At 49.3% G+C, this 69,261-nt stretch overlaps 4 protein-coding genes and 1 pseudogene across 8 annotated transcripts; 4 read left to right on the top strand and 1 right to left on the bottom strand.

Moving 5' to 3' along the window:
- The first annotated feature begins 8,345 nt into the window (after positions 1-8,345).
- FBXO27 (F-box protein 27) lies at positions 8,346-15,418 on the top strand. Of its 2 annotated transcripts, none has more exons than XM_080908304.1 (6): positions 8,346-8,470; positions 8,733-9,113; positions 11,044-11,155; positions 11,268-11,363; positions 12,391-12,526; positions 14,238-15,418. In XM_080908304.1, exons 2-6 carry the CDS (start codon positions 8,759-8,761, stop codon positions 14,379-14,381), a joined length of 843 nt encoding a protein of 280 aa, XP_080764430.1. In that variant the 5' UTR covers positions 8,346-8,470; positions 8,733-8,758; the 3' UTR covers positions 14,382-15,418. The 2 variants fall into 2 exon arrangements, with proteins under 2 accessions (XP_080764430.1, XP_080764429.1); XM_080908303.1 differs by lacking the exon at positions 8,346-8,470 and adding an exon at positions 8,524-8,599.
- A 2,348-nt stretch (positions 15,419-17,766) lies between these two features.
- LOC308413613 (acireductone dioxygenase-like) lies at positions 17,767-18,290 on the top strand (annotated as a pseudogene). The gene has a single exon. The product of its transcript is annotated as an acireductone dioxygenase-like (transcript).
- Positions 18,291-31,780: 13,490 nt separating this feature from the next.
- On the top strand, positions 31,781-52,423 carry FBXO17 (F-box protein 17). The gene is made up of 6 exons (XM_080908912.1): positions 31,781-31,902; positions 48,064-48,486; positions 49,031-49,142; positions 50,273-50,368; positions 50,938-51,073; positions 51,817-52,423. The coding sequence occupies exons 2-6, from the start codon at positions 48,141-48,143 to the stop codon at positions 51,958-51,960; spliced, it is 834 nt and encodes a 277-aa protein (XP_080765038.1). The 5' UTR covers positions 31,781-31,902; positions 48,064-48,140; the 3' UTR covers positions 51,961-52,423.
- A 1,182-nt stretch (positions 52,424-53,605) lies between these two features.
- Positions 53,606-56,376, bottom strand: MRPS12 (mitochondrial ribosomal protein S12). 2 transcript variants are annotated; one of them, XM_080908199.1, is made up of 3 exons: positions 56,326-56,376; positions 56,041-56,108; positions 53,606-54,201 (listed from the first exon to the last, which is right to left on the bottom strand). In XM_080908199.1, exons 2-3 carry the CDS (start codon positions 56,087-56,089, stop codon positions 53,831-53,833), a joined length of 420 nt encoding a protein of 139 aa, XP_080764325.1. In that variant the 5' UTR covers positions 56,090-56,108; positions 56,326-56,376; the 3' UTR covers positions 53,606-53,830. The 2 variants fall into 2 exon arrangements, with proteins under 2 accessions (XP_080764325.1, XP_080764326.1); XM_080908200.1 differs by lacking the exon at positions 56,326-56,376 and adding an exon at positions 56,205-56,319.
- Positions 56,377-56,575: 199 nt separating this feature from the next.
- On the top strand, positions 56,576-67,350 carry SARS2 (seryl-tRNA synthetase 2, mitochondrial). 2 transcript variants are annotated; one of them, XM_080908509.1, is made up of 16 exons: positions 56,576-56,843; positions 58,742-58,837; positions 60,490-60,519; positions 61,492-61,632; positions 61,704-61,758; positions 62,082-62,145; positions 62,407-62,512; positions 63,666-63,713; positions 63,912-64,020; positions 64,250-64,295; positions 64,377-64,464; positions 64,550-64,659; positions 65,976-66,069; positions 66,160-66,252; positions 66,337-66,402; positions 66,945-67,350. In XM_080908509.1, the coding sequence occupies exons 1-16, from the start codon at positions 56,577-56,579 to the stop codon at positions 67,086-67,088; spliced, it is 1,557 nt and encodes a 518-aa protein (XP_080764635.1). In that variant the 5' UTR covers position 56,576; the 3' UTR covers positions 67,089-67,350. The 2 variants fall into 2 exon arrangements, with proteins under 2 accessions (XP_080764635.1, XP_080764634.1); XM_080908508.1 differs by having other exon boundaries at positions 62,407-62,552; positions 63,916-64,020.
- Positions 67,351-69,261: the final 1,911 nt, after the last annotated feature.

Genomic DNA, 69,261 nt, shown 5'->3' with positions numbered 1-69,261 from the left:
TGCTGGACAGTGGCAGTGTGGAGACTCCTGTCCCTGACTGGTGAGTGTGGGGGCAGGAATTGCTGGGTCCTTAGTTTATCTGGCATGAACAGGGATGTAAGTTCAATCTTCAATAGTGGGGGGGGGGAATCAATGTCTGCTAAATTTTTCTACACGATACCCAGGGATATTACAAAGGGACATCTCTGGAAAAAAGGGAGGAGGAAGAGAAGGAAATACCTTAAGCACATGGTTCTCAAGGGTCTCTGTAATTGTCAAATATTATAAAATATTTTTCATTTTGAGGGCTGAAGACATGGCTCAGCAGTTAAAATTGATTGTTGCTCTCCCAAGGGACTTGAGCTTGGGTCCAAGCACCAATGGCAAGTGGCTCACAGCCAGCTGTAACTCCAGCTTTAGTAACTCTACCTCCCTCTTCTGGCCTCACCAGGAACTGCATGCAGATGCACATATCCGCGGAGAGAGATTTTCTTGTTGGTTTCCTTGTTGGTTGGTTGGCTGGTTTTTGAGACGTGGTTTCTCTGGTAGTCCTGACTGTTCTGGATCTCTCTGTGTAGACCAGGCTGGCCTCAAACTCAGAGATTCACCTGCCTCTGAGTCCTGGGATTAAAGCTGTGCATTACCACTACTCTGCTATTGTGGTCTCACTGTACAGCCCTGGCTGGCCTGAGCCTCACTCTGTAGACCAGGCTGCTTTGAACCCACAGACATCTGTCTGCCTCTGCTTCTTAAGTGCTGGGATTATTTACTATATTAAAATTTGTAACTAAAAATAACTTTTTTTTCAACTTATTTTTAAAGTTGCAAATACAATACAATAAAATAATAACCGCATGCTGAAATTAACCAGACCCAAATCTTTAAAAATCGTTTTTATTTTAAGAAACCTTGGAAATATATGTCAGCATCACACATCTGTCAGTCGCACTGTAATAACTTTACTATTTTTGCCTCAAGTGCTTCTAATCTTGTTTTCGTTTGGTCTTTTTTGAGGCAGAGACTCTTGTGTAGCCTTGGCCTGCCTGGCACTCACTGTGTGTCAACCATTCCTCCTCCAGCACACGTACCACACTCACTTTGTTTCCGATTGTGGAATTCCTCCTCCACAGCTGCTGAACCACAGGTTGGCTTAATGGTACCGGAGAGTATAAAACGTTGTAAGTCCAGAACTTAGTTATCATGAGCAAATCTTAACCTCCATGGCCATTTATATCCATCTTTATGGCCATCCACCCAGGGTGACCTGATGTCTTTGTGACTGTTAGGTAAACCTTTTGGAATGTTAACACAAAACGCTAGCCCCCACCAACCAAAATGCTAAGACTCCAGATAGCATCTGAGGCCTGTAGCTGAGATTCCTTGCTTGTCCAAGCTAGGCTTACCTGATGTGTCCACCCAGATATTTCAGAGGTGTCTGGGTATACGGTTTTCTTTTTATAAAACTTCATGGAAGATCCAAGTGGTGGTTTGCCTCCCACCTACTACTTGGGAGGCAGAAGCAGGCAAATCTTTGAGTTTGAAGCCAGCCCGGCCTATAGAATGAGTTCCAGGAGAGCCAGGGCTACACACAGTAACCCTGGCATGAGAAAAATATGGCATTAATGGAAAACCTGTATCTGAATCCATGTTCCTGGCCGTGGACATATTTAGCTCTAGAATAAACTGCTTTTTGTTCAGGTGAGAATTGTGGCTTTGTATCCACTAGCTGTGTTTCTGGTTTGTTTTGTTTTTGAAATGGGAGCTAGCCTAGAACTCCCTACATAGCCAAGGATAGCCTTGAATCTGTGCTCCCATTGCCTCCCATCTCCTTAGAGCTGTGGTGACAGGCACATACCACCATGCCCACGTGGTGCTGGAATGATGCCAGACCTTCTTGAAGGCCGGGCAAGGACTCGACCATTCTCAGCAGGGACATGGCAGCTCATGACTGTCTGGAACTCCAGCGGGTGCCAGGGGATCCAGCTCGTAAGGCAATAAATCTGTCTGTCCCCTGCAGGTCCAAGGCGTGCACATATGCACACACATGAACATTCAACACGGAGAAAAAATAAATTAACCTTAAAAATAAATATTTTAAAAGGTAGATAGTTTTAATTAAATTGAATAAATAAATAGTAAAAAAAGTAGATGGATAATAGATACATAGGTAGATAGATAAATACATACATACACACATACATATACACATACATACATAGATACATACATACATACACACATACATACATACACACATACATACACACACACATACATACATACATACATACATAGACACATAGATACATAGAAGATAGAAAGACAGTTTGGGCTGAGCTCTACAGTAGGCCCTATGCACAAAACCACACAGGGGTCACTGAGGCTTAAAGGTCTCTTTCCTTATGTCTGATGAGAAATAGTAGTCCAGTTCCCCAGCAGTCCTGAGTGAGCCACAAGTCTCCTCTTCGTTAGTCATTTCACGGAACGATCTGTGACATGGCCAATCTCTTTCCTGTTCTCTGTTCCGTGTTCTCCGGTCTTGCCCATCTCTCTGCTCAGCGCCTCGGAACTCTGCGTTGTAGAGCGAGGTGTCACTGGGCTCTAGAGCTGGAAGTAAAAGCCACTAAGTCTTTAAACTAGATCAGTCTGGACTGTGTCCTCTGACACCTCCTACGAGAGACATAGAATCCTAAGACAAATGGCGCCAGTTGTTCAGCAGAGACTTTGTGAGCATGGGTGACTTCCCAAGCTGCACTCACCATATTACTCCTACCAAGTCCCCAAAGTTTCTCAAATGACCTCAGCTTCTTCTTTTCTGTTTACTCTGGTTCAGTTCTTGTCTGGTTTCTTTTTCTTTCTTTCTTTTTGACACAATGTAACCCAGGTTGGCCTAAAACTGTCTCTGAACTCCAGACAGGTGGAACCCGGTGTTCTCCTGCTTCATCTTCTGAAGTGCTGAGACTCCAGGAGTCTGGGACCACACCAGACACTACTCATTGTGGTCCTGATCTGTACAGACATTTTTTTTTTCTCCAAAGCACAGCCCCTAGGTAATTCCAGGAACTGACCTGACAAGGATTGCTTCTAAGAAGAGAACTGGGGACTAGAAAGGGGAACATTTATACTTTAATACTTTTTGTTTTATTTCTTATAACAGTTAAAAAAATAGATATTTTTTGAGACAGGGTCTCACAGTGTAGCCTTGGGTGTCCTGAACTCACTGTGTAGATCAGGTTGACCTCAAACCAAAATGGATACCGCTCCCTTGTATTTTAAATAAAATCCACTTTATTTTTATATAAAAAAAGAAACTCAGGGCTGGAGAGATGGCTCAGTGGTTAAGAGCACTGGCTGCTCTTCCAGAGGTCCTGAGTTCAAATCCCAGCAACCACATGGTGGCTCACAACCATCTGTAATAGGATCTGATGCCCTCTTCTGGTGTGTCTGAAGACAGCGACAGTGTACTCACATACATACAATGGATAAATTGATCTTTTTAAAAATAGTAAAGTATCGACAACGTCTAGATTAAGGAAACTGGTGGATAAAGGTGTGTGGGTAAAGGTGCTTGTTGCTCCGTGATCTGAGCACTACTCCCAGTTCCCACATAAATGTAGAAATCGAGAATCAACTCCCACAAGCTGTCCTCTCTGGCATCCACAAGCTTGTGCTCGTAAGCTGGGGAGCTCGGTGAAACTTCTACACCACTGCTCAGGTAGGAAGAAAGGGTTATTCAGGATCAAACTGCCAACCAATGCTATCACCCCGCAAGGCCCAGAAAGAGAATTATGGTGCACAAGCACGGAACCTGGAATTGATTTCCTAATTCGCCAGCACCTTCTAATTCACCAGCACCTTCAACTACTGAAAACCTCCAAATCCTCTCTCTCCTGGGAGCTCAGAGAATATAGAAGGCCCATGGTGGAAACTATATTTCAAACTTAAAGAAAAAAAATGCCTTTGATTATCTTGATCCATCCATTGTGACTGGCAATGAATTAGGTGACCCGATAATGCAAAGGTTTCTACAATTTTGGGTGAAGATAAGAAAGACGGTTTTGCTGGCCTGTTGCTCTGAGTATCTCTCTCTGGACAAACTGATGAAAAAAAAGAATGAGCTGAAAAAACTGAACGGCTCCAGATGCAGACAAGCTTAGGTTTCTTAGAGTGCCTTTGAAGAGAATCTTCTCTCCAGCAGCCATTAGAGCTCTGGCTGCAGAAAATCAAAAATCAAAAGCTCTCGTTATAAGGCTTCCGAATGACAATGAAAAGTCAAGTCTCAGCAGTTAAAGTAAGGGCTTTTGTGGCAAAGAAGAGGATCCTATAACTTGGGTTGGGGATATGTGGAAGGACCCTGTTGAAGCTGAAAACTTTGAATCCTCAGATTCTGTAGGATTTACCCCACCGGAGGAAGTAGTACCCTCAGCCCCACCCCTCGAAAGACTGCCTTTTTCACACAAGGAAATTAATACTTTATTGTCTGATAAACCAGCAGTGGCTCTCTGAAGAAAATGCCAGACAAGACAATACTGATGTTCCTCAAGGCCACCAATAGTTTCTTCTAGACCCATAACCAGAGTCAAGACAAAGCAAAACAGTCCCCTAAAGGGGAAGTAGGAAGTGTAGCCCATGAGGAAATGCGCTACACTACTAAGGCGCTTAGTGAGTTTGCTAATTCATTCAAGCAGAAGTCTGGGGAATGTGTGTGGGAAGGGATTTAGGGGTGTGGGATAATGGTGGAAGGAACATAAAACTAGATCAAGCTGAGTTTATTGACAAGGGGCCCTCTGAGTGGAGATTCTAGGTTTAATATGGAAGTTCACACAGTTAAAAACGGTTTTGACAGTTTATTTGAATGTTTGGCTGAAGTGTTTATCAAAAGTTGGCCTTCAGAAAAGGAGTTGGAGATGCCTGATATTGGCTTGGTGTTGACAAAGGGATTTTAAGGCTCAGGGAAACTGCAATGCTAGAGTGGATACGTTGTGTATTTAATCTTGCACAATGGGAAAGCCCAGAAGATATGTTCTTCACAAATCCTATAAGACACAACTGGTGAGAGGGGCACCAGCACATTTGAAAGGTTTTGTTTTTGCTCTTTTCCTTGTGCCAGACCTTAGGGTTGGAGATGCTGCTGCTGAACTGGATGAATTAGATGCAATGGGTTTAATTGGGCCCCGAGGTAACAAGGGCCAAGTGTCAGCATTGGATCGCCAGAGACCAGGTGATGGTAGTTATCATAATGGACAGTGGAGACAAAACAGTGTTTATAATGACATAGCCCGTAATGGCCAGCACAGGAGAGGTGAAATTTATAATGGCTCGTTCAGACCTTTGGTACTGGCTGATCAGTCATGGTGTTTCCAGGCCTGAGATAGATAGGAAGCCTACTGAATATCTGTCTGATCTGTATAAGCAGAAAAATTCTCAAACAAATGGAAGAAAGGCTACATTGGATGGTGGCAAAAGGCATTATGAGCCAGTAAATCAATTTCCAGACTTGAGTCAGTTTGCAGACCCAGAACCCTTTGAATGAAGGGGTGGCCAGGTTCTTCCGAGAAAGGATCTTGATAAGACATCTAAAAGTTTTGCTGTTAGCATTTCTCCAGTTCTTCTCCTACGGCCTTTTACAAGGGTAACAGTGCACTGGGGGAAAGGAAATAACCAGGCTCTCGGTGTCTATTGGACACTGGTTCTGAATTGACACTGATCCCAAGAGACCCCATTACATCGGATCCCATTACCGATGGCTGTGAGCCACCATGTGGTTGCTGGGAATTGAACTCAAGACCTCTGGATGAGCAGTCGGTGCTCTTAACCACTGAGCCATCTCTCCAGCCCAACCAACGAAACTCTTATAAGGACAACATTTAATTGGGGCAGGCTTACAGGTGCAGAGGTTCAGTCCATTATCATCAAAGTGGCAACATGGCAGCATCCAGGCAGGCATTAAAACCCACACCCACCTAATAGTGCCATTCCCTGGGCCAAGCATATTCAAACCACCACACAGTCTTAAAGGGGGTGGGGGACTCCTAGTAACTGCCAACCCTCTGTAATACGGAAAAGAGCGACGTGGGTTAACTAGTGAAAGAACATCCCACACTGTCTTAGGGTTCTCTAGAGTCACAGAACTTACAGCGTGTCTCCACACTTAGGGAATTTATTGTAATGACTTAGTCTGTAGTCCAACTAACACAACAGTGGGCAGCTGTGAATGGGGGAAGTCCAAGGACCTAGTAGTTGCTCAGTGCCACGGGGCTACTTGTTTGAGCTGGCCTTCTGTGGAAGTGGATTCCAACAGATGTGCTGGCAGATGAGTGCAAGCAGTCGTTAAGACCGTAGTCCTAGCTGCCTGGGAGTCAGTCTTCTGCCAGCAGCCTTCAGATGAGGATGCGGAACCCTCAGCTCCTCCAGCTCCTGCCATGCTTGATGATAATGGACTGAACCTCTGAGCCTGTAAGCCCGCCCCAATTAAATGTCATCCTTATAGGAGTTGCCTTGGTCATGGTATCTGTTCACAGCAGTAAAACCCTAACTAAGACAAACGGGGTCTCACTATAGAGCCCTGGCTGTCCTGGAACTCACTCTGTAGAACAGGCTGGCCTGGAGCTCTCAGAGATCCACCTGCCTCTGCCTCCTGAGCACTGAGAATAAAAGTGTACACCACCACACAGACCTGACTGGTTTTCTTGTTCCCCCCCCATATTCTAACGTGCACCTAGGATTAAGAATTATGAGCCATGACAAGGAGAAAACCTACCCCTGCTTTGCCAGGTTTTGATGATACAACATGGAGAAGGGTTTCCGTCTGTTCTTGTTTGGAACTAGGTCTTAGACTGTAGTACAGGCTTACCTTAAACTTCAGATTTTTGCCTCTGCCTTCTGGGTTTTGAGTTCTTGATGGCTCATGATTAGTGGCCTCAGTGTATCAGCATACCTAAAGAGGATTCCCTTTTCTATCTCCACCCCCCACCAACCCTCCCCCTACAGAGAGAGAGGGGGTGGGAAGAGAAGAGAGCAGAGCAGATTGGTTTTTCCATCCTGAGGATGATCCCAGAGCCTGTCTCATGGCTACTGAAGCATTCTACCTCCGATCTCTATATCTGAGTCTCCTTTTGCCTTTTTTTCTTTTTAAGATTTATTTATTTTTAATGACTATGAGTACATAAGTGCTCTATCTGCATTACTGCTGCATGACAGAAGAGGGCGCCAGATCCCATCACAGATGGTTGTGAGCCCCTGCATGGGTGCTGGGAATTGAACTCAGGATCTCTGGAAGAGCAGTCAGTGCCCTTAACCAATGAGCCATCTCTCCAGCCCTCTTTTCACTTTTTATTTTTGAGACAGGCCCAGAATGTAAGAATCTCTTGCCTCAGACCCCAAGTAGCTGGAATCCACACTATGCCCTGGTAAAAGTTTTTAATTTGTTGCCCCAGACAGACAGACAGGTATGCACCACACATTAGACACAAACAGACACACACAGATAAAGGCTGTTAATCATGTCTGCCTATTTTACTGGCCATGTGTTTCCCTCTATAAACCAAGCTCAGTGTGCACAAGAACCCAGATCCAGTTTTCTTTGTTGACATTTAGCAGCACGCACATGACTCACTGGACAGAGCTGATAAAATAAAAGGTCTGTAAACAGGGTATGGTGACACTTGCCCGTAATTCCGGTTCTCGGGAGGAAGAGGTTCAGTGTCATGCGTGAGTTCAAAGACAGTATGGGCTCTGAGTCTCGGTTGAGAGACCCCTCTGACCTCCCCAGGCACCAGGCACAAACATGGTGGAGACAAACGCAGGCAAACATCCATACACATAAAACAAAATTCAAGAAGTAATTTTTAAAGAGCCTTTAGTCCTAGCACTTGGGAGGCAGAGAGGCAGGTAGATCTCTCAGTTTGCCTACCCAGTGGGTTCCAGGGTTCCAGGCCAGCCAGCCCTACAAAGTGAGACCCTGTCTAAAAAAAAAAAAAAAAAAAAAAAAAAAAAAAATCTGGATGGAGCTAGACCCACCTTGGAAGGTCATGGTTCTAAGAGCCTCGGTTCCTCTTCTATGTTGTGAAAGACAGAGATGTGCTAACTTGGCGAAGACTGAAACAGTAAACTTTAGCTTGATGCTTCTGGTTAGTGGGGTTTTTTTGGTTCTTTTTTTTTTTGTTTGTTTGTTTTGTTTTGTTTTGTTTTGTTTTGGTTTGGTTTTGGTTTTGGTTTTGGTCCTCTAGAGCCTGCTGTAAATCGCGGATGACTGTGTCCGGGATTAAAGGAGACAGGATGACAGGACTGTTTAAGACGTTTAGGGGTGGAGCCTTCCACTTGGATGCCTACCCGAAATAAGAGTTGTTACCAGATGCCAGGCGTCCACTGCGGATTTAGGGTCACTCCAAGTGTCGGATTTGTTGTGGAACGGCTAAGACTGTGTCAGAGCCCTGGCTTAATCTGTGTCCCCCGGTGGAGTCCAACCCTGTATTTGGATAGCCGGAAGAAGGTGGGGTCTGGAACTAAAGGGTTGGACATTCTGTGAATCTCAGAGAGGTCTCGCCTGGGAACGAGCATTAGACAGAGCTAAGGCTTATGGGGTCCTCCGGGAAGCGGAAGGGAGCTGGCAGAGGTGCAGGTGATCACCAGCGGGCTGGGAGGAGGGGAGGCTTTGGGGACAGCGAGGCTGCGAGGGGCGTGGGAGGCAGCGGGTGGCTCCGGGTGAACGGCTGCAAACTGCGCGTCGCTAACATCTGACTCCTCTCTTGCAGTCCCAGCCAAGCAGGCCGCTCCGACCATGGGTGCTTGGACTTCCCGGACCCGGGTCCCCCCTCCGGAGCCCGATCCCCAGAAGGTCCTGGACCTGAGCCGTCTGCCCCCGGAGCTGCTCCTGCTGGTACTGAGCCACGTGCCCCCGCGCACGCTGCTGAGGCACTGCCGCCGGGTCTGCCGCGCCTGGCGCGCCCTGGTGGATGGCCAGGCCCTATGGCTGCTGCTGCTGGCCCGAGACCACAGCGCAGCGGGACGCGCCCTGTTGACGCTGGCCCGCCGCTGCCTGCCCCCCACCGGCGAGCACACGCCCTGCCCGCTGGGCCAATTCTGCGCACTGAGTCCGCTAGGACGCAACCTCATCTGCAACCCCTGTGGCCAAGGTGAGGCGCTGCGAGGGCGCGGCCTAGAGGCAGCCGAGGGGCGGGGCCCCAAGAAGGCCAATGAGCAGAGCCAGGAAGGAATCGACCGGAAGGGATCAAGAGTGGGGTCGCGGGATAATTGATGGGTGGGGTGGGGCCGTATCCACAGAAGGAGAACTCAAGGAAGCGGAAGAGGGGCGGAGTCAAAAGATAATCAATAGACGGAGTAAGGACGAGACCATGAAGGAACCAATAAGAAGGGAAGGAGGCGGGATCACAGTGGACATTAAGAGGCAGGGTTATAAGAGAACCGATGGATGGCACGGTGGGCTGAGACTAGAAGGAAATCTGTGAGAGGGGATAGGGCGGATTTACAAGATATGTAATGGGCGGGGCCTAGAGGTAAGGGGCAGGCCTACAGATGAAGGGACGGACTAGAAGTGAGGTCACACTTGACCCGGTTAGAATTACTGGAAGGACCTCACCTACTTAAGGGAACTTTGGAGGGGACCAAACTGCATATCTTCTGAGAGACAGGATGCACAGAGAGGCACCAAAGAGCAATTAAATTTAGCACACAAGGGCTGGAGTGATGGCTCGGAGGTTAAGACCATTAACTGCTCTTCCAGAGGTCCTGAGTTTGAAAGAATTAAAATTTTAAGTTGGCCCCACTCACCCTGCCTTGAGGACAAGTAAGTCTCAAGGCTGAGAATAAAAACCGTAGACCACCTGGTCTCGATAAGGTCTGGCTCCACAGTCCTGAGAAAAACAAGTATGAAGGTCAGTGTGCCCCAAAACAGGGTGGCCTATAGTTGAACCATGTCCAAAATAGGCAGAGTGTGCCAATTTAAATGAACCAATAAAATTGCTATGCGCCTGTTGCTAACTGCTTATGTGATTTCCCCTATAAATACTTCTCCCCATGTGAGTTCGGGGTCGACTCCTCTATCTCCTGCATGAGATACTTGTCGTCCTCAAAGCTCTGATCTAAAATAAACCTCTTGCCTAATGGCAGCAAGATAGGCTCTCTGTGAGTTCTTGGGTCCGAGTTCTCCCAGTACCTGAGTGAGGGGCTTCCCCAGCTCGGGGGGGGGGGGGGTCTTTCAAGTTCAATTCTCAGCAACCACATGGTGGCTCACAACCATCTGTAATGGGATCTGATGCCCTCTTCTGGCGTGTCTGAAGAGTATAGCTTACAGTATACTCATAGATAAATAAATAAATCTTTTTAAAAATAGTTATTCATTAACAAAATCATCACATAAGTATCTTTTGTTTAATTGGCTTTTACACTTAAAATTTTTATGTTTATTAATGTATATGTGTGCTTGTTAGGGGGTCAAAACTGATTCCCTGGGACTGGAGTTTCAGGAGGCTTGGAAGCTGGGAACTGACCTTAGTTCTAAAAGAGCAGTTCCAAGCTTTTTAAATTGTCTTAGTGTTTTCGTTTTGTTTTGTTTTGTGTGTTGTTTTTGCGGGCTCAACGGCTAAAAACACTGGCTGTTCTTCCAAAGGACCTGAGGTCAGTTCTAAACACTCAAGTAGGGGGGGCTCACAACCGTCTGTAACTCCAGTCTCGGGGAGACTGGCCTCGGAACGCCCCAGGCACATACATGATACAGACACGGACTCTTAATTTTTAGAATGACATCTGTGTGTGTTAAAGGGCTCAAGCCTCACGGTGCCGGTGGCGGGTCACCCTGGTTACCGTCAGCTCTTCCCTTGTATGTTTGAATGAAGTCTGAGGGTTAGACTAAAGTTTTCCCACTGAGCTATCCTGTCTACTCTGGTTTTTAATTCTCTCAAAAGGGGCGCCTGGGGGGAGGTGCAGTGCGGCTCGAATTCCACAGCAACCCTAAAGGCCCCAGGCATCCCCGCTGAGCCTCCACCATCCCCGCTGAGCCCCCGGCATCCCAACTACTGCGATGACTCCCACCGTTTCCCTTTGCAGAAGGCCTGCGCAAGTGGATGGTGCGCCACGGTGGCGACGGCTGGGTGGTGGAGCAGAACAGGAAGCCTGTACCTGGGGCCCCCTCACAGACCTGCTTCGTGACTTCCTTCAGGTGAAAGCCCCGCCCCACCCTACCCCAAAGGGCCAGAGCCCTTGAAGAAGGCCTGCCGGTTCTCACGACTGACCGACCAACCAACCAACCAACCGCTGTCTCACCTTCCTAGCTGGTGTCGCAAGAAGCAGGTCGTGGACCTAGAGGAGAAGGGTCTGTGGCCGGAGCTGCTGGACAGTGGCGGAGTGGAGATTGCTGTCTCTGACTGGTGAGTCTGGAGACGGGGAAAAGCCTGTTAGTAAGCACTTTGGGCCCATTGGCACACGCTTGTAATCCCAGCACTTGGGATGTTGGGGAAAAACAATTATAAGAATCTCAGGGTGGCGTAGGTGAGCTCAAAACCAGGTGTTACCAACCTGACCGTCAAGTGTATCCAGATGCTTGCGAGAGTGTCAGCTCCCTGTACAGAGTTTTCATTGGAGCTTCCTGGATTAACTGGCCAATCAGCGGCTTGCCCCTGAGGTTGACCACAGCCTCCAGGCCAACTGACATTAACTCCCAGCCCTAAATTGCACTATGGCTCTCTCCAAAATGACCACATTTGGCCCAAGACTCTCTGTGGACCTGGTCAGTTCTGGTCTTCAATCAAGGTGGTTGACTATTTACTGTGACTTGGGTCTCCAACAAAGACACTCCTGGTTGGCATAGCTTTGCCGCAGAACCAGAGATCATCTGACTGCATTTTACTGGGGCAGAGACAAGTACAGAAACTGAGGATCGAACCCGGGGCCTCATGCATGCTAGGAAAAGCCTCCACCGCTAGATGCCCCACACCAGGTCTCTTTGTACTTTTATTTTGAGGCAGAGTCTTACCACGTTGCCCAGGCTTGGCCTTGTACTTGAGACACTCCTGTATCAGCCTCTAAAACAACTGGAATGGCATGCCCAGGCCTCCCGGCTCTGCCAGCCCAGTCAGGGTTATAACCCAGTGCCCTGGCTTTTTAGCTTTTTTTTTTTTTTCTTTTGAGACAGGGTCTTGCTATGTAATCCTGACTGACCTGGAATTCTCTGCAGGTCAGACTGGCCTCGAACTCACAGGGATCCACTTGCCTCTGCCACCCCACCCAGCAACGCCCAGCTCCTTCCATGGGTTCTGGGGTTCAAACTCAGGCTGTCATCATTGTGCGGCAAGTCCTGCACTGACTCAGCCATCTTGCCAGCCTCATGAGACCCTTGTGAGGAACTTAGTCTGTGCCCACAGGGAGGTGACACATTGAGACCTCCCCTTCCCACAGGTGGGGAGCTCGGCATGACAGTGGCTGTAAGTACCGCCTCTTTGTCACGCTTCTTGATAAGCACCAGAACGTCTTAGAGAAGTTCTCAGCTGTGCCCGACCCCATTGAACAATGGAACAACGACATCTACCTGCAGGTGAGTCACTGACCCAGGATGGCTTCTCACCGGCTGGGGATTGGCTGGTAGAGCTTTGATGGTCTCAGCAGCAGTTTCTCGCTCGCGCTCTCTCTCTCTCTCTCTCTCTCTCTCTCTCTCTCTCTCTCTCTCTGGGTTGTTTTTGTTTTTATTTTTGTTTTTTGAGATGATGTGGGTGTTTTGTCTGCACACCAGAAAAGGGCATCAGATCCCATGGGACTACCATTAGAGTGTGAGCCACCATGGGGTTGCTGGGAATTGAACTCAGGACCTCTGGAAGAGCTGTGAGTGCTCTTAACCGCTGAGCCATTAAAAAAATTTTTGTTTTTTAATATGTGGTGTGTGTATGTACAAGTGTGTGTGTGTGTGTGTGTGTGTGTGTGTGTGTGTGTGTGTTATATATGAGGGCTGTGCCTGTTCATGTGTATGTAGAAGGCAGAAGGATGAGTTATATGTCTTTTTTTTAATTAATTAATTTATTTATTATATGTGAGTACACCAGAGTATATATTCAGACACACCAGAAGAGGGCATCAGATCCCATTACAGATGGTTGTGAGCCACCATGTGGTTGCTGGGATTTGAACTCAGGACCTCTGGAAGAGCAGCCAGTGCTCTAACCACTGAGCCGTCTCTCCAGCCCAGTCATATGTCTTTCTCTTTTACCCTCTGCCTTAGTTTTTGAGACTGTTTCTCCCTGAATGAGGAACTCATCGATTGGTTAGACTGACTGGCCCGTGAGCTGTGAGGACCCACCGTGTCTGCCTGTCACTAGAGTTAGAGATATAAACAGATCACCACAATCAGCTCGTACGCAGGTGCTGGGTACTAACTTGGGCTCCTTATAGTTGTGTGCCAGGCACTTCATCGCCTGAGCCGTTCCCTGGCCTCGCCCTCTCATGTCTTAGGAGTCATGGAGAAAGCTGGGCTAGGCAGTTCCGGCTCAAGTCTCGACTGTTCAAACGATAGCGTTCAGACTGTGTTGAAGGGCAGGATGGTTGTGGTGGGTGATCATGACAGTTGGCCGTGTGCCCGCCCTGGGGTGGCCATGATTTGAGGAATCACTGTTTCAAAGCTCCTGCATGAGCTATCTGGGCCACTTTACCCTGAGATTCTTCACATCATGGCCGCCACAGGACAGTCAGACTTCTTCCATAGCGGCTAGAGCTAAAGGAGCCAAGAGAAATAAGCTTCCGCTTATTTCTAGAAGTCATGTGACTAGACCTGTACTGACTCATTCACTTCTGCCATCTTTTTTTTTTTTTTTTTTTTTTTTTTTTTTTGAGACAAAGTCTCATGTAGCCCAGGCTGGTCTCAAACTTACAGCGTAGCTGAGGCTAGCCTTGAGCTGGTTCTCACTTCTGTCTCCCAAATGCTGGAGATAATTGCAGGTGTGTACAGCCTCACCCAGAATTTCTGCCACATTCTTGATGATAAATCCTCTTTTATTTGGATGGGTTTTTTGTTTGCTTATTTGTTTGTTTGTTCTTTCTCTTTGAGACTGTTTCTTACTATATAACCCAGCTGTCGAGGACTATGTAGCCTGAGCCTCTAACTTCCCTTCCTCCCACCTCAGTCCCCTAAGCCTGTAATGACAGGAGCTTGTCACCACACACAGCCTCAGATTCCCCCTGCTAACGGGAACTTGGCAAGATTTCAGAAGGGCCATCATCTGGGAAATCACAGGCTGACTGACTCCTTCTACCCCCAGGTCACCCATGTGTTCTCCGACATCAGGAGGGGCGTTCGTTTTGTGTCTTTTGAGCACTGGGGCCAGGACACACAGTTCTGGGCTGGCCACTATGGGGCCAGGGTGACGAACTCCAGCGTGATCGTGCGAGTCCGTCAGTCCTAGTCAGAAGACTGACATTTTGGCAAGAGGATCTGACTGTGCCTTCCTGGGGCTCTCGGCTGGAATCCCTCCCGAGTCAAGCACTGTACAGCTCTGGCACATGAAACTCTAGGATCCAGTGAAGAATCCTGCTTGGTCTTGTTTTCAGAGTCTGAAACACTGAAGTTCTACATCAGACCTACCTATTGCTGCTGTTTTAGAGCGTGAATGCGAGGGTGTGCGGGTGCCTGGATGCATGTGTGTCTGGATGCATGTGTGTTTGGATGCATGGGTACCTGAATGCATGGGTACCTGAATGCATGGGTACCTGAATGCATGGGTACCTGGTGTATGGGTGTCTGGATGCATGGGTGCCTGGTACATGGTGTCTGAATGCATAAGTGCCCGGTCCATGGGTACTCAGTACATGGGTGCCCCAATGCATGGGTGCCCCAATGCATGGGTGCCCCAATGCATGGGTGCCCCAATGCATGGGTGCTCTGGTGCAGAAACGCATGGGAGCATGCTGGTCTCAGTCACAAGCTGCCTCTATTTCAGTTTGATCACCCTCTGCCCTGTCCCCAATATTGATCCCCCACTCTTCTTTGAGACAGGGTATTCTAGCTGGCAACAGCCCTCCTGCCTTTGACATTCATGTGCTCGAACCCCAGGCACACACCAATGCCACGCAGCTTTGAGCAGTGCCGGGGGTGAGCCCAGGGTTTAATGCATGCCAGGCCACATTCTACTGTCTAAGCAACAACCCCCAGCATCCCTTTGGGTCATGTCCTGTTTCTGCCTCAGGGACTTTCTTTGTCCCTTCCCTGAAGCCCTCTACTTATGGCTGAACTCAGAATTTATGGCTAGCAAAATTCCAGCTCCCTTGGGTAAGGAAGCAAAGCTTTCTTGGCTGCAACCAGGCCTCCTTATTGATGGGTGTCAGGGTATATCTGTCCACAGGTTTCTCCAAACCATTAGGAAGTGCCTAGAGCCCAGGCCCTGATCATCAAAGATGTCTATAAGTGTGTAATATTTAAAGTTATTTTTCATTTTCTCAAACAATGAGAATAATACATTGGCAATATTTATCTGCCAATCGTGTTATAATAAATTAATTATTTTACCTAAACTGGTTCATGTCTTTTTCTTTGTTTGTTTTGGTCTTTTTAAATGCTTTATTCGATTATTATTGTGGTTTTGAAACAGGATCTCACAATGCTCCCCAGGCTAACCTGGAACTCACTGTGTATGTAGATTAGGCTGGACTCAGATAGCTGCTCGTGTGTGTGTGTGTGTGTGTGTGTGTGTGTGTGTGTGCCTTATGTACTTGGTGGTGGTTTCTGTATACCACAGCAAGCACATAGAGATCAGAGGACAGCTTGGGGGAGTCGGTTCTTCCCACTCTGTAGATCTTAGGGCTCAAACTCAGGTTATCTGGTTTAGTGGCAAGCACCTTCACCCACGGCGCCATCTTGGCAGCCAATAGTCTGACTTTTTTTTAATCAGACAGGGTCTTCCTATGATATGGCTGGCCTGGAACTCATGACAATCCTCCTGCTTGTGTTTCCCAAGGGGTAGCATTACTAGCCACGTGTGCCCAGCTTGTTTCAGGCCTTTGTTTCATTCTTGAGGCAAGATCTCATTTGGCCTAGGCTGACCTCAAACTCTCTGTCTATCGAGCTATGGCCTTGAACTTCTGAACATCCTGCCTCCATATCCCAAGTACTAGAAAATGAACTCAAGTTCTTTGTAAGAACAACACTCAATTTTAACCACTGAGCCATCTCTGAACCACCAGGTTTTCTCTTTGAGTGGGAGATTTATTTATAAATAATTATTTGTTTGTTTTTATTTTATTTTATGTGTGTCATGATTTTGAATATGCTTGGCCCAGGAATTGGCATTATTTGGAGGTGTGACCCTGTTGGAGTAGGTGCAGCCTTGTTGGAGTAGGTGTGTCACTGTGGGTGTGGGTTTTAAGACTCTTATCCTAGCTGCCTAGAAGTCAGTATTCGGCTAGCAGCCTTCAGATGGGGATGTAGAACTCTCAGCTCCTCCTGCACCATGCCTGCCTGAACCCCTCCTGCATTGATGATTATGGACTGAACCTCTGAACCTGTAAGGCAGTCTCAATTAAATGTTGTCCTTATAAGAGTTGCCTTGGTCATGGTATCTGTTCACAGCGGGGAAAACCCTAAGACAATGTGTATGAGTGTTTTGTCCGCATGTATGTCTGTGAACCATGTGTGTGCGGTACCTGTACAGGCCAGAAGAGAGCATCAGATCTCCTAGAACTACAATAGAAGCAGTTGTGAGCCACCACATGGCTAGCAACTTAGCCCCAATGCTCTGGAAGAGGGTGGGGAGGGGGAAAAAATCTGGAAAAGGACGAGTTACAGATTATTGTAGCTCCAGAGACTGTCAAAGTCCTACCAAATGAACGGGCTTTACAAAATGGCTTCTCCTTGTAAGAGAGACCACAGAGAAAGCACTGAACTAGACCACTCCATGGGTAGAAAAACAGTTTAATGGAGGTCGAGCTCCCCGGGCTGTCTCCCTTGTTCTCCATGTTCAGCCCCCTAAGTCTGCCCTCAACTTAATAATATTCCTAATATCCCGCCTGCGACCCCAGTCCAGTTGTGGAAGTGGCTGATGGCCACTCCGCCTGAGATCTCACATAGCTGATGGTTCTTTCTCCTGCCCAAGCAGGGCAAATTCTTTTCTCCTCCCCTAGTCTGCTAGCCGGCTTGCAGGAAACCTGGAAGTCCCGCCTATTCCACCCAGCTCATTGGCAGCTAGCATCTTGATTGATCAATCAAGGACCAACTGGAGAACAGGACCTTCCGTGTTCACATGCAGATTCCCAATCAAAACATCAGAACCACCCAATCCCTGGCTAACAGTGGGCAGATTCATGGTCTACAGCAGGGGTAACTACACTCTACAGTATTGGGCAGGTGTGCCACTAAGCTGTGACATTTGGTACATTAAACTCGATGCATTTTAACTTACATTTCCAATTACTACGGGTTTGCAGGGACGATGGGCCATGGAGACAGCCTCATCAGGATATTTAAAGAGTCTAGCTGAGGCAGGTGAGGTAAGATCCACCAAGGGTCCTGACGCAATGCTTTAGGGAATGATACTGGAACATAATCCCAGCACTTAGAGGCAGGACATGGAGAAGCTCACATTCAGGTCATCCCTGAGAGTTTGGGGTCCGACCAAACTACATGGAGAGCCTGTTTCAAAAACATATCTGAAACATTTCACAATATTGTATCAAAAACATTTTGATATCAAAATGTATCAATCGGGACGTGCAGTTTCCATGGCACAACAGGTGGAAAGATTACTGATCTCAGGTTAATAGAAATAAGTTTAGGAGTTCGTGGAAGCTGCCGCCAACATGACGCAGACCTGGAACATGGAGAAGTCCACGGCTGATCAGCGGATGCCCCACCACGCACAGCGTCCTATGAGTCTGGGGCAGCTGCGCATGCTCAGAGCGCACTATTGGAAGCCAGATGCGGACAAGAATGATCCAGAACCGGAACAGATCCGGGAAAACAAGAAACTACGCAATGGATGGATATCATCACCATATGCAAAGATACACTTCCCAATGAGGAGAAGAGCAGATGTTCTTTGAGGAACATCTGCATCTGGATGAGCAGATCCGCTACATCCTGGAGGGCAGCGGGTACTTTGGTGTCAGGGACAAAGTGAATGAATGGATCCGGATTTCCATGGAGAAGGGAGACATAATCACTTCCTGCCGGCATCTATCACCGCTTCACGCGGGATGAGAAGAATTACGTGAAGGCCACTCGGCTGTTTGTTGGAGAACTTGTGTAGACACCGTACAACCAGCCAGCTGACCATTTTGATGCCCGGGTACAGTGCAAGAGGTTTTTGGAAGGAACAACATAGCAGTGCTCCTCAAAGAGTAAACTGCACTATGTGAATCTCCGGCTGTGGTCACCGATTGGAAAGTTGCTCACCTCTCTGCTTTTATGGGTGAACTTGAGGCCAGACTAGCTCTCTTTGGTAAGATTGTTAGATCAGAGTCTTGAATGAAAGCATCTCTAAAAGTGATTTTTACATGGAAGCCACAGAAACGTGAACAGTGACTTTAATTTTCCCTAATTGTCAAGACTTAGAGGTATGGGGGCCCTGGGTATATGTGCATTCATGCATAGCCGATCTTCATCTACCAGAAGGTCCTTCGGTAAGTGTCTGTTATGAGTTTGAAGCTATGCCCTCTGGTAGAGGCCAGTTATACCCAGCACAACTAACCAGATGATGTTTTCTTCCCTCACAGATCTTTGGGTGGGGAAGTGGAGTTGTTGTTCCTCTTTCTTCAAACTAAGTTGCCTTAAATGTTTGTTCACAGCTAAGCCGTATTGCACTCATGTGTACATATGGTATTTTTCTTGGTTCATTAAAGCCTCCAATTCAGATTCCTCATATGATTTTATATGTACATTGTTAATTTCTACATCAGGGTAGATATTTTCAGTGTACCTTTGGGTCCTTTTACAATCGAGATTCAAAAGAGGTAAAACATAATTTTTTTTTTACTCCAGCACCTTAGGATACATAGCATAGATGTGGAAATCTAACCTAGCAAATGCGAGGCCTTGGGCATGAGTCCCAGCACCCCAAATGAAGAATAATAACCCTGAAAAAGAAAGAAAGAAAGAAAGAAATAAACAAAGAAACAGAGAAAGAAAGAAACAAAGAAAAACAGAAACAAAGAAGTCTAGGGTAACAAAGTAAGAGAACTGTAAAACAGAATCTCTTATAGGCAACAAGTGGGACACTGGCAGGAAGAGAGGGGATTCTGGGAACTAGTGAGAGAATAAAACGGGAGACACTGGGAGATGCTGGGAGACACTGGGAGAGACACTAAAGGAAGACACTAAGGAAGAAGCATACCAAGACTGAGAGGCTACTAACCAGCAGGTAGGTGAGTTCGGATTAGAATGAAAGGAGATTCACTGGGGAGCATAGTTTGGATGCGTTAAATTAGTTATGTGCTAGTCGAGCTTATGGATTTGGCATTTATGAATAAATAATTAGTCTCAGAGTCATTGTTCTGGGAGCAGGGGCTGGGAGGGAAAACAGATTTTTTTTTTAAATAGAGAACACCACTTGAACTGAAGTGTGTCTTCTACTAGGCAAATTTTACTCTTGATCAAGAGTAAATGCTCAGAAGGGTCAAGCAAACACAAACAGGAAGGGCGTCCGGTTTTTATTCTAACTCAGGTGGGGGCTGTGTCACCCCATTGGCTGAAGTCCAGTTTGCGGTCATAATTCAAAGGCTTGTCTGGAAAGACTGGCACACAGAAAATGAAGGAAGGGGAAAGGAGTCTCTGCGCCTGATCATCAGACCCCTGGATATGGGTCTATGTATAAAGGTCTCACTGGGTGGTTGGATTGAAATATTATCCTAAAAGTCTTACAGGGTGTTAGAGGGACTTTTTTAATATTAATATTTATTTATTTATTTATTTATTTAATGTATGTGAGTACCCTGTAGCTGTCAGACACACCAGAAGAGAACATTGGATCCCATTATAGATGGCTGTGAGCCATCATGTGGTTGCTGGGAATTGAACTCAGGACCTCTGGAAGAGCAGTCGATGCTCTTAACCACTGAGCCATCTCTCCAGCCCAGGGGGACATTTTTTAATTCCTTGTCCTTAACTCAAGTTTTATAGTATTTAGTAGAAATCAGGTATATTTGATATCTTTTTGCACTATGTCCCAGGAAATGATCAAAAAAATAGCCATTCCCAGTGTGGGCCAGGCCTTGTGACACACACAGGCCTTTGATCTCAGCCCATGACATGCAAAGACAGGTGGATCTCTGAATTTCGGGCCACCTGAGGTTATACCCTGAGACCCTGGGAAAAACAACAACAACAGAATCTTTTTAAAAGCCAACTTTGACTTCTACTGAATTCTTTCCCCGCTCTCATCAAGTCAAACTGAGGTAGGCGAGCATAGGGAATAGCTTAGAGACCTAGGACTCTCCTTTCCTAACAATGTACTTGGCAGCATGTCTCCTTGACCTGAGTACTGTGCTCACAGACCCATCTCAAAACAGTGTACTTAGCGATGCTGGACTCCTGCCTGCATCAGGCTACATGAAAACACTCTCTGAAAAATGGGATGAATCCTCCTCCAACTAACATATCTAGACAGATTGTATTCAGTTATATTCTCCTTGTGTTTGAGTAGAAGAGTGGAAAGGCTGGCCTAGCCTGCACTAGTTTTGGGTGTGTGTGCAATAAGGCAAAACTGTGTTCCCTGGTAAACTCACAGAATATTCTATTTACCATCTTAGGCATGCAGAGGTCAGAGGACAATTCTGAGTTGGCTCTTCCTAGAACACTTGCCTAGAATCCCCCAGTGAGGTGATGGGGTGTGGCTCAGTGGTAGAGCCCCTGCCTAGAATCCTCCAGTGAGGGGCTGGGGGCGTGGCTCAGTGGTAGAGCCCCTGCCTAGAATCCTCCAGTGAGGGGCTAGGGGCGTGGCTCAGTGGTAGAGCCCCTGCCTAGAATCTCCCAGTGAGGGGCTGGGGGCGTGGCTCAGTGGTAGAGTCCCTGCCTAGAATCCCCCAGTGAGGGGCTGGGGGCGTGGCTCAGTGGTAGAGCCCCTGCCTAGAATCCCCCAGTGAGGGGCTGGGGGCGTGGCTCAGTGGTACCTAGGTTCAATCCCTAGCATTGGTGAGAGGGAGTTACCTCTAATTAACTATGGCCTCTGTTGATAATGATGTGTCAGTGTAAGCTCAGTAACAGCACTAAATGTAGCATCCTGGTGAGACACATGGATAATGACGGCAGTTATTGGTATGGCAGAAAGGTTAGATGGGAACCTAGCACAGACCTGAAACCACCCTAAAACAATCAATTCTAACACACAACATAAGAATGAAGATCAACACAGGAGAAGTACTTTTTGAGACAGAAAGAAACAATACATTTGGTGACTTGGAAACAATCATCCTGGAAGGGGAAAGAGCTGGAGGTCTGCATTTAACCTGACTCTTTAGCTAGCTACATACATAATACTTTGCAAAACTTCCAAAATGAGATTGTGTCTCTTATGTTGTCTTCCTGGCCCCGCAACCACTCCAGATCACATAATTTAAAAAAAAAAAAATTAAGGGGAGTTTGTACCTTTTAAAATACAGTGTTCTGGCTCCCTTTGGTGGCAGAAAGCAAAGGCAGTTTTTATTGATGTTACAGTTTCCCAGTTTTCTCTAATTGGGTCAACTCTTATGAGTGCTGAAAACCTGTTTTGTTTTGTTTTTTAATTAATCCAGAGGTCTGGAGAGATGGCTCAGCAGTTCAGATTACCCGCTCTCTTTCCAGAGGACCTGGGTCTGATTCCCAGCACCTACTTAGTCACCACAACTATCTGTAACAACATTTCTGAGAAATCTGAATGTCTAAAGCCCTCCTCTGACTGCGTGATTCACAGACATGCATGGAGGCAAAACCATAAAAGAAAAATTAAAAGAAAAAAAAAAAAAAAAAAAAAACCCAATAACTCAGTGCCAGGAGTCAAACGCAAGGCAGTAAGGCACATCTGACCCTTGAGCCAGCTCCCGGCCCCTAAACTGGTTTTTAACATTCATTTTTCCATCTAATTGCTAGTTTGCTCAAGGCATCAGTGGTAAATCCAGCCAATGTAAACTTCATGAGTGCAGCAAGAGGCCAGGCTATGGCAAAAGCTGGGAGTTATGGTGTATTGACCTGGAGGCCCTGGAGGCTTTAGCTTTGTGTTGGAGACCCCTGCAAGCTTTGCAGGAAAAGGATCCACAATGAGGGGCTGAGGGCGTGGCTCACTGGCAGAGCCCCTGCCTAGAATCCCCCAGTGAGGTGATGGGGGCGTGGCTCAGTGGTAGAGCCCCTGCCTAGAATCCCCCAGTGAGGTGATGGGGGCGTGGCTCAGTGGTAGAGCTCCTGCCTAGAATCCCCCAGTGAGGTGATGGGGGCGTGGCTCAGTGGTAGAACCCCTGCCTAGAATCCTCCAGTGAGGGGCTGGGGGCGTGGCTCAGTGGTAGAGCCCCTGCCTAGAATCCCCCAGTGAGGGGCTGGGGGCGTGGCTCAGTGGTAGAACCCCTGCCTAGAATCCCCCAGTGAGGTGATGGGGGCGTGGCTCAGTGGTAGAGCCCCTGCCTAGAATCCCCCAGTGAGGGGCTGGGGGCGTGGCTCAGTGGTAGAGCCCCTGCCTAGAATCCTCCAGTGAGGGGCTGGGGGCGTGGCTCAGTGGTAGAGCCCCTGCCTAGAATCCCCCAGTGAGGTGATGGGGGCGTGGCTCAGTGGTAGAGCCCCTGCCTAGAATCCCCCAGTGAGGGGCTGGGGGCGTGGCTCAGTGGTAGAACCCCTGCCTAGAATCCCCCAGTGAGGTGATGGGGGCGTGGCTCAGTGGTAGAGCCCCTGCCTAGAATCCCCCAGTGAGGTGATGGGGGCGTGGCTCAGTGGTAGAGCCTCTGCCTAGAATCCCCCAGTGAGGTGATGGGGGCGTGGCTCAGTGGTAGAACCCCTGCCTAGAATCCCCCAGTGAGGGGCTGGGGGCGTGGCTCAGTGGTAGAGCCCCTGCCTAGAATCCCTTAGTGAGTGGCTGGGGGCGTGGCTCAGTGGTAGAGCTCCTGCCTAGAATCCCCCAGTGAGGGGCTGGGGGCGTGGCTCAGTGGTAGAGCTCCTGCCTAGAATCCCCCAGTGAGGTGATGGGGGCGTGGCTCAGTGGTAGAGCCTCTGCCTAGAATCCCCCAGTGAGGTGATGGGGGCGTGGCTCAGTGGTAGAACCCCTGCCTAGAATCCCCCAGTGAGGTGATGGGGGCGTGGCTCAGTGGTAGAGCCCCTGCCTAGAATCCCTTAGTGAGTGGCTGGGGGCGTGGCTCAGTGGTAGAGCCCCTGCCTAGAATCCCCCAGTGAGGTGATGGGGGCGTGGCTCAGTGGTAGAGCCCCTGCCTAGAATCCCTTAGTGAGTGGCTGGGGGCGTGGCTCAGTGGTAGAGCCCCTGCCTAGAATCCTCCAGTGAGGTGATGGGGGCGTGGCTCAGTGGTAGAGTGCACCTGTGTTAGAGTACCTGCTGATAAAGCAAGTGCCAGACCCAATTTTTTATTTTCAGCCTAGAAGGATAAAAGAAGAAAATTATGTGATTATATTTTACTTGAATTTTGAGGGGTGGGAAGAGAGTGGAGGGAAGAGAAGAGAGAAGAGAATGAACCAGGAGGGCATAATTTCGTTGGCATTTAATACTTGTTTATTAAGATTTATTTTTTCTTGGCAAAGTCTCACTGAATAGCCCTGGCTGGCCCAGAACTCATTATGTAGACCAGGTTGGCCTGGACACACAGATACACTTGCCTTTGTCCCCTGAGTGCTGGGAGACATGTACCCACCATATCTGGCTATTTTTGTCAGCGTGTGGGGGTCTGGGGAGGTGGGGTGCGGCCAGAAGAGGGCATTACCCTGAGCTGAGTTACAGGCAGCTGTGAGCCACCAGATGTGGGTGTTGGGAACCGAACTCGGGTCCTCAGCAAGAGCAGCAAATACTGTTAACTGCTGAGCCATCTCTCCAGCCCCTCCCCCCATCTGATTTCCTCTCATGTTGAAGTGAAAGACCCCCTCCTGCTTTAGCTGCAGTAATGCCATTTTGTGCTAGGCCCAGAACAGGCAGGGATAAAAAAATACCGAAACAAAAGTGAGCCAGAAGACAGCCCAGTCTCTGTCAGAACAAAAATATCTGCAGTTGACCACCTGGACCAGGGTAAGGACATCCTGCCACACATGTTGAGGCAAGGACATCCTGCCACACATGTTGAGGCAAAGACGAAAAACAACTCCCTGTCCCAAAGTGGGGGACCAAGGCCACCTTCCTCTTCTGAGAACTTGGGTCTGTAAGGCTGTGCAGGCTGGGTCAGGGTCCCAGGTGGCCAAGCAGGATACCGGTGGGCGGCCAGCTAGCAATAGACAAAGAAAGGAAGACATTCAGACAAGCCCAGCTTTCAGATAAGCTGCAGCCCCCGACTAGAACCAAGAGTTGTGTCCTTGGAGCCATGTGTCTGCCATAGTTCCCACACTTAGATGAGCCCAAAGCAATTATCCTCGGAAGCTGCAGCCCGACTGGTACCAGGAGTTGCCTCCTTAAAGCCATATTTCTGCCATAGTTCCCACACTTAGATAAGCCCAAGGCAACTATTCTCAGGAGCTGCAGCCCCAGCTGGTATCAGGAGCTGTTTCCTTGGAGCCATGTCCTTGGGCTCACTCCCTGGCCACATTTAAACTAACCAATTAGAACCCTGTTGCTATGCTTCTGCTTCTGTACCTTGCTTCTGCCCCCCAAGCCCTATAAAAAGGGGACTGCCCCTTTGTCCGGCGCGCAAGTCCTCTGAGAGACTGTGTGCCCACAGGTACCTGTGTAAATAAACCTCTTGCTACTTGCATCCGAAGTGAGTGGTCTCGCTGTTCCTTGGGATGGGTCTCTTCAGACGGAAGATACCCTCCGGGGGTCTTTCAGAAGGAATGCAGCATTTAAAAGTGTGACAAATGTGTTTCTCCTCAATGATGTCGCTGAGTAAAGTGTTTCAGACCTGAGATTTTTTTCACTGCAGGGTAGGGCATGAGGGAGTCCTTTGTCCTGAGTCTGTGGTCCTGGGATGTTTACAGAGCTCCATGGATTTAATCTATTACAAGTGCTCTGTGCTGAGGTTGCTCGTGCTTCTGTTGAGCTTCTGAAGAGAATCGAATGGTTTAAATGTGTAAAAACGGAATATTTAGAGAATTTAATTAACTTCCATTCTAAGTGGGCTGTGGAGTTGTTGAGACTGGATTTAGCAGAACATTAATCAAACAAGCCTTAAAGTGGATGTTACCATTTCCTGGGTTTAGAAATAGAATTAATACTTGTATGTGGAACTCTGGCAGCTAAGAAAGACAATGTTTCATTTTCTTTCTTTTCATTCTTTAAACTCTGGGCCTTCTAACTTCTGAAGGCACCTGAGCCCAAATGTACCTGCACATATACACTTATGAATTCTTGCAAAATTATTTTAGATTTATTTATTTTATGTGTATCAGTGTTTTGCTTTTGTGTATGTGCACCATGTGTGTGCAGTGCCCACGATGGCCAGAAGAGGGCGTCAGCTCTCTGAAACAGGAGTTACAGGCAAGGTTGTTAGCAGCCTTTTGGATGCTGGTAACCAATCCTCTGTAAAAGCAACTAGTGACATTAACTCTCCAGCCCCAGCATACACATATGTTCAAAAAAAAAAATTAAAGAAAAGAGTGGCAGGGGACTGTAGGTCCCCAGCACCCTGAAGTAATAATAAGAGAATGAATAAAATCAAACAGAAAACAAACATCAATTGTGTTTCATAATAACATCTTCCTAGTGTATTGTAGGTACAAAGGAAGGGCTGCCTAAAGAGCTGCCAAAGACATCTTGGGTACCCCTCACACTGCCTTTAGAGGGGGGCCCTGTCAGCAGTCTGTCTAAGCTCCGCCCCACAGTTACCTAGCAACAGCCATGTATGCCTGGCACTATAAAAGGGGCTGCTTGTCCCCTCCTTACTCTCTTGTTCTTGCCTTCCTGCCACTGCTCTCTCCCGATTCCCCTCTCTCTCCACATACTCAAGGCCAGCCTCTACTCCTCTCTCTCTCTCTCTCTCTCTCTCTCTCTCTCTCTCTCTCTGCCTCTACTACCCTCGTAACTCTCCTCCCCATGCCCTGAATAAACTCTATCCTATACTATACTATTGTGTGACTGGTCCCTGGGTGGGGGGGGGGCATGCTTCAACATAGGTCCACCGGAGGCATCCCCCTTCCCACACACACACCTCCATAGAACATATCCCCTTCTCTTGAATGGGGAAGGGAATGGGGAGAAAGCAGGGGCTGGAAGGCAAGAGCAAGAGAGAAGCGAGACAGGAAGAGAGTGAGGAGGGAGCACATGGCCCCTTTTATAGTACCAGGCACACCTGGCTGTTGCCAGGTAACTGTGGGGCAGAGCTTAGACAGAATGCTAACCGGCCCTCCTCTTCACAGGAAGTACACTCAAGTTACTAGATCCTTCACCCAGCATTTGAGGAAGTCCTGAAGATAAATCACAAATGCAACAAGGCTTGGCTCACCCGGAGGTGTTGACTAGCAAGCGTCTCCCCATTCTCTGAGAATGTCACTGTGATGAACTCCTTGGGATCTTGACAGTTGCTGAGTGTACACCATTTGTTCTTGCGGTCAGCCCGGGTTACAGGAGACCCCATTTCAGCAGAGAAAAGAAAGGAGGAAGAGGGGAAGAAAGAAAACAGCCATTGAGAAAAAAAAAAAAAAGCAAAGATCACAGGCCAACCTAAAGAGAAGAAGGTGGAGGCAGCCGGGCTTTGTTGACACCTCAAACAAACAAACAAACAAAAGGCCAATTCTGGGCCACCAAGATGGCTCAGTAGGTAAGGCAGCTAACTGACAAGGCTGAAGACCAGGTTGAATATCCAACATCCACATAGTGAAAGGAGAAAACCAACTCCCAGTTGTATTCTGGTCTCCCCACTAGAACCATGCTGTGCTCCTGTCCCCAGATAAAACTGTTTAAAATAGAACCCTAATCCTAACCCTGAAAAAGAAAAAAAAAAAAAAAAACTGTTTAAAATGATTTAAGTGACTCCAACCCCTGACCGTGTCTACTTTAGAGTTTTATATAGTTTCCTTCTTTAATTCTTTCTGGTCTACTCCAAATCTTGATTCCTGGCCAAAGGAATGGGCTGAGGGGCTGGAGCCGGGTCTCAGCAGTCAAGAGCACCTGCCTGCCTGTCACTGCCGTTCCAAACGCTCGGACTGACTTCCTTTTCCAGCCTTTGTGGGCACACAGACATGCGTGCACACACAGAGGCATAAATAAAAATAAAAGTTTTTTTTTTTTTAATAAAGGAAGATGGGATAGTAATTATTGTGTCTGGAATTATTGTTTACCAGGAGGATCCCTGCTGCCAGAGGCTGATCGCGGTCCCCACTGCCTCCAACTGCTGTGGGCAAGGAAGCTTGCCTTCCAGTAGTGTTGACGACAGCAGACTTGTAACTGAAAACAAGAAACTTTGAAATCAGGGGCTGGGGAGGTGGCTCAGTGGTTAGAGCACTGGCTGCTCTTCCAGAGGTCCTGAGTTCATTTCCCAGCAACCACATGGTGGCTCACAACCATCTGTAATGGGATCTGATGCCCTCTTCTGGTGTGTCTGAAGACAGCGACAGTGTACTTATATATAATAAATAAATAAATCTAAAAAAAGGAGAAACATCAAAATCTTCTGTGACAACCTCTCCCTATCTTGCCCCTCCCCCCCAAAAAAAAACTGTCCAAACAGGAAGCTATTGAAGAAGCCTTAAAAATGGCAATAACAGATTGAAGGATCCAGAGGGGTTAGGAACTCCACAAGAAGACCAACACTAACCTGGACCCCTGGGGGCTTCCAGAGCCTGACCCAACAACCAAAGAGCAACCATGGCCTGGACCAAGGCCCCCGCACATACACAGCAGTTGGTCTTCACATGGGTCCCCAGCATCTGAAGCGGAGCGTACCGTTGTGAGCCTGTGAATTCTGCTCCCCTAACTGGGCTGTCTTGTCTGGCCCCAGTGGGAGAGGATGTACTTGAGATGCCAGAGTGGGTTGGTTCCCTGGGAGGAAGGGGAAGGGTTTGAGGAAGGGGCCATGTGAGGGGCACTGAGAGGAGGAGCGCTGTGATTGGGATATAAAAGTGAATTAATTAATTAACTATTGAAGAAGTTACAATAAAGATGTTGAAGTGTATTTCCACACAGTTGATGGTTTCTGGCGGGGTGGAGTGGGGTGGGGCCGGTTGGGATGGGGAAGGATTCAGCTTTCTTAAGGGAACTGGCTGCTAGGGGTTTGATCATGCTCCAATGAGTGTATGAGCAACACAGATTGGACTTGGTGTATTTGGGGGGAGAGGACACGAGGGTGGAAGTGTGAACCTGGGAGGAATGGGAAGTGAGTGTGATCAAGGTGCATTGTATGAAATCCCCAAATAATCTATAAAAAAAAAGTTATTACCTTGGGGGAGAAAAGAGGTTCATCTAAATGAGAAGGGTGTGGTGGTGGAAAAACTTTGATCCAGGGACTAGGGAGGCTGTGGATCACCGTGAGTTCAAAGCCAGCCTGGTTCATTTAGGGAGTTCTAGACCAGTCAAGGTAAGACCGTCTCAAAAACAAGTTCACCCAGATGGGACCAGTCCCTGTTGGTGACAATTACCAATAAGTAAATAAAGGCCACCTGAGCATGCAGGTTGACATTTGTCTTTCTGGCCACTCTCAGCTAGTTGGAGCATCCTCTTTGCAATGGTCCCTGTGGTCAATGTCCGCCATCACCTGGAGACTGCCTCGTCAGACTGGGGAGTCACACAGCAATGGCAACCTTTCCCTTGCCTTCTGCGCTTTCTTTCTGTGAGGCGAGGTCTTTTGTATCAGGCCGTCCTCACACTTCTGGATGTTGCTGCCTCCACCTTCTGAGGGTGGCAGTCTGAGGTGACAGGACCTGTTTATTCAGTGTTGGGCATAGAACCTAGGGTTTTGTGCCCAAGAAGCGAGCACCCTTCCAAATGTGCCGCATGCCTTTCCACCCTTTTCTCTCAGAGCCCAGTTATCTTCCCTTCCGAGCTCACTTCTGCTCCCCCCCCCCCCCCCCCCGCGCACTTAACTCTGCAGATTAGTGTCCATGCGGCTGAGCCCTCTGGCTGGAGTCTGTACAAACCACCCTCAGGAAAAGGGTTTTGTTTATGTGTTGTTCATGGTAACGGTACACACTTTGCCCCGTAGACAAGAGGTCTGGAGGGGAAAGCCTGTTTCTCTTTCAGCTACAGACTCGGTCCAGCCTGGCCCTTCACTAGTGCTTGAGGCTCTAGCATTTGCCAGCCCGCTGGCTTAGTGCAGGGCTGGGGACCGAACCCTGTGCCTTGTGCATGCTAGCCAAGCTCCTGATTGACACAGGCTGGCCTGAAACTCAGTGTGTGGCCCCAGCTAGCCTTCAAACTCACCATACTTCCGCCTGCACTTTCACAGTGGTGGGATGGGCCGCATGTAGCACCGCCCCCAGGCGCTTTGGATATTTATAATTTCCATGCCATTAAGCGAGGCGCACCACCCCCACGCTGCTGGGAACGCCACCATACTGCTGGGAACGCGTCCTAACTCACACAGGGCTATGTTCCTCTTCTCCCTCGCACTAGCTACAGTGGGTTTCCAGTGCTTGCAGGCAAATGCATTTTAACCCACTTCGCCTATCAAAGCTCTCCTCCGAATAATACCTGTGACTTTCTTCCCTAAAGCTTCCCTCCCCGCCCTCCCCTCGCCCCCAACAATTCCGTTGTCAGGCAGGGGCAGTGAGTAAGCCGTAGGTACAACCTCCATGTACGTCCCAAGAAACACACACACTCGCAAACTCAGCCTGGCGGCAGAAGCCTGAAATCTCAGTGCTCTGAAGACAGAGGCAGGAGGATTGTGAGTTCGAGGCCAGCCTGGGCTACAGAAAGTGAGAAGTATCTTGAAATAAAATGCATAAGAGGCTAAGATGGCCCCAGAAACAACTTCACAGGCCATATGAAGCTCAAAAAAAAAAAAAAAAAAAAAAAAAAAAAAAAAGGCTAAGATGGTAGCTCAGTTGTAAAGAGCTTGCTGCTCAGGGATAAGTATCTGAGTTTGGTTCTCCCATGGAAAAAGCAAAATGTAGCCCACACCAGTAACCACAGTCCCGACGGGGTGAAAAGCAGAGGATGCCTGGGGCTTCCACATTATTTGAGAGACCCTGTCCCAAAAAATAAAGTGTAGGCCTAGCAAGATGGCTTAGTGTATAAAAGAGCCTGCCTAACACCTGAGTTCAACCCTCAGAAGCCACTGCTGAAGAAAAAAATTAACTTTCTGAAAGTTGCCCCCCCCCCCGGGGCTGGAGAGATGGCTCAGTGGTTAAGAGCACTGACTGCTCTTCCAGAGGTCCTGAGTTCAAATCCCAGCAACGACATGGTGACTCACAACCATCTGTAATGAGATCCGAAGCCCTCTTCTGGTGTGTCTGAAGACAGATACAGTGTTATTACATCATATAATAAACACATAAATTTTATTTATTAATAAATACATAAATCTTAAAAAGAAAAAAGGAAAGTTGACCTCTGACTTCCACACGTACAACAACACTCACATGCATGTGTTGCGCCCACACACAATAAAAACATAAGAGATAAAAAAGCAAACGAATAAATAATGAAAAGCGATTGAGAAAGGCACCGGAAAAGACCGGAGAGATGGGTCTCTGCGTTTGCTGCCCTCCGGGGCTCACAGCACCCCTGACTGCCTCTTCGGATACCGTATGCATGTGGTTCACATACACACAGGGAGACAAACATTCATACACATTGTCTTGGTTAGGGTTTCTATTGCTAAGATGAAACACCACGACCGAAAACCAAGTTGGGGAGGAAAGGGATTATGTGGTTCATGCTTCCAAAACAGGGCAGGATCCTGAAGGCCTGGGCTGATGCAGAGGCCATGGAGGGATGCTGCTGACTGGCTTGCTCCTCATGGTTTGCTCAGCCTGCTTTCTTATGGAACCCGGGACCACCAGCTCAGGGGCCGCCAACACCCGCCATGGCCTGGACCCTCCTCCATCGATCACTGAGAAAATGCCCTACAGCTGGATCTCATAAAGGCTCCTTCCTCCCAGATGACTGTAAGTTGTGTCAAGTTAACACACCGAACCAGCCAGACCACACATAAAATGAAAATAAATAATAAATCTAAAATAATAACAATAACGGACAGATACTGGTATCTGCCTTGGAACCTTTCACTCAGGAGGCGGAGGCAGGTGGATCTCTGTGAGTTCCAGGCCAGCCTGATGTACAGAGTGTTCCTGGACAACTACATAGGAGTGGGGGATGGGGGTGGTGGTGGTAAATATATGCGTAAGTAAATAAATAAATTAAGGAAGCGTCGTCATGGGGTCTTCATAGACCAGGAGGATGCTGAGGGGAAGGGGGTTCGCTAAAGCTGAACAGCTGAGTGGCGACTGCCGCGGAGTCGGCGTGTTAAACGGTTCTGCTGGATTCTGTCTCTGCTTTCCTCCCCGGGTTTCAACTCTGCGAAGGTCAGAGCAACAGCTGAAGCGTTCGCTAGAGACCGGGAGGGAGGACTCACCCGGGAGACCGAGTAGGAAAGGCTGCCTGGGGCGGAAGAGGGGGCGGGGCGGGGGAGGGATGGAGGCAGGGGAGGTGCCCCGGGTGTGCACCAGGGGGTTGGCAGCCACGTCGGGATGGGCGGTTCCCAGCCCGCAGCCCTGGGCCCGATTCACTCAGGCTGGGACGTTGCTCGGTGCCCCCCAGAATCCCGAGCATAGGAGAAGACGGTCCAGCAGGATCCTAGATCTCGGGGCTCCCCATACTCGGGGTTAGTTGTCGACTCCTCCAGGCGCCAGGCGGGGATTGATTGGATCTTCCCTGCGACCTCGGATCAGGCCTCCAGGTGAGCTCCGGGAGGGTCCTGTCCACACCATTAGCTGGATCAATCTGGTGAACCGAGGAGTCTCTGTACTGGTCCTGTGCGCCCTCACCCCACCTCCCACGCCCCTCGGGACGCAGTCTCCAGGAACCCCTACATTTGTTCCCAGCCCTTCTGTTGTGCAGCGCTCTCTTACGTCCAGATAGCTATGCACGGGCAAGTTGCAAAGCTGCAAGTTCCACTGAAAAGACTTTACTTTTCGTGTGTGTGTGTGTGTGTGTGTGTGTGTGTGTGTGTAGTTTTTCTTTCGTAGTTCTGGCTGGCCTTGATTTGTACACCAGGCTGGCCTTGAACTCAGAGGTCCTTTTTTCTCTTCCTCTTCAATTCTGGGATTAAACCCACGCGCCGCCACACCCTACTATTTTTATGAATGGATATTTAAAATAGCATACAAAGTAATGGGTTTCATTTCCCAAGTTTCATACATACTTTGTTTTTATGGAACTAGGTCTACTGGGTCGATGGTGGCCCGGCAGGAAGAAAATGCCTGACGCCAAGTCTCCTGATTCCAAGGACTCAGAGTTAAAGGCGAGAATGTGCCGTCCCTCTGACTGCCGCATCCTAGCGCGCACACACATCCAACCATACGCAATAATGCCATCAACTTTTTTATTTAAATTCAATTTAAAAAAAAAAAAGAAGCAGTTCTTCCAACCCCCACTCTCCCAGCTCTACCACGACACTCAAAAATATCTAACCAAAAAGAAAAAAATAGCCTGTCCAGACCAACATGTGTAGAACGGGGGGGGGGGGGGGGGTGGTCCAACAGTAGAACGGGGGTGGGGTGGGGGTTCGTGGCTGGATCATTCTGGCTGGCAGCTCCTGTGCTTCCGAGTTTCAGGTTGTTTCCTGGTTGAGCTACATTGGCACAGTTCAGCTGTGTCTACTCCTCCCAAAGTGACATTTGTTCTGAGGTTAGGCCTTTCCTTTCTTCAGTTTATTCCACACAAATCTGATTTTATGGCTTTGTTTTCTGCCCTGGCGGTCATGTAACTCCTTCTGTAGACCAGGCTGGCCTCGAACTCGGAGATCCGCCTGCCTCTGCACAAATCTGATTTTAAACAGTGACCATGTGCTGATTAGCCTTATGTCCAATGGACAAAGGTTAAAATCCCTTGGGAAGAGGGTATCACAACTGAACCGATGCCCCCATCAGTTTGGCCGGTAGTACATTTCCTTAATTAATGACCCATGTGAGAGAGCCCAGTCGTCTGGGCTGGTGGTCCCGGGTTCTATAAAATAGCAGGCTGAGCAAGCCTTGAGGAGCAAGCCAGTAAGCAGCATCCCTCCATGGCCTCTGCATCAGCTCCTGGCTCCAGGTTCCTGCCCTGATTTCTAGATAATGAACTACAGGCTATAAGTTAAAATAAACCCTTTACTCCCAAAGGTGTTATTGTATTTTTTTCACAGCTATAGAAAACCTAACTAAGACAAATTATCTAAATGTCTCAAGAGAGTAGCAACAAATAGACCAGTCGGAGGGACAGAATTTATAAGGAGAAAAAGGGTTCCTTAAAGGAGCACCCACCTCCTACACGGCCAGTTAAAACTGCAATGGGGTTACTTTTCAAAATATGGATAATTTGTACATCTGGGGAAATGGCCAAATCCGTGAAGCATTTGCCTGGCGAACACATGGACCTGAATTCAAATCCCCAGTACCCAGAGAAAAGCCGGTAAACCCAGCACTGGGAAGGCTGAGACCGGAAGGGGCGGGATGTCTCTGGAACTGACAGGAAGTTAGCCTGATCCCCGGGCTCCAACCAAAAACAGCTGGAGAGTGTGAGGAGGGTGCTTAAGCTGGACTTCCAGCCTCTGCACACACCAATGCGCACACACGCATGGCTAATTTGTAAGCATTACTGTATCGCCTTTTACCTTTCTCTGCTTTGTACTCCTTGGATAGCTAATTAGAAATCTTTTTTTCAAATTTGTTTTGGGTTTTTCTTTTCTTTCATTCATTCATTCTTTTTTTTTTTTAAGCTATGGTCTCACATTTATCCCATGCAACTTACTGTGTAACCCCTTCAGTATTCTCAAATATACTGAGATCCTTCTGCTGCCTCTGCCTCCCAAGTGCTGAAATTAGCCAGGCATAGTAGTTTATGCCTTTAATGCCAGCAGAGGCAGCCTCGTCTACAGAATAAGTTCCAGGACAGCCAGGGCTACATAGGGAAACCCTGTAGCAAGAGAGTAGGGGAGGGGTTGGAGGAATGGGTGGGAATAGGGGTGATTTGTTTTATTGTTTTATTTTTATGTGTGTGTGTGTGTGTTAGGGATGCAGGTGCTCACGGAGGTCTAAAGAGTCTACCAGGTCTCCTAAAGCTGGAGTTGCAGGCAGTTGTGAGCTGCTGATTGTGAGCACTGGTCCTCAGTGGGAGCAGCAAGAGCTCTTAAGCACTGAGCCTACTTGCCAGCTCCACCTCGAGATCTTTTAAAGAACTTCTTTTTGTTTTAAGTTATTTATTTATTATGTGACTACACTGGTGCTATCTTCAGACACACCAGAAGAGGGCATCAGATCTCATTACAGATGGTTGTGAGCCACCATGTGGTTGCTGGGATTTGAACTCAGGACCTCTGGAAGAGCCACCAGTGCTCTAACCACTGAGGTATCTCTCCAGCCCCTCAAACAAATTCTTGCATTGTCATCTCAACTTTTAGACAATGTAACCACTGAAACCTGGGATGAAACAGGAAACAGCTGTCTCAACTCCACAAATTCTGCCCTTTCCTAGAAGCAGAACATTGTTCCTAGCTTCTTCTTTCTTGCTACTTTAATCATTTTTAAAAATTGTATTTCTGAGTTGGAGGAGTGGATCAGAAGTAGGCCACTGCTTAGAAATCCCCCAGTGAGGGGCTGGGGGCATGGCTCAGTGGTAGAGCCCCTGCCTAGAATCCCCCAGTGAGGGGCTGGGGGCGTGGCTCAGTGGTAGAGCCCCTGCCTAGAATCCCCCAGTGAGGGGCTCAGTGGTAGAGGGCTAGCCTAGAATTGGGGAGGACCTAAGTTCAAACCCCAACACAGCAAAAATAAATAAAACAGAGTAGGGCACTTTTATTAGACTAGTGTATCACCACACTGAGCTCAACTTTTCTTTCTTTCATTTTTAAGAAGTGTTTATTTTATATATGTGAGTACACTGTAACTGTCTTCAGACACACTAGAAGAGGGCATCAGATCCCATTACAGATGGTTGTGAGCCACCATGTGGGTGCTGGGATTTGAACTCAGGACCTCTGGAAGAGCAGTCAGTGCTCTTAACCACTGAGCCATCTCTCCAGCCCAAGCTTAGCTTTTCTATATGAGTATGTTTTAAGGTTTTGGAAAAGGGTTGGGTAGTAGTTTAGTGGATACACACACACACACACACACACACACACACACACACACACACACACACACAAAGCATGACTGAGTAGAAATGAAGCCGTATGGGATGGGCCCAGTGGTCCAGACTCCGGAGAACTGGGCCCTAGATTTCTTGTCCTAGTTCTTGAGAGACATAGCGGGAGGCCTCTGCTCAAACCAGATCATAGTGCAGCCTCTCATCCCAGACGCCACATAAGCAATCAGGGAACCCAGCAAATCACAAATCCCTGAACGAGGTCCACCTAGGTCAGTGGTAGTAAAGAAAGTCCTTTCTATTTCCTGCAGAAGGAAACCAGACACAGCTTTCCCCCCAATTCTGTTTCTGTGTTGGCTCCTTACAAAGCCTGCCAGACACATGCTGTCTTGTTTTGCAAATCCCCCATCAAAACCCCTCAGACCTGAGACCAGGTATGGTGGTACATGTCTGTGCAGTTAGGCCCCCAGGAGGTTAGGGCAGGAGGGTCATGAGTTCAAGGTCAACCTCTTGTCTCAAAATGAAAATAGAAGCTGGTTTGGTGGTGCACACCTTTAATCCCAGCACTGGGAGGCAGAAGTGGGCAGGTCTCTGAGAGTTTGAGGCCAGCCTGATCTACACAGTGAGTTCCAGGACAGCCAGGGCTATGCAGAGAAACCCTGTCGCAAAGTCACCCACGACCACAAAAGACCACCCATTCAACCTGGGAGTCTTTCATGGTTCTGTGTTCTGCTCCTTGCTTTACAGGTTACTTTCTTGAGGGAGTTGAGCATATCTTCTTCCCTTCCAAACCTCAGTTTCCCTCGGTGGAAAACAGCATCAATATCAAGGGGTTGTTGGGCTCTGTGAAGGTTTCCAAACACTTTCCTGAAACCTAGAGCAAAGTAGATGACAAGTCGGCACATCTGGTAAAGGACATTCACTGTGTTCTCTGGACACAATGCCATGTGTGTGTGCATGTGTGTGTTTGTGTGTGTGTAACATGACTCTTCTATTCACCTGTATAGACATTTTCTTAACTACTGCAGCCTCTTCAGCTCTGAAGACCATTAACTGTTCTTGGGTCCTCTCTGATTCCTTCCTTCCTTCCTTCCTTCCTTCCTTTCTGGCCTTATTGTAGGTTACCTAGGGTCTGGGAGGCAAACAGTCTACTAAGCTCCAGCCCCAGCACCTATTCTTGGCTTTTGGTACTGTTGTTATTTAAGACTTGGTTTTAGGCAGCCCAGGATGTGTTTTTAGCCAAGGATGTGTTTGAACTTCTGACCCTCCTGGCTCTGAGTGCTGGGGTCACAGGTGTGCACTTCCACGCCTGGTTTATGCAGTCCTGGGGATCCATCCCAGAGCTTTGAGAATGCCAGGCAAGTGCTCCATCAACCCCACAGCTGTCTTGGTTAGGGTTTTACCACTGTGAAGATGCACCATGACCAAGACAACTCTTATAAGGACAACATATAATTGGGGCTGGCTTACAGGTTCAGAGGTTCAGTCCATTATCATCAGGGCAGGAGCATGGCAGCATCCAGGCAGGCCTGGTGCAGGAGGAGCTGAGAGTTCTACCTTTTCATCTGAAGGCAGCTAGGATGAAGGTCTTAAAGCTCACGCCCACAGTGACACACCTACTCCAGTATGGCCACACCTTCTAACCGTGCCACTCCCTGGCCCAAGCATCCACAAAAGATCCCAGCAACCCAGCACTTCTAACTTACCTTCTCTCTTCTATGTTTCTCCCTCCCTGCCACCCAGTCTCACTTGGTCACTTGATAACCTAGATTTTTTTTTTTTTAAACGGAGCCTATTCTCTGTCTTTTTTAAATTCAGCCAGAGGCCCTGTGGGGCTGTAAGACAGGCTCTCTGTCAGCTCTGTCCCCATACAGAGCACTGCCCACATTCCTCCTGTCCTGCACCAAGGCTGCCATATGGAGCCCACATCCTAGCCCTCAGTGTAATCACAGCGAGGCCTTCATTACCGCAGTGAGCCATTTGTCAAGGGCCCTGAGCCGAGAGCGCGTTTGCTTTCTCCTCAGCTGTTACAGTTACCGATTATGTGTCACCACAGATTCCAACACACCGCCTGGAGCCAGCCAGACGATTTAGGAGTCGGAACAGCTTTTATTTTTAAAGTGTATTTATTTATTATGGCTGGCCACTACCCCTGTAACCAAAGATGGCTTCGGATGCATGATCCTCCTGCCTTTACCTCTAGGCCAGAGGTTCTCAACCTGTGGGCCGAGACTCCCTTGGGCGTCACGCATCACACATTTACTGTTACAACTCATAACAGTAGCAAAATTATAGTTATCGAGTAGCAATGGAATGATTTTATGGTGGGGGTGGGGGAGGCCCACAACATAAGATTCTGTCGTAAAGGGTCACACACAGCATTAGGAAGGTTGAAAACCTCTGCTGTAGAGTGTTGTAGGTGTGAGTGAACTTCCACATCCATCTCTAACAATCTAAAAATGTATTTATTTCTTATTGTGTGTGGGTTACTTTTCAGTTATGATAAGCAAGTGAAGGAAGAAAGGGTTCATTTAGCGCAGGGTACCAGGGGGAGAGATACGCCATGTTGGTGGCATCATGGAGACAGGGTGGAAAACCGCGGGCCATATTACATCCACACAAGAAGCAGCGAGAACAGGAAATGAGAAAAAAAAAACATCTAAAACCTCAAAGCCCACCCACTGTGAGGCGTTTCTTCCAACAAGCCTTCGTCTTCTGAAGGTTGCTTGGGGCTGGAGAATTAGCCAAGTGATTTAGAGCTCGGGTGGCTCCTCTAGAGGACCCGGGTTCAACTTCCAGTACCAACATGGCGGCTCACAACCATCTGTAATTCCAGTCCTGGTGTTACATCGCCCTCTTCTGGCCTCCATGGGCACTGCACAGATATACACGCAGGGACATCCATACACCTGAAATAAAAAATCTTTAAATGAGTGTCACTTCCAGCCAGGTGGTGGTGGCACACGCCTTTAATCCCAGCACTCTGAGGCAGAGGCAGGCAGATCTCTGAGGTGGCGGCCATCCTGGTCTACAGAGCGAGTTCCAGAACAGCCAGGGCTACAACAGAGATGCCCTGTCTTGAAGAAAACAAAACAAAAAAATAAATAAAAATAAAGTTATTTCCAATTGTCTCAGCACCATTTGTAGAAAAGGTAACCTTTGCCCAGCAACAGCTCCTCTGAGAATGCCTAATACTGCCAAGATGAAAAATTCCATGTTTTCTTTTGGCTTTGTTTCTACAAGAACCAAAACTAGCCTTATTCCTTTCTCTTGTTGTTTATGAAACAAGCAAAACCCCCACAGTCATGGTTTTGATTTTCTTAGACTTTTCTGATCAATCACAATTCTTGGGAGGCTGGGGGCGTGGCTAGAATTGCATGGTCTAGCTTTCCTAGGTACAAGGTCCTGGCCTGGACCCCCAGCGTAGCAAAGCACAAAGCACATAGAAACTTCTAAGGTGGATGGCTGTGTGTAATGTTGAATTGTTGGGGATGTTAGCCGGGGCAGGACTGGTCCCAGCATGGGTTTTATAGCTATTAGCTGAAAGGCCATGCAGAAATATATATTTCATAACCAACATATGGGGAAGGAAAGCCTTCTGGAATCTTCTCTGGCTATAAACAGGCAGACAAAGGTGAGTGGAAATTTTAGGGGTAGGAGTACTGTCCTAGGAAGCCCTAAATTGTTACTGGGTTGGGCGGAACTCTAAGCAAGATGCTACAGTGCCCAGAGTTTGAAACAAAGTTTCCAGATACATTTGAGAGTCCCGTCTGCTAGCATGGACCTTAAATACAAATTTTCCGGTCTATGCAGAAGCTCCAGCCAGGGATATGAAAACATTAAAGAATACAGGATGGCCAGGGCTATTCAGAGAAACCCTGTCTGGAAAAAAAAATGCAGAATGGAACAAAAGAGGGGCTCATCAGGTAAAGAACCCACGTGCCAGAAGGAGACATTAGAGTCTCCCAATTGTCCTGCAGCCTGCACACTAAGGCATGCACACTTATGCACAGTAATTGTTTTTTAACACAGAACGCCTTTTCATTGGTTTGCCCTGCAGCTGTTAACTGATTTAATTCCCTTCTCTCTCCTCACCTTCATTTTGTGGTCCCGGTAAATAAACTTACAGCCATCTTAAGCTTCCTTGTATACGAATAGCTTTAATTTCTCTTTATCTCCTTATGGTGCTGTGCATGAATTCATGGTTATGAGCATGCTAGGATAACACTCTATCTCTGAGCCGTGCCCCTAACCCTCACTGGTGGGCACACACAATTTATTTTTTAAATTAAGGTTTATTTAAGTTTAACAATTTTAATTGGATAGGTGTTTAGCATGCACCACATGAATACAGTACCTAAATAGGCCAGAAGAGGACTTCAGATCCCCTGGAAATGGAGTTACAGGTGGTTGTGAATTACCATGTGGGTGCTGGGAATTGAACCCAGATCCTCTGGAAGAGCAGCCAGTGTGCTTAGCCAATGAGTGATCTCTCCAACCCTCTTGAGTGTTTTATTGTACAGTGAAATACATACTTACCTTATGAGCCAATAATTCCATTCCTAGGTATTTACTCAAGAGAATGCACCCTGTGCCCACATACACCTTCGTACACGAACACTCACAGCAGCTTCACTCCTAACAGCCCCAAATGGGAGACAACTCTAGTGTCTATCGAGGTGAGTGGATGTGGACTGTGGTTTGTCTGCATATGACTCCGCAAGAAAGGGGGAGTGGGGCTGATGGCTCCATCCAACAACGTGATGAGCTGCTGCCAGCTGTCTGTTTTAAGGAGGAAGCCAGATTCCCGGACTGTGCGGTATATGTGTCAGTCAGAGACCAATCAGGAGCCTGGAATCATGTAGTCACTGGAACCGTGATTGTTGATGTTTCAGAGCTAAGAAGAGCGACAGGAGCCAGGCAATGGTGGTGCGTGCCTGTGATCCCAGCACTTGGGAGGCAGAGGCAGATGGATCTCTTCAGTTCAAGGCACATGACTGTGGTCTCTGCACTTGGGAGGGTGAGGCTGTCAGACCAACATAGCAAGACAGTCCCAGGAAAACAATACAAAGCGAGGGAAACAAACAGGCGGGCAAGACGTTTCAGTGCAGCCTGTCTTTGGTTATTTTGTGGGTTCTTCTTTCTTCTACCCTCTCTACCCTTTCACCCCCTAGCACAACACTGGACAGAGAAAAAGAAGGATAGAAAAGAAAGGCGGTGACTTATTGTTAGACTACTTCCTACTGATTAGGGGTGTTCCTTGGGGCAAATTTGATCGTCACTGTCAGGGCATCTAGTTTCTTCTTGTTTTCTTTCTTCTTTGCTCACAACTACTCAAATACCAGCAGCAAACAACCCACCCCTCCTCTTAGGGCCCTAGCTTTCATATATTCTCTGAAAAATCCCCCAGAATCCCAAACAGTCACAAAATCTATCTGCCGCTGGCAAAATCGCACCCCTGCTAGAGCCCGAGACAAACCCTAGTCGGCTGCTGTGGGCAGTCCGAAGCAGCGCCATATCCCACGCCTGGGAGTAAAAGGAAACCAAATTCCCATCATGTTTCTGTGCTTTTCGGAGAAACCAAAACTCTCACTACATTTCAGTGTGTAAAGACACTTGCCACCAAGACTGAGAGCCTGAATTTCATCCCCAGAGCCCATGATGGAGGAGAGAACCTGCAAGTTGTCCTTCTATATGTGCATGCACATGCTTACACACACACATACACACTCACACACATATACACACATACACATACACACTCACACATACATACACACATTCACACACACATACACACATACATACACACACACTCATATACACACACAGTCACACACACATATACACACATATACACTCACACATATACACACTCACACACATACATACTCACACACACACTCACACACATATGCACACACATACACACTCACACACACATACACACTCACACATACACTCAGACACATACACACACTCACACACATACACACACACTTACATATACACACATACACACTCACACATACACACTCACACATACACTCAGACACATACACACATACACACACATATGCATACACACTCACACACATACACACATGCACACACACTCACACATACACTCAGACACCTACACACACTCACACATTCACACACACATACATAACTCCCACATATACTCAGACACCTACACACACTCACACATATACACTCACACACACTCACACATACACTCAGACACATACACACACTCACACACATACACACATATACATACACACACACATACACACTCACACATATATACATACACACTCACACACACATAGACACACACGTACACACGCATGCACACACACACAATGAAAACATCATTTTGGAAACTGGAAATACGGCTCAGTAGTTAGTAGCACTTACTGCTCTTGTTTAGGACCTACATGGTCACAATTATCCTTAACTCCTGTTCTAGGAAATCCAGTGCTCTCAGATGACTTGTGACTCAGGCACCAGACACGAATGCCGTGCACTTATTACATTCATGCAGGCAAAACATTTATTCACATAAAATAATTATTTTTAAGCATCATTTTATAGTTATTTTATGTTATGTGTATGAGTGTGTGCTTGAGCATGTGTCTGTATTCTTTGCTACCTGGGAGACTGAGTCAAGAGGATACTTTAAGCCCAGTAGTTCAAGGTCATCCTGGTGGACCCACGTAGATCGAGGTGTCCACTCCCACAGAAACACAGAGACTGAGAATGATACAATAAGCAAGAGGTTTAATTCCAGTGCACTGGGGTCATTCTGCAAGTGGGGCAGAGACGACCCCGAGGTTTCAACGTACACAATTTTTATACAGTTCTGAGGGCAGATTTCAGCAACAATACAGGGTGGTGGCGTCTCATTGGTGGGTTACAGTGACCCTTGGATTCACTGGATGAGGGGTTTAGGCTGATGGTGATAATGCATATTTGGGACTTTTCTATGAGACCTCGTGGCTGTCAGCCAGTAAGTTCTGTCCTTGTTTTGTCTCTCAGAACTGGGTGTTTTGAAAAAGTCTCAGTGAGACCAAGAACTTCACAACATTCGTGGGTGTTTTGGAAAGTCCCTGGGTGGGGGGGGGGGCATCTGCAACTTGTCCCTAGGTGGCCTGGCCAAGAGTCTCACAAGACCATTACTAAAAAATGGAAGGGAGGGAGGGAGGGAGGGAGGAAGGGAGGGAGGGAGGGAGAGGAAAATGAGTACCTGGCTGTAATCTTGGGAGATAAAGACAGAAGGATAAGAGGTTCAAGGCCAGCCTCGGCTGCCTGGACTCTGTTTCAAAACTACCAAGAAGGGCCATTGAGATGGCGCAAGGAGAAGGTACTTGCCAGTGAGCCGAACAACCCGAGTTCATCCTCGGAAACAAGCCGGCAGAAGGAACAAACTTTCCCCACATTGCCACACCCATGCTGAGCATACATGCACACAGCACGCACTCTGTAAACAAGTGTTAAACATCTAATCGAACAGAAAAGAAATCAAAAGGAAGAACAATAAAAAATGAAATAAAAGAACGAAAGAAAGAAAAGAAAGGAAAGAAGGAAGGAAGGAAGGAAAGAAAGAAAGAAAGAAAGAAAGAAAGAAAGAAAGAAAGAAAGAAAGAAAGAAAGAAGAGAAAACTGCAGCCCCAGACGGAACTGCATTTGCCGGAAGTGCACATCCAGTAGGATGCCACACAAAACCGCATACAGGGAAGTGTCTGGAGCAAGGTGGTGCCGTCAGCCACATGTAGCAGGAGCCAGGTGCTGGAGAATCCTGGCGATGCCATAGATGGGCCAGAGCCCGCAGGCACATGCCACAGAGAAGCCCAAAAGCTGCGAGAACAACCCAGCCGCCTGCCACGTTCCTCTAGCGCCCCCTACTGGAAGCCTGTAGCATCGTGGAACCTGTCAGAGGAAAAAGGGACTTCTGAAGACTTTTTATTAAAGGGCTCGATTTCAGCCCAGTGAATGGTTCATTGCCGTGTTTCACAGCAGTTCAGTGCTGCGATCCTAGAAGGCCTAAGGCTAAGCCATATTCTAAAACGACTTGCACTAAAGTGAGACCCTGTATGAATAACAACACCAACAAAAATAAAAACTACCGTCGAATTCTAGAATACTTGAGGGCCGGTGACAAGGCTCAGTGGGAAAAGGCACCTGGTGACACGCGTGGCAACCTGAGTTCGAACCCCAATGATGCACACGGTGAAAGAAGAGAACTGAAATTGTCGTTATAAAAAAAAAATTTTTTTTAAGCAAAGAAAGGTGACATATGTTTTTTTATCCCAAGACACACACACACACACACACACACACACACACACACACCTTAAAAAAGAAAAAAAAAATTGGATTTAGAGTGGAAGAACAAGGATAGATGGTTGCATAAATAGTGATTTTTTTTCCCCCGGTGCTCTGGGAACTAACTGGACTGAGCCAACTAGCCCACACCCAGGGGTCCTCTATCTCACAGCTATAAGATGGAAGAGGAGTCCGGGTCACCTGACAATGGCTCTGACATTGGTCCTCATGTTGGGAATGCTAAAACAGCTGGCCCAGCCCTGCTGTCTTCAGCACAGCGCCCTCAAGTGGCCGGCTGAAATGTCAGCAGCCGACTCCAGCAGGGATGTGCTGGGGCCAGCTTGCGCTGATAAACTGCCTCCGTCTCTTTCCAACCTCGAGGCTCTGGGGCCTCAGCTGGGCAGTGTGGTGGTGTGATTCACACCCCAGGCAGCAACCAAGGCTATAAACGTGAGTCTGCCCACCCACCCCCGTCCTGGCCAGCTGTTAACTACTTAGCAACGCTCTAGGACTCCCGAGAGGGATCGTGGCTCTACAGAGACATTTTTAGACTGCCACCTGGAAAATCCCTTGGCAGCTTCTCCAAGTGACAGAGGCCTTGTGACTCACAGAATTACGGAGCTACGTGTTAGATAGGAAGTACCATCGTAATCCTTTTTGGAATGTACAGTCATAGGTCCTTGCAGATGGAATGCTAGCAGCATCCCCAGTTACCATGCCAACCAAAGATAACCAACCAACAAACATGCGGGCTCAGACTCTCTTACCATGAGCCAAGCAGCAAGCAGGCAGTATCTAATTTCCGCCAAACTGGTGTCAGCCAGTGATTGACGTTTAGCCTCCAGACTGTGGGAGTGAGGTACCATGAACATCCCCACAGAGGGGCCTGGAGTTCCTACATGCAGCAGACAGGTTTCAAGCTTTGCTTGGCTCAGCCTTGCGCCTCCTTCCTCTTCTTTTTCTTCCTCTCCATCTCCCTTTCTTGAGGTTCTAACCAGGGCATCAGGCAGAAAAGAAAAAAGCTTTTCCATCCAGCCCAACAGGTGGGCTCCTTGCTTTTATTTAATGTGTAGGGGTGTTTTGCCTGCTTGTATGCCTGAGTAATACATGTGTGCCTAGTGCCCACAGAAGCTAGAAGAAGGCATCAGATCCCCTGAAACTGGGCAGTTATGACCAACCATGTAGGTGCTGGAGAATCCAACCAATCCTCTACCTCAAAGGCATACGGAAGTGTGTATCATCCTCAACGGAGGGCTCGCCAAACCTAAGGCCCTGAGGTATGGGGACCTGTGTGGCTGAGGCAGAGGGAGGGAGAGGAGAAGAGAGAGACAGTGGGCAGACATGTGGAGCCTTATGGCCCCCAGAGAGGATTCTGCCTTTGGCTTGAGGACAGGGAGTTGTGGAGGGTTCTGAGCCGCACAGGACAGCACCTGACCCATGTGTGTCCTCTACCTGATTGCTTACAAGGAAGGAAGCTAGAGCCAGGAGATGGTGGTGCGGGTGAGAGCCGATGACAACTAAGGTCCGAAGGTCATTTCTGACAGACCATCAGAGCAGCCACCAAAGGAGGAACAGTGGTGGGAGCCTGGAGTGGGGGAAGGTCCCTGGAAGCTCGGTGAGGACAGCGACACATTGCTGGTGGCTCCAGCAGAGTAAGGACTCCACCTTTGCATCATGGCTGTCCCCGATGACCTTGAGGTCACAGCTCGCTGAGAGAAGGTTCAGCACCTGGGCACGGTGATACATTGTAACTCCAGCACGTGGGAGGTGAAGGCTGGTGGAGTTCATGTCAGCCTTGGCTACATAGCAAGTTTAAGAGTAGCCTGGGCTACATGAAACCCTGTCTGAAAACAATTTAAAAATGGAAAGAAAGAAATGGAAAGATTCAAGAGATACTGAGGGCAGAAACCACAGATCGAGCTTTCTTGGATCTTGATTTGAGAGACTTTCATTAAGCTGATCTAGAACTTAGAATGTTCTAGAATCATGGGTGCACACACTACTGTACACAAGTGGGATGAGGGGCGAATTTTACTATAAAGAGGCAAAAGGAGCCAGGTGTGGCCTGGCTCGGTTGTAGAGCCGCTACCTAGAAATCACTAGTGCAGGTCTGAGGTGCAGCTCCATGATAGAATAATTAATTGGCTAGCAGCACGAGGCCCAGAATTATACCCTCAGCACTGTGGGAGTTGGGGGGTATGGAGAGAGAGAGAAAGTGGGGAGGAATGGTGGAAGACAGGAAACAGTCTAAGAGGAAAGAGGGCCCTGTCACTAATTGCAGCACTTATATAAAGGAAGGCTACAGTCAAGAGAAGGCCAATGGGGGCTGGAGAGATGCCTAGGGGTTAAGAGCACTGACTGCTCTTCCAGAGGTCCTGAGTTCAAATCCCAGCAACCACATGGTGGCTCAGAACCATATGTAATGAAATCTTTTTAAAAAAAAAAAAAAAAAAAAAAAAGATCAATGGAAGACAGTCTCTAGTTCAAAAAACCAGGTAGCTCCAAGTCCAAGGCTGGAGTAGCTAAAAGGTTAGAAAACAGGAAAGGGGACTACAGCATTTCCCTGTGGCCTGCAGTTAACCAGTGAGTAGTCAATTAAAAAGAATCAGGCGATCCAAAAATTTACCTTGTGGCCAGTCATTAGGGATGGAGTAAGATGCCAATGGGGAAGCCAAGGATCTGGAAAAACAGCTGGGCATGGTGGCTCACCTCTGTGAGTTCAAGGCTGAACTTCACTACATAGGGTGTTCCAGGCCAGCCAGCTCTATATGGTGAGATTCTGTCACAAAAACAAAACAAAACAGAAACCACAAAGCAAACGAAATAAACCAAAATGGTTCTAGGGACCATATTACTTCAGGAATTGTCGTCATTTAACCAAGATGGAAGAGCCTTATAAAAACGGTGTGGCCATGGCTAACACTTGGGAGGCAGAGGGAGACCCTGGGTTTAAGGACAACAGCCTAGACATCATGGGGAAGAGAAAGGGAAGAAGGAAAGGAGGGAGGGAGGGGAAGAGATGGGGGAGGGAAGAGGGAGGAAGTGAGGAGAGAAAAAGTAAATATGAGAGTCTGATTCCCAGGTAGCACTGAAGACAGAGTGATGGGGTGGGGCTTGGAGGCTTATGTTTTTCCAAAACCTGCTTTATTAAGAGTTCTTAAACATTTTAAACTCCCTTCTAACCCACCAGAGGTAGTGGAAAGGAAAGGTTGATAGGGCAAAGGAGGATGTGGACCAGTTTCGAAATAGTTCTTGGGGGGCCATTCCAATCCTTGTTGTCAGGATAGTAGCAGTTCAGTTCACAGGAATCCACAGTGGTAGATTCCATCCACTCGCAAACACCATTCACAAATCAGCATCAGCAGTTTGATCAGGAAGAAACCACCAGGCTGTGCCAAGGAAGTGGCGAGAAGCCACCAAAACACAATCAGAAGACCAGCAAAGAGTGGCAAGGCGAACCAATACCACACAGCCTCATCCACTGTCTGCTGGGTTATATTTCTACCCTTTCCAAACATCACATGTTCTCTCGAGCATCTGCTCTAGCAAAATATCACATGCCCTTTTCCAGGCAGCTTCCAGAAAAAAACACCACATGCCTGTTCTCAACAAAACATTCTCCCACATGTCTGCCTCAGCAAAAACATCTCCTCATAAGACAGTTTCCCAAAAAAACATCCCATGACACAACTGAATCTCCGAAGAAACCAGGAATTTCCACTTCAAGGGCTGACTCCACAGGGACTGCCAAGTAAGACTGTATTGTTCCTATGGGTAGAGGAACAGAGGAACTCAGAGTTGGAATTCAAACACTAGGTGTGAAGAGACACTAAAAGATCGAGAATGCATGCAAGACTTTTAATGGTCAGCCATGGACTTGAAGCCAGGTACGGAAAGAATGAAGGGCAACTGAAGGGGTGTGGGAACGTAGGATTGGTCACCAACGTGACCTGGAAGGGTCTTCAGTCTCCAAGACACTGGAGAACGTGAAGGAGAAAATGAAATGATGGGCCCTGGGTCAGAATATGGTGGGTAGTAGACTCACTGTCCCCATGACAGATCTTCCAATGGGGGCCTGGGGGAAGGTAGAGACGGAATGGTCTGGATGCAGCTCGGAAGAACAAGGACACTACTACTGGTCTGGAAGGAGCATAAGAGGAAACTTGGATTCTAAATAAGTTCAGGAAGAAAGTGGCGAGATATATATAGCAAATTCCAAGGCCCAGAAATGGTTTTCCCCTCATTAAACTTTGTTGTTTGTAAAAAAAGGTCTCGCTGTGTGGGACAGGCTAAACTCAAATTCACAGCAATTCTCCTGCCTCTGCCTCCAGAGTGCTATCATTACAGGCAGGCACGTGCTCCAACACACCCTGCTGGGATTGTATTAGGCTTGGAGGGGGTCTTTGGCCCCAGAGGAATAGGTGTGTTCTATATCCTTGTCTGCCGCCAGGTATCCAGACTGGGTACGTGACCTTGGGAGGCTGACCCACCAACCCTTCTTCACCTGGAGGAGACGGGTGGCGCGACATGGGAGCCCGGCCCTCGAGACGACAGATGACCGAAGCTCCGCGCGTGGCTTTGGCCGAGCTGCCCCCGGAGCTGCTGCTGCAGGTGCTGAGCCACGTGCCTCCTCGTGCCTTGGTGACCCGCTGCCGGCCGGTGTGCCGCGCCTGGCGCGACCTGGTAGATGGCCCAAGCATATGGCTGCTGCAACTGGCTCGCGACCGCAGCGCGGAGGGCAGAGCCCTCTATGCCTTGGCCCAGCGCTGCCCCACGGATGGCGACCACGACGAGTTCCCACTCTGCGCCCTGGCCCGCTTCTGCCTTCGAGCGCCACTGGGCCGCAACCTCATCTACAACTCATGTGGAGAACGTGGGTACCGGGGGCAGGGCCTATCGCCAGGAGGCGGGGCCCCCTGGTTGGTGGGAGGGGCCTGATGCTTGGAGAGTGGAATGTGCGAACTGTTAGCCCCGCCTACCCATAGAGGGCGGAGCCTCATGCCAAGAAGGCGGGACCTAATCGCCCTGGAGACCCAAGAAGGGGGCGGGGCTTAAGGGAAACCGGCTCAGAGGGCATGACCTACCGAGGAGCTAAAATGTAGGGGATTGGGCAAAGGAGGAAGGCGCAGATTATTGCATAAAACATTGAGTGCGTCACCTGAAAGGGGGCACGGGACAAGGCTGGAGGGTAGAAAGATGGGACCAAGGGGGACTTAGGAGTCTGACCAAGCAGAAAGCAGAAACAAATTGGGTGACAGTGTCGGTGAGGCCAGAAATACAGGCACTTGGGAGACAGGATCAGTAGGAAGCCGCCAGATAGAAATGTACTGGAGAGGAGCTGGTGGGCAAACTGCGAGGCCTCTGAGCCTTGAGCTGAGTCGTGAATGCTGTTTACTCAGCCCCGTTGTGTTCTACAGAGGGCTTCAGAGGTTGGGAAGTGGAGCACGGCGGGAACGGCTGGGCCGTGGAAAAGAATCTGACACTGGTGCCAGGGGCTCCTTCCCAGACCTGCTTCGTGACTTCTTTTGAGTGAGTGGCCCCTGATGCCTAGGGGGTGGGCCCAAAGATTGTGTTCCGCTTCGAGCTGCTAGGCCTGCTTTCACTCTCCCTTTCCCTCCCTCCTTCATTCTTTCAACAGATATTCTTAATTATATATATATATTTTAATTTTGTGTATGTGTGCAGAGGTGAGCTTTGCTTGTGAGTGCAGGCGCCCAAAGAGACCAGAAGGGGGTGTTAGACGCCCTGGAGCTGGCACTCTGGGCTTTTTATGTGACTTGGGGATGGAATTCAGGTCTTCACACACGAGGCAAGCATTTTACCTACTGAGCCATCTCCCTAACCCCTGACTCCGGCATGCTGGGATTCCAGGTATGTGCTACCTTACCTTGTCACATCTGACTCTGGTCTAGGAATGACATCCAAGTCTCCGGGGATGACAGACACTAAATCATGCCCCTGAATCTGCTAAATCTATCAACACGGGTATTTTTTCTTTCCTCAACGTATAATGAGAAACTCGTGCATAGAGCATAGCTAATATCGAAAATACAGTGTCCGGGAATAATGGCACAAGCCTTTGATCCCAGCATCCCCGCGGCAGAGGCAGGTAGGGATCTCTGTGAGTTTGAGGCCAGCTTGGTCTACACAACAAGTTCCAGGTCAGTCAGAACCACATAGCGAAATCCTGTCTCAAAATAAATATAAACAAATAAAAAGGTGAATGATAGAGTTGGGGTTTGAGCCCAGATAACCTGGCTCCATTTTTTCTGATTTTTTTCTCTGTGCTGAGACAGAGTCTCATATAGGCCAGGCTGACTTCTAATCCATTGTGTAGGGAATACTGGCCTTGAATTCCTGATCCTCCTGCCTCCACTTCCCAAGTCCTGGCAGCACAGGCCGAAGCTACTATGTAGATAGATCTCCACTATCATTTATGATGTTCCCATGCATACTTAGGTTTGCCCTGACACGGTTCACTTCCACTAACAAGCATCTATGCTTGTCTTTTGGGCCCCCAGAATCTTAAGAGGCCCCAGAATTCCCTGCTCAGCTGCCTAGTGTGTGGGGCGGCTACTTTAAGCATGGCGACCATGAGAGGTTTCGTGGAGGTAGTTAGTTTTAAGGACTGTGTCTCAGCCCCAGCATCTCCCTCCCAGGTGGTGCTTCAAGAGACAGCTTGTAGACCTGGTGAAGGAAGGCGTGTGGCAGGAGCTGCTGGACAGTGCCCAGGTTGAGATCTGTGTAGCTGACTGGTGAGTTAAGACCCAAAGAGCCACCCGGAGCCGCAGCGATGGTAGTGGGCTACAGTCTCGCCCCCATCAGCTCCACTGGGTTGGGCTCCCCTTTTCGGGAGGTACTTAGAGCAGCAGAGCTAGGGAGGGGAGGAGCCCTGTTGAGTCCCGAGAGCCCCTTCCTGTATTTCCCCCCCCCCCACCTCTTTCCACACAGGCAGGCATTGTGCACACAAGTCCACTGAATAGCTCCGAGCGATCATCTCACTCAGAGTCAACCCGAAAGTCTTGTGGGGTTGATGGAGCTGAAGCCCTGGCTAGAGCCACAAGAGCCCCCTGTGGGAGAGCATTTGCTCTCTTAGGCTCTGGTTCCTTCCTAGGTGCGTGGCTCTTTCCTAGAACAGCACAGCTCACTTTCCTATAACCACAAAGACTTCCAAGCCCTTTACTCGGGGTGGGCTCCTCCCACATTGTTTAGCTCCGCCCCCATGAGTCAAGCCGCTCTTAAATGGATAGATCTTGGTTCGGGTGCAAGAAAGCGCAGCAGCCCTCAGACAGCTGGGACCTGAAGATGCACAACCACCTTACAGGTGGGGCGCCCGTGAGAACTGCGGCTGCGTCTACAGGCTTCGGGTCCGCCTACTGGATGAATATGAAAACGAAGTGGTCAAGTTCTCTGCTTCACCCAACCCAGTCCTTCAGTGGACCGAGAGGGGCTGCCGGCAAGTGAGTCCTGACTGCTCACTCAACCCTGGCCATCTTATTAGATCAACAGCCCAGTCATGCAGTATTTACTAAATACCTACCGTGTTTGAGGTACCCTTAAAGGGGTTGTAATGTATGAACCAAAGTCCTTGGCCTGTTACTATCCTAGAGTTGAGAAGCTGAGGCGCAGAAAAGCCACAGTGGCCTTAAATCTCACAAAAGCATGCAGGAGACAGGCCTGATCATGCACACTTCAAATCACAGCACTTTAGGGGACTGAGGTGGGAGGATCAGGAGTTCAAGGCCAGCCTGAGCTACCTAAAACCCCCCATTTCAGTAAGTGGCAGGGCAGGCCTCTTAATTCCAGCATTTGAGAGGGGGAGTCGGGCGGATCTTTGTGAGTCTGAGGCCAGCCTGGGCTATAGAACCTCAATCAGTAACATGAATGGGGATAAAATTGAGGGAGGCACCAAAGTTTTGGCTCATCATGTCCTCTAATCCCCTAAAGCTCCACATAGTCTCATTCCCTACCCCAGCCCACCCCTACTCTCCCCAGTCTGCGGCAGGCACTCGTACCTCAGGGTCTGTGCACTTCCTCATTTTCACACTCACCCGCCTGCCTGCCGGAGGATGCCTGCTGCCCTTGTGAGGTCTTCAGCCCCTCCTTTAGCTGCTGACCTCACTGCTGTGCCCCCAGCACCTAGAGTACGGTCAGGCGCCACCTAGGTGCTCCTCGCTCGCTCTGCCCCTTTCCTGTCCCACAGGTCTCTCACGTCTTCGCTGACTTCGGCAAGGGCATCCGGTATGTGTCTTTTGAGCAGTATGGAAGAGATCCGCGTTCCTGGGTGGGACACTACGGTGCCCTTGTGACCCACTCCAGTGTGCGGGTCAGGATCCGTCTGTCCTAGCTGACCGGCTTGATTGGGACTTCTGGGACACACTGCCTTCTCGTGGATGGAATTCAAACCAAAGGTGGTTTTGCCGTCCCCAGCTCGTGTCTATCTGGGGGAAAAGGAGATCCCGTGACAAACCCGGGGCTGCCAGCTTGTTCATAGCTTCCGTCTCTCAAACAGAGACTACCGTGACGTGATGCAGACATCTCCAGGTTGCTAAGCCTGAGAACTACTCAGTGGGTAAACTGTGTCCAAAAAGGCAAGCCAAGCCAGAGCTGACAGCACACACTTCCAGTTCCAGCATTCTAGATAGATGCGGGAAGGTCAGGAGTTCAAAGTCATCCTCAGCTACATGAGACCCTGTCAAAAAAACAAACAAAAATCCAATAGACCAAGCTTGGAGTTATAACAAAAGGAGAAAGCTACTTAAAAGACAGTGACTTAAATTTTTTTTTAGTTGTCTGTGTGTGGGTCTGTGCATGTGTGTTTGTGTGTGGATTTGTGCATGTGTGTGTCTCCGAATGGGAGTGTAAGAGTCTGAAGAGGGAGTTGGAGTTAACAGGTGGTGTGAGCCATCTGACCTGAGTGCTTGGAACAGAACTTGGGTCTTCCGAAAGGGCAGCACTTACTATGACTTTTAGTTTGTATAGAGCAGTGGTTTTCAACCTTCCTAATGCTGCAGCCCTTTAATACAGTTCCTCATACTGTGATGACCCCCACCCATAAAAGTTATTTTCATTGCTACTTCATAACTGTAATTTTACTAGTTTTTGAATCATAATTTAAATGTTTTCCAATGGTCTTAGGCGGCCCCTGTGAAAGGGTTGTTCAACCCGCAAAGGAGTCGAGACTCACAAGTTGAAAAACCAGTGGTGTAGACCAACACATCCCGGCACATATGGGGGGGGGTGGGTCAGAGCACAACTTGCAAGGGTAGGTGTTCTTCTTTTACCAAGTGAAACCAGGGGATCAAATTCAGGTCACCAGCCTTGTTGGCAGCCATCTTTAGTCACTGAGCTGCCACACCAGCCCTGTGGTGACTCTCATCTGCGTGTTTTTGAGATGGGTTGATTGTTAGCAGGGAACAGTGGCCACTGGGACATCTCAGAGCCAGCTATGGGTCTCTATCCACCTGGAGGACAGGACTGTATACTATCTGTCCTGTCTGTCTGTCCTTCCCTGCTGCACCTCACCTCCTGCCCTCGACCAACCCTCCTGTAGAGATGCCTAGCACCGGACAGGCTGTGGGGGAGCCGCCCCTAATGCTACTCTAAATCCTTCTAATCTGCCCAGTAAAACGGGTGTTAACGGGGCTGCAGATGGCTGAGGTTAGGAACAGAAACAGCTGTGACACAAGACCCAAGTCTGGTTTCCAGCACTCACATCAGCCAATCAGCCAGTTCACAACTGAATCCCGGGGGATCGGGAACCTGTGGCCTCCAGGGGTGCCTGTACTCCCATGCACATGCCCACTCCCCAAACAAAAGAACCCACATAACCACTCCACACATATGCACTAAGGATGTGGAGTACGGAGTTAATAACTTTCAGCACCTAGAACAGTTCCCTCTGTTCAGGAAGAGGGAACTGGGGTGCAGACTGGCATTTCCTCCCCACCAGGGGACAGACACTGCACACTGAGTGACATCACAACCTGAAGATATGTTTATTATACCCCTCCCCCATCCCAGCATATGAGGTCAACCTGCAGACACTGAACATGGAAGCCAAGGGAGCAGGCACGGGAGTACACTTCCTTCAGAACGCTTGCAGGTTAACAGCAGTCTTACTGAGTCAGAGTTAGATTTGAGTCCAAGGCTAGTTGCCCCTGGAGCAGAAAGAACCCGTTTCCAATGATCCAGTACCAGACCACCGTGAATTATGGTCATTTCTTCTTCTGCACGTGGCCACAGTCATATTTGCCCCTCACGACTTTGAGTTTAACCCCGGGCAGATCCTGGGTGCGGCCACCCTCCACGAGGACCACGTGGTGCTCCTGCAGGGTGTGGCCCTCCCCCGGGATGAAGCAAACAGCCTCTTTGCCGGTGCTGAGGCGCACTCGGCAGCACTTCCGGTTGGCAGAGTTGGGCTTCTTTGGCTTCCGGATGAATGTGCGCAACACCACACCCTTCAGCTGAGGCCGGCCCTCTGTGGGGCCCAGACGCTTAGGGGGTTCTTTCGGACGGCCTAAGCGGTGCATCTGGTTCAGGGTGGCCATGGAACGGGTGGTCCAGAGCTGAGGAGCTAGGGCTAGGCCTGGAGAGACACAAGAGGAACTACTGGGTTTCTATACTCTAGAGAGGGATCCAATCCCTTTACAAGGTTCTATCTGCCTTTGTCTAAAGGTAATCAGCGGGGATGGACAGATGGCTCAGTGGTTAGAAGCACTTGTTGCTCTTGCAAAGAATGGCCGCTTGATTCCCAGCAACAGTGGTGGCTCACAACTCTAATTCCAGAAAATCTGACACATGCACATGTTGCACGCACACGCACACTTACATTCATACAGGGTCTAGAAAGGTGCGTCGGGGGTTAAGAGCACTGGTTGCTCTTACAGAGGACCCAGGTTCAATTCTCAGCACCACATGGTGGCTAGCAACCATCTTTAAGTACAGTTCTAGGGATCTGATGCCTCTTGTGGCCTCCAAGGGTACTGCACATAGCTGGTGCACACACACATCGCATGTGGGCAAGACACTCACGTATTATTTAGGAATAATACAGCAGCTAACCTTTATTATTTTACCCATAGTTACACAGTGATGTTCTTACATTTTACATAAACTAAGCACACTGGCAGGGCCACGCCTTCTCAGACACCCCACCCCCTACCCAGCCTGCCATTGCTCCTCATTCCCCATTGGTTCCCTTTTCAGACTGCTCCGGCCTAGACGCCTTCAAACATTTCTTTTTACAAAATTTTTTCATGTGCATTGAAGATTTGCTTGCACATCTGTTTGAGTGTATCAGATGCCCTGGAACTGGAGTAACAGACAAATGTGAGCTGCCATGTGGGTGCTGGGAACTGAACCAGGGTCCTCTGGAAGAGCAGCCAGTGCTCAAAACCTCCGAGCCACCTCTCCAGCCCCCTAGGTACCTTCAAGACGAGCAAGCAGAGACCCCATGACTGCAGTATAATATAAGGAAAGGCAGGTGGAAATACTGGAGATGTTTTCAAGGCAAGTCCTTAATCTGTGGGGCTGAAGAGGTGGCTTCATGGAGGACCCTGGTTCAATTTCTAGCACAGTCATCTGTAGCTCCAGTGCCAGGGGGTAGGAAGCCACACACACACGCGATATACAGACATATAGTCAAAACTCTTATATACGAAAAACTGAACTTTTTTTTTGAAACAGGGTCTCACTATGTATCTCTGCCTGTCCCTGAAACTCTCTGTAGAGCAGGTTGGATGGTAAAAGACCCACGTGAATGAAATACACAACACTCCCCTCAGGACACTGTGCACAGCCCTGATGTCTGCGCAATGTCTAAGAACATAAAAGTTGCCCTCCAAATGGGTGGCACGTCTTAGAACTAGAAAAACAGCACAGCACCTGAATGAATGACTCAACTTCCTAGCTGGGACTTCTCACCCCTAGGAGGTCATCAAAAAATACTCGTTGAAGGAATAGACACAACTGAGAGACACCAAACCAGGGAGACATGCCGAGAAAGATCATCTGTTGGTATGATTGTTGCACGATCATATACTTACACAAACGAAGACAGACCATCACAAGGCAATACAATCTCACTGATTCACCCCTGTCTATGTAGGGGAGCCATGACTATGACAGACTTAATTAAACTCTGCTGGACACTGGAGCTTCCCACCTCTTGCCCCGTGAGTGGGAGGGGGTGGGGGCGTGGTAGGAAAACGCCAGAACGTGGGAGGTTGAAGCAGAGGTCAGGAGTTCAAGGCCATCCCGTCTCCAAAGCGATTTGGAGGCGAGTCTGGACTGCAGTGAAACCCTGTCTCCAAAACAGAAAAGGCACGGTGCTTAAAGCTGATACCAGCCGAAATCTGTCAAAAGCATACAAGTCCCAGTGAGCTGTCCTCGTCCAGCCTCGTCTCTGTGGCCCATGCTCACTTACCACGACTGAAGGACGTGGTGAGGCCATGGAGAAGGCCGGGCCAGGACATCTCGCCGCCTGCTGCGTCCCTGTATTAGGAGATAAGACACTCAGAAACGAGGCTGTGACCAGAATCCCACTCTCAGACCCTTCTAGAATCTCCTTTAAACAGAAAGTCCCCTCACTCCAAAATTCAGCCTCACTCTGAGTAGGGCCCCAAGGACCCATTCGCCCTCGCCCTGATACTGGAAGGGGAAACTGAGGAGCGATGAGATAGATGCCTGGATCACTGATAATTGCACCCACCTCACCAAACTAGCAGGGTCGCACACACACCAACTCCTATCTCCAGCCCCTTCCGGGATTTCTCTTTAGTGGTTGGCTACATCTTTCCTGCGTCACTGAAGGGGCGGGATAAGGATGACGATTGGACAATGACAGATTCTATTTGTGTGCAATTTCCCTTATTGGAAGGGTTTCTGAAGCCTGGGCGGGAAATCTCCTTGCGCATCTGATTGGCTCGGCCGTGGTGATTGACTTCTTGTTTCCAGTCCAAGATGGCTGCGTCCATGGCACGGCTCCTGTGGCCTTTCCTGGCTCGCCAGGGTCTCCAGTCCCGAGGGCGCTGCGTGTGCAACCAGAACCCAAGGAGGAGTTTCGCTACAGAAAAACGAGTTCGGAACCTCCTGTATGAACACGCACGCGAGGGCTACAGCGAGCTTCCTTACTTGGACATGGAGTCGGTGTGCGCATGCCCAGAAAAGGCCGCGCGCTCCCTGGAGCTCCGCAAGGGGGAGCTGCGGCCGTCCGACCTGCCTGCGATTGTGAGTGCGCTTGCGCCGGCGGGAGCGGGCAGCTTTACCGAACTGGATTTGCCAGATCCATTCCAGTGGTGGGAAAAACTACTCAACAGGAATTTGGGTTCCTTCCCAAGTTAGGCAATGTCTTGTGCATGACACCCACTTATGTGCCAATGATCTAGGGAGAACTAAGGCCCTATTGAACGTTGTGGATGCCGTCTGTGACCTGCATGACCTTTTGCATGCATTTCATAATTGGACAGTCGGTAACTACTGTGCTCCCATAACTTCAATACCATTGTCTTCCGTACTCAAGAGTCATGCCAGGCTCACCCTAAGGCCACGAGGAAAAATGAGGAGGGAGGTGTGAATCAGAGGGACTCTTGGAGACAGAGCTTTGCATGTTGCTATAAACAGCAAGCTGATGAATAGAGTTGAATGGCTGAATACCTGCTAAACAGCTATTACACACCCACACACACATATATATGTATGTATGTATATATGTTCCTATACTTATGATCCAGATGTTGAGACTATGTGCCATAATTCTACCATATAGGGAGCTAAAATTGGGGGTGTCACTATGTCGGTGGTGAGTTCCGAATGTAATGGATGAATCTTCCCAACCCTGTCTTTTTTTTATATTATTATTATTAGATACTCTCTGTATTTACATTTGAAATGTTATCCCCCCAACTCTGTCTTGAACCCTTCTGTATAACTACTTTTCTGTTGCCATGATAAAACACTATGGTCAAACCAACTTGCAGAAGAATTTGTTTTGGGCTTGGCAGGGACCGAATGGCAGCAGGTGGCAGAGCCGTAAGCTGACAGCTCACATCTTTAACCACAAGCATGACGCACAAAAGAGCAAAGTAGACGTAGGATGAGGTTTTAAGCTCTCAAAGCCCACCTCCAGGAGCATATTTCCTCCAGCAAGGCCATGCCTCCTAAGCCTCCCCAAACATCAACAACTGACCACCGCGTGTTCAAATGCCGGGATATGGGGGACATTTCTCATTCAGATCACTACAGACTCAAGCCAGTCACTGTAAATCACTTTAGCCTCATTTTAAGTTTTTATCATGTTGGGTTTTTTTCACCGGTAAGCACAGGTGGCCCAACCAATCAGGGTACTTCCCGCCAAACCCGAGAATAACCTGAGTTTGATTACCCGGTGGTAGGAGAAAACTTATTCCTGCGAGAATTGTCTCCTGAGCAAACAAAAGAAATTCGTGGACATGTTTAATAATAATAATAATAGAAAAATCCATCTGGGTGTGGGGATGCTGTGCTTTGGAGGAGACAGAGGCAGGCAGATCTTGGTGGGTTTCAGACAATCCTGGCCTCCATAGCAACTTCCAGGACCATCCAAGGAGACCTTGTATTTAAAGAGCCAGGGAAGATGGCTCAGCAGGTGAAGGTCCTTACTGCCAAGCCGATGACCTGAGTTCAGTCCCTGGGATCCTCATGGTGATAGGAGAGAACCGACTTCTGGCTTCCATGATGCAGCCACACACACAGTTAATAAGAAAGAAAAAAGTTTAGTCACCTTTAAAGAGGTGACTTAGCCAGACATGTACTAGTGCCTCTGTAGTCTCAGAGAAGCACAGGATGATTACAAGTTCAAGGCCACCCTGGGCTCTACGTAAATACACAAAACCAAAAAAAAAAAAAAAAAAAAAAAAAAATTGAGTCACACTTCCATGATTGTCCATTGGTTGGTCGTGATCATACCAACAGAAGGGGGGTGCAAACTAAACTGGGGAATGCCTTGATTCAGGGCAGCTGTGTGCCCACTCGAGCTTCTGGGTGCTCATGGGAGGAGAGAGTGCCCCTCACCCGATGTCATCCAGGTGCCTGGTGGATGAGGTTTCAGAGCAGTGACCATTTCACTGTGCTGTTCTCCCACCCCGCAGATTTCCACGTGGCGGGAGTTGAGGCAGCTGCGGGAGCAGATCCGGAGCCTGGAGACAGAGAAGGAGGCTGTGGCAGAGGCGGTGCGGGCCCTGATGGTGAGCAGGGGTAGTGGGGGTCCTGTGTGGGCCCGGGCAGGCCTGAGCAGGCTAGAGCAGGCTGGAGCTGGCTGGAGCTGGCCAGAGGCAGCAAGGATGCTTCTTCTGTCTGGGAGTAACAGGAAACCCAATTAGAAAGGGCTTGAATCATGCAGACGGTTGTTAGCTAATAAAACAAGCCACCCAGGCCAAAAGTTCCTAGGGCTGATGAATTAACTCTCTTCAACATCCCTAGCCAGATTCTTTTCCTTGTGTGCCCAACTTCAACTGCATAGATTGGACCCCATCCCAGTTCCAAGATGGCTGCAGCCAGGTCAAAAACAAGGTCTACCCCACCGGTTTTTTTGTTTTTGTTTTTCCAAGAGCAAGGAGACCATTCCCTAAGTACAATCCCATCTTGTTGCCGGAGCTCAGACACCTGTCTTTACAACAGTCATCAGCGGGATGGTTAAAGTCACTGTTCCTAGTTAGGGTCAGTGTCTGTGGTCCTGAACTGAAGGCTGTCTAGAGAGGAAGAAACTGAGTCAGGTCTGTGGGGAGGCCTCCCCCGCCCCTTTATTTTTACCAGAAACACCTCATATTTCTTACGGTTGACTGGTACCTCGTTTATGTCGTTGTACATGCAGAAACAACCCTCACTGCTGCCGAGTTTTTTTGCAACCCCAACATTCAGTTACAGTGCCTCCAGTAGAGTCACACAATCCACATTTACAAGCTTGACAACCAGCAGCGTCCACACAGATGGCATAATAGCCGTCATCAGAGTGTTGGTGGCACACAGCCGTAATCGCAGCATCTGGCAGAAAGCAGTCAGAGGATCAAGGGTTCGGTATCGGGCTGGAGCAATGGCTCAGCGGTTAAGAGCACTGACTGCTCTTCCAGAGGTCCTGAGTTCAAATCCCAGCAACCACGCTGAGGGTCACAACCATCTGTGATGGGATCTGATGCCCTCTTCTGGCACTCAGGTGTACGTGCAGATAGAGCACTCGTATACATGAAATACATAAATAAATCTTCAAAAACAAACAAGCAAAAGACTTAGCTGGGAGGTGGTGGCTCACACCTTTAATCCCAGTCCTCGGGAGGCAGAGGCAGGCAGACCTCTGAGTTCGAGGCCAGCCTGGTCTACAGAGCAAGCTCTACAGAGAAACCCTGTCTCAAACAACAAAACAAAACAAAGAGATAAACAAACAAACAAAAACCCCCGAGATGGAGAAATGGTCCAGCGGTTTTTGCAGTTTGGTTCCCAGCACCCAAGCCAGGTACTTACACACCTGTAACTCCAAGGGCATCCACACACACACACACACACAAGCACCACCAGTGGGGCCAGGAATGTAGCTGGGTGGCGCACTGTTATCTACCACGCAAAAGGCCCAAGGTTTAAACCCAAAAGCACAAAGTAAGTAACAATCTAACACAAAGAGGTGCGCTCACAGGAGCCCCCATCTTCCCCTCACGGAGCCCAGGAGGAGGGAGCAGTTCATTTACAGCTCTGGATGTCATTTTGGTCACATCACGTTGCCGTCCCAGAGGCAGAGTGGGCGATTCAGATGTCATGGTCCTCTCTGAACTTTGACCTCTTCTGTCTCTACACTGAACCCCCAAGTTCATTATCTAATCACCTTTTCCCCTTTCCTCTTCTCCACCAGGCAAACCAAGAGGGTGACCAAGTGCAGAAGGTACTGGGGGGGGGGGCTGATGTCTGCACCCTCAGTGTGGAGGGAAGGGAGGGTGCCATGCAGGGTTAGGTAACCTAAAAGAAAACAGCTTCCATGGGAGCCAGAGAGATGGCTCAGAGGTTGAACAACTACTCCAAACCGGGGGAAGGCCTAAGGGTTTGAAAGAAAGACACAAGTCCATTATTCATGTTACTAGAAAGTTTACTCCATCTTGAACTGCCGTCTCTCAGACCAGCCTGCAGTCACACAGACTGCGGCCCCAGTATTATACACTCAGGTAATTACAGGGGAGCTTTACAAATTTCCTAGCTGCTGGATGGAAGTTACCCCCTAGGGTGAAGTTTGTAAGCTGAGGCAGCTGGAGGAGACAGGAAGGCCAGGTGTGGAGTGGCTTGTGACTAGGCCTGTTAGCCTAGCAAAAGGGGGGCCTGTATCTCTCCCAGGGCCGAGGCATGCAAGCGGCAGAGTAGCTAACCCCAAGCGGATGCCAGAGTTGGTATGATTATCCCAATAAGTGTTCCCAGTGTGTACTGCTCTTGCAGGGGGCCCAGAGTTGCTCGCCAGCACACACACACACACACAGGCACACATATGTAACATATATGTCTTAAAAACAAAGACAGTCTATCAGTCTGAAAATACAGCCGCTACAGCCGGCTCCTGAATCCGAGTCTCGGTTTCTTCTGAGCCCCGCTTTCTCCCTTTTCGACTGAGGAAGACAGCCAAGTCCACCTTCCTCATGGTTCCCTGTGGGTAGTTCAGCTTGGCTCCTGTTTCCTCATAGCCAGAGCAAGAGAAAGTCCCACTTAGCTAGACCTGAGCACTGTTTGAATGCTCTTGCCAAGTTGACAGGACACTGGGGTGGCTGAAAGAAAAGAAACGGTGTCTACAGGGGGCCCTGCTACCAAAGATGAGTCACGCTGGTAGAGGTATCTCTGACTCTCCCCAAGGGTAATCCTCTGCCCTGTCTAGGACCCCCAATATCAGGGCCTGCGGACCCGTGGCCGGGAAATCCGGAAGCAGCTCACGCCCTTGTACCCCAGAGAGACCCAGCTGGAGGAGCAATTCTACCAACAGGCACTGAGGCTTCCCAACCAGACCCACCCAGACACGGTAAAGGCCGTCCAAGGGAGCCAGGGCATCCGGGCTGTCTCCTTCCCTCTGACGCGCTCCTCTCTCCGCAGCCTGTCGGGGACGAGAGTCAGGCTAGAGTGCTCCGTGTGGTGGGTGACAAGCCAGGTAAGTCCCACCCCAGGGCTCAAATCCAAACCCTCAGATCTCAGGCTGGGAGTGGGACATGGCAGGTCCTTGGGTCAGCATGGGGCTTGGGGGGCACAGCTGGAACAGCCCAGCAGACTTGAGCTGACTTGCCCTCACTGGCCAGTCCACCCTGGCATGGGTGCAGCATGTCTGGCTGCCTCTCTCTTTCCTTCCTTGCTTTACTTTGCCACCCCCCCTTTCTCTCTGCTTCTCTTACCCTGCCCTTCCCCCACCACCCTCTCCCCCCCCCTCCAACTCATCTTTCTTCCTTTCTTATCCCATTGCCTACCACCTGCAACCAGCTTTCTCCTTCCAACCCCGAGGCCACCTGGAAATTGGCGAGAAACTGGACATCATCCGGCAGAAGTGAGTCCTCACCACCTCCATCCCCCGCCCGGGGCCTCACCCCCCTTAACCCGTCACCCCCACACGAACAGCTGGCAGCTAGCTTCCCTCCTGCAGCCTTAGGGTACAGGGTGAAATGCCAGGGCTGGGCCCACCCAGCATGAATATTTGATGCCAGGCCCGCCTGTCACCTGGGCCTCTCTGCCCCCTGGGTACTCGAGTCCTTTCCCCACCTACCGTGACCCAGAGGCACTGCTGGTTTGTCTGCCTGTCTGTCTCTAGGCGCCTGTCTCACGTGTCTGGCCACCGGTCCTATTACCTGCGCGGGGCTGGAGCCCTCTTACAGCACGGCCTGGTCAACTTTACCCTCAGCAAGCTTGTCAGCAGGGTATGGCTACCTGAGGACCTGCTCGGACAGGGTGGCACCGGTACTAAGCTTGGGCAGATTAAAGATGCTCAAAGGGGTAGGAAGGTGGCTCAGTTAACTGGTAAAGCACTTGCCTGGCATATATCAGGCCCTGACTCCCAGTCCCTGGGACACACACATACACAGAGAGATAGCAGCACATACGCCACCCAGCACTGGAGAAGCTGAAGCAGGAGGATCAAAGTTTCAAGGCTGACCTGGGCAGCAACCTAGTGAAATTCTGTCTCAAAAAAACGAGGCCAGTGGGCCGCATCCTCCTCAATGGCGGATATTATCTACACGTTGATTCCTGTGTCGTCTGTACTAGGTGGATGCTGTTGTTATGGCCCCTTTTGAGATGGGAAAATCGAGGCTTGAATGGAGAGCTCAGAGCTTGTACTTGTAATCACTGTCCCTCACTTCCTGCTGTGGGGTTGGGGGCACCCGGGCATCAGTGTCCACTAAGGCAAGGAGTCCCTGCCACCAAGGCTGACAACATGAGTTGCTAACCATGGTGACGGCATCACAGGCCTTCCTGCCTCCCTCTCTCCCTCCCTCCCTCCCTTCCTTCCTTTCCTCCCTCCCTCCCTCCCTCCCTTCCTTTTTTCCTCCCTCCTTCCCTCCCTCCCTTCCTTCTTTCCTTCCTTCCTCCCTCCCTCCCTCCCTCCCTTCCTTCTTTCCTTCCTTCCTCCCTCCCTCCCTCCCTCCCTTCCTCCCTCCCTCCCTCCTTTCCTTCTTTCCTTCCTCTTTTGAGACAGGGTCTGACTTTGTAACCTTAGTTGCTGGTGGCCTGGAGTTCCCTAGGTAGAGCAGGCTGGCCTCAAACTCGGAGATCCGCCTGCCTCTGCCTCCTCCTAAGTACTGGGATTAAAGGTGTGCACCAAACAGATCTTCTGAGGGCACTAGGGAGTCTTCAAGCAGGGAAGGGACATGTCAGAGCTGTACTTCTCAGTGGCACCTCCAGCTGCTCTCTGCGTGTGAACTATGAGGAAAGCAGGGCGCTCACAGCAAGAGAACCCCAATAACAGGGTCCCGGGGCTCAGGCCTCACTAGCGTCCTCTGCTGATGGGTGGACTGTGGAATGCCAGGGTGGCCACCGTCTGCTCCTTGAACTGATCCCTTCCCCTCTCTGCAGGGCTTCACCCCCATGACGGTTCCAGACCTTCTGAGAGGAGCTGTGTTTGTGAGTGACACGGGGTGACGGGGTGACGGGTCCTCTCTCCCTGAGGAGACCACCCCAGGCTAGATCATGGAAGTCAGTCACAATTCGGGAGAGAAAAGCAATTCCAGATGCTTCTACAGGAACAGCTGGGGTGGTGTCCTCAGAATTAGGGAGGCCACGGTTACCCATTACTTGACACCCCTGAAACCTCCCCTCCAGGAAGGCTGTGGAATGACGCCAAATGCCAACCCATCCCAGATTTATAATATTGACCCCTCCCGCTTCCAAGACCTCAACCTGGCTGGGACAGCAGAGGTAGGGCTGGCAGGTAAGCGGGTACCCATCCCCCATGGTAGGCTGGGGGAGGGGGGAGACAGCTCCCTGCAGGGAACAGATAACAACCCTGGAGCTAACACATACAGTCGTGTGTAGGCTGTTACCCGCCCAAAATCACAGGGACTCCAGAATCATGTACTCTGATACAGGATTCTACTCTAAATCTCACTGTGGGCAATGGCAGCCCTGGCTAACCCCATCCTGCCTCTTTCTCCTCCCAGGATACTTCATGGACCACTCTGTAGCTTTCAGGGACCTTCCAGTCAGGTGATGCCCATTTCCTGTACTGCTAGACCCCACTGGTTAACATCCACCCTCCCTGACCCCTATCTCCCATCTTCCTCCTAGGATGGTCTGCGCCAGCACCTGCTACCGGGCGGAGACAGACACCGGGAAGGAGCCTTGGGGGCTGTACCGAGTCCATCATTTCACGAAGGTGCATGGCGCAGGCCTGGCTGTCGTACACAGGTCCCCTCCGCCACCCAGGACCCCCTGACCCAGTGTCCTGTCCCCTGTCCCAGGTGGAGATGTTTGGAGTAACAGGCCCTGGGCTGGAGCAGAGCTCGCAGCTGCTGGATGAGTTCCTGTCTCTGCAGGTGGAGATCTTGATGGAGCTGGGCTTGCACTTCCGGTGCGTGCGGAGATGGAGCTGGGGGGGGGAGGACTGGCAGGGCTCGGGGGTGGAGTGGGGTTGACTGGGCTGGCCTACCACCCGCTCCTTTCCCCTAGGTGAGGCCTCTGTGCATTACTTTGTTTTATAAGAGTGTCAAAAGCATGGAAAGCAAAGCTGCCCCCCCCCCCCAGCTTCCATCTCTAGAGTTTGGTCTAAGAAACTTACCTCATGTCCTCCAGGGTGAAGGAGGGGTGCAGAAGGGAAGGACCAGCTATCACAAGGCCCACTGTTCTATAGGGCACACAGCTTTACTGAGGGCTGAGGAAGGCCACCTTTTACCCAGGTGACTCGCTGTAAAAACAAACAAACAAAAAAAAGGGAGCATGTGACCAGGTGGCATGTCTCACACCTGTAATCTCAACACTTTAGAGTCCATGGCAGGATTTTCATGAGTTCAAAACCAACCTGAGCGATAGCGTGGAACCCTGTCTCAAAAGGAAACAGAAGTAAAAAACAGAAAAGGCTTGATGTAATGGCTCACACTTAGAATCCAAGCACCGGGGAGGCCGAGGCAGAAGGATTGCTGTGAGTTTGAGGCCAGTCTGGACTACGTGAGACCTTGTTTCAAAGGAAACAGAAAAGGAGCTCAGAAAAGTGCCTACTGGGCAAGCAGGAAGACCTCAGTTCTGATTCCCCAGCACCCACAGCGCATCTGTACCCCGGTGCTGGAAAGGCAGAGACAGACTGTGCCCCAGAGCTCACTGCCCGGCCTGTCTAATGGGATCAGCAGGCACACACAAACACAGGGCCCAGAGATGCACACCTGCAACTTGTGATCTACAACCCCGGCACTTGTGGTCTGGACCCTGTTCAAAGCCATCCTCAGCTACATAGTGAAGTTTAGGCTAGCCTGGGCTGCGTGAGACCCTATCTCAAAAAAAAAAAAAAAAAGCAGACAGACAAAAAGAAAAGGCCAGTTAGAACTCCAAAACTGGAGGTGCTGTTCTAGACGGTAAGAATGGTGGGGTGAGGGCTGTCTTTCCTTTTCACCTCCCCCTTCTTTTCTGTCTCCTGTGGATACCACCTCCCCAGCTGCTGGGTCTGCTCTTCCACTGTGTTCTTATCCCTTTCCCTTCGTTTTGGTTGCCACCTCTTTCTCCTCCTCCTCCTCCCTCCTCCTCTTCTCCCTCCTCTTTCTCCTCCTCCTCCTCTTCTCCCTCCTCTTCTCCCTCCTCCTCCTCCCTCCTCCCTCTTCTTCACTCACCTCCTTTATATCCTTGGCTTCTATCCAATGACTTTTACCCTCTTTTGTTTTGTTTTTTACCTTGGCCCAGGGTGCTGGACATGCCCACCCAGGAACTGGGCCTTCCCGCTTACCGCAAGTTTGACATTGAGGCCTGGATGCCTGGCCGGGGTCGCTATGGAGAAGTAAGAGGCCTGGCCTAGTCAGTACCTTTGGTAAGACACTGGAGGATCGCCTTGTCCCCCAAGACAGCCTGTCAATCACTCCCGTTCCAGGTCACCAGCGCCTCCAACTGCACAGACTTCCAGAGCCGCCGTCTGTATATCATGTTTGAGTCAGAGACTGGGGAGCTGCAGTTCGCACACACGGTGAGGCCCACGCTGTATCTGCACCTTCCCATTCCAGGGCCAGGATGAGGTCGGAGCCTGGCCCTAAGCCCGCCCTTCTTCCAGGTGAATGCCACGGCTTGTGCTGTTCCCCGAGTCCTCATTGCCCTCCTGGAGAGCAATCAGCAAAAGGTGAGAGATTCTCCCAAGTCTGGAATCTCAGGTTTGACAGGACTGCAGGTTCAAGGCCTCCTTGGACAACTTCATAAAAACCTGTCTCAAGTTAAAAAGTAAAAGAGGGCGGGGGATGTGGCTCAGTGGTAGGACACCTACCTAGAATCCCCCAGTGAGGGGCTGGGGGCGTGGCTCAGTGGTAGAGCCCCTGCCTAGAATCCCCCAGTGAGGGGCTGGGGACATGGCTCAGTGGTAGAGCCCCTGCCTAGAATCCTCCAGTGAGGGGCTGGGGGCGTGGCTCAGTGGTAGAGCCCCTGCCTAGAATCCTCCAATGAGGGGCTGGGGGCGTGGCTCAGTGGGGCTGGGAGCGTGGCTCAGTGGTAGAGCCCCTGCCTAGAATCCCCCAGTGAGGAGCTGGGGGCATGGCTCAGTGGTTAAGAGTTTACCTGGCATGGAAAACACTCTGGGCTCAGCTGGCAGTTCCAAAGAGGAGGGAAACAGTGTGAGGGTTTGAGACTGGTGGAGGAAGGGTAGCATCCTAATAACTGCTCTGTCTCCAGGATGGCTCAGTCCTCGTGCCCACTGCTCTCCAGCCCTACCTAGGCACTGACCGGATCACAGCCCCCACCCATGTACCTCTCCAGTACATCGGCCCCAATCAGCCTCGGAAGCCCAGGCTCCCCGGCCAGCCTGCCGCCAGATGACAGCTGTCTGCTTCAGAGGGTGGCCTTCCAGAGGCCCTCGATGCTGAGAGCCTTTCCCCTGCAGATGGTCCTGGTGTCTCTGTGCTTGTCACCTCCCCTCCTGGACTCCTGAATCTGTCTCTGTCCCTTCCCTGCCAGTGAATTATTGTCAGTGAGCCCTGCTGTCACTGGGGCTGGCAGCCAGAGGCATGTCTCAGCCAGTGGCAGGAAGAAGGCCATCCCAGCTTTCCCTTCCCACCTCAGTGCTGAGCAGAACACCACAATAAACGGTCATGAGAACAGAGCGTTGGATCCGTAAGCACAGGAAGTGCTGGCTGTCCACCTTCATTGCCAAATCATCAAAGAGTCTGTGGCTGCCTCCAGGGCTCATGCTGGGTGCCTTCAGGCTCCCCTGGGGAGTTGGAAGGAATCCAAGGCCTCCTCCTCCCTTACTCTGGGATAAGGCCATCACCCTCTGATGGCCCCCTCAAACTGAGCCAACTGTATCCCTATCCTTGGCCCGTGGTCCCCAACTCTGGTGCCGTCCAAAGTGTCACGTTTACGGCAGTTGACCCCAGCCCCCTTTGCCAACTCTGCAGGCACTCCAGACTCTGCCTACACTGGCTCCCCCCTCCCCCCGTGGAATTTGCTCAGCACCAGGAGCAGCAGCAGCTCCAGCCACCCTCAGACTATCGTCCGTGTTTGTCCGCCTCCAGTGGGCTAGCACACCTGAGGCTTCACCTTCGGAGTGTTCTAGGATCCACCAGTTGCCCTTGCCTTCCTCAGCCCTGTTTTTTATTCTGGCCACTTCTTCCCCCACCTGGATAATCACAAGAGACTCCCCAGAATTCCAAATGTCACACAATCCTAAAAACTATCTATAGCTGGCAAAATCATGCCTCTGCTAGAGGACAATCCAAAGCATCCCCATATCCCACACCTGGGATCAAAACAAAAACGTGTTTCTATTTTTCTGTTATTTTGTTGTTGTTTTTAAGATTTATTTATTTAATGTATATGAGTACACTGTCACTCCAGACACACCAGAAGAGGGCATCGGATCTCATTACAGATGGTTGTGAGCCACCATGTGGTTGCTGGGATTTGAACTCCGGATTTTTTGAAGAGCAGTCAGTGCTCTTAACCGCTGAGCCATCTCTCCACCCCTTATTGCTCCCCCTCCCCCCTGTTTTTTAAAGAAACCAAAATTCTCACTAGAGCAGAGTGCTTGGCTAGTATGCACAAAACCCTGGGTTTGATTCCCTAGTGTAACATTGATTGGACATTTCAGTACGTGTCAATAATCCCAGCATTTCAGAAGCAGAGGCAGGGGGATATCTATGAGACAAACCTAATAAACATCAGGTTCTTTTCTCAGAAATATAAATTTCCTGGAGTCTGGTATGAGGCCACACATCTGTGGTCCCAGCATGGGGGAAACTGAGGCAAGAAGCTTAAGGGTCAAAGACTTTCTAAGAGTGTTAGTGCACATTTTTAATGTCAGCACTTGGGAGGAAGAGACAGGTGGGATCTTCTGGATTTGAAGGTACCCTGGTCTAGTTCCAGGTTAGTCAGGATTGTACAGTGAGACCTGTGGAAACATACGAAACATGGCTCAGCAGTTGAGAACCCTCACCCTCTGCTCTTTCAAAGGACTCAAGTTCAATTCCCAACAGCCACACCTGGTCACCCACAACAGCTTCAAACTCCAGTTCCCGCTGCTCAGAGGCCCTTGTCTGGACTCCGCGGCCCCTGCACTCCCATAACCACCGCCACACAAAATGTTTTTAAAAGGAGGTTGCACCTAGCCAAGGCTGACTCTGGCAAGCCCCTGTCTCAGAGACACAGAAGCAGATTACTGGATATTACCTGGGGTGGTTCACATTTTGGATTCCCAGCATTTCAGAAGCTAAGGCGGGGGAGAACAGCCACAAAATTGGAGGCCAGCCTGGGCTATTGAGCAAGACCCTGTCTTTGGGGGGGGGGGAGGCAGGGGAAAAGTTACTTGGGACTTGGTTGATGGCTTATTGAGAAAAATGCTGTGCTAAGGTGATCCTTGGAATCCACATAAAGGCTGTGTGCTCTTGTAACTCAAGTACTAAGTGGAAAGTTTGTTGGATCCAGGAGCTTCCTAGTTACTAGTTCTGTCCCAAAAGTCTACCTCCAAGTTCAATGAGAAACCCTGTTTCAAAAA

The sequence above is a fragment of the Micromys minutus genome (assembly GCF_963924665.1).
Source record: "Micromys minutus genome assembly, chromosome: 32".
NCBI classification, from domain to species: domain Eukaryota; kingdom Metazoa; phylum Chordata; class Mammalia; order Rodentia; family Muridae; genus Micromys; species Micromys minutus.
This window is presented reverse-complemented; position numbering and strand designations above follow the sequence as displayed.

Bases quoted from the DNA above. Each gene is read 5' to 3' on its own strand.
- FBXO27 (XM_080908303.1), top strand. From the start codon at position 8,557: ATGGGGTCCTCCGGGAAGCGGAAGGGAGCTGGCAGAGGTGCAG. The intron at 11,156-11,267 runs GTGAAAGCCCCG...TCACCTTCCTAG, and splicing joins TGCTTCGTGACTTCCTTCAG to CTGGTGTCGCAAGAAGCAGG. The intron at 12,527-14,237 runs GTGAGTCACTGA...TTCTACCCCCAG, and splicing joins ACAACGACATCTACCTGCAG to GTCACCCATGTGTTCTCCGA.
- FBXO17 (XM_080908912.1), top strand. From the start codon at position 48,141: ATGGGAGCCCGGCCCTCGAGACGACAGATGACCGAAGCTCCGCGCGTG. The intron at 48,487-49,030 runs GTGGGTACCGGG...TGTGTTCTACAG, and splicing joins CTACAACTCATGTGGAGAAC to AGGGCTTCAGAGGTTGGGAA. The intron at 50,369-50,937 runs GTGAGTTAAGAC...ACCACCTTACAG, and splicing joins GAGATCTGTGTAGCTGACTG to GTGGGGCGCCCGTGAGAACT.
- MRPS12 (XM_080908199.1), bottom strand. From the start codon at position 56,089: ATGTCCTGGCCCGGCCTTCTCCATGGCCTCACCACGTCCTTCAGTCGT. The intron at 54,202-56,040 runs GTAAGTGAGCAT...GTGTCTCTCCAG, and splicing joins CACCACGTCCTTCAGTCGTG to GCCTAGCCCTAGCTCCTCAG.
- SARS2 (XM_080908508.1), top strand. From the start codon at position 56,577: ATGGCTGCGTCCATGGCACGGCTCCTGTGGCCTTTCCTGGCTCGCCAG. The intron at 62,553-63,665 runs GTACTAAGCTTG...CCCTCTCTGCAG, and splicing joins GCTCGGACAGGGTGGCACCG to GGCTTCACCCCCATGACGGT. The intron at 64,465-64,549 runs GTGCATGGCGCA...CCCCTGTCCCAG, and splicing joins GAGTCCATCATTTCACGAAG to GTGGAGATGTTTGGAGTAAC.